This window comes from Bubalus kerabau, chromosome 5, assembly GCF_029407905.1.
Source record: "Bubalus kerabau isolate K-KA32 ecotype Philippines breed swamp buffalo chromosome 5, PCC_UOA_SB_1v2, whole genome shotgun sequence".
In the NCBI taxonomy this organism is placed as follows: domain Eukaryota; kingdom Metazoa; phylum Chordata; class Mammalia; order Artiodactyla; family Bovidae; genus Bubalus; species Bubalus kerabau.
The window spans coordinates 130,590,361-130,662,449 of record NC_073628.1 but is presented as its reverse complement, the minus strand read 5'-3'; the positions used below and the strand labels follow the sequence as shown (position 1 = coordinate 130,662,449).

The window sequence follows — 72,089 nt, the reverse complement described above, 5'->3', positions numbered from 1 at the left end:
TGAGTTTTCCAAAATTGCTGGCATATAGAGCACAGCACTGTAATAGCATCGTCTTTTTAAGATATGAAAATAGCTCATCTGGAATTTCATCACCTCCACTAGCTTTGTTCATAGTAATGCTTCCTAAGGCCCACTTGACTTCACACTCCAGGATGTCTGGCTCTAGGTGAGTGATCACACCATCATTGTTATCCAAGTCCTTAGGACCTTTTTTGAATAGTTGTGATTTCTTGCCATTTCTTAATCTCTTTTGCCTCTGTTAAGTCCCTGCAGTTTCTGTCCTTTATTGTGCCCATCTTTGCATGAAATGTTTCCTTGGTATCTCCAATTTTCTTGAAGAGATCTCTAGTCTTTCCCATTCAATTGTTTTCCTCTGTTTCTTTGAAATCGTTTACTTAAGAAGGCTTTCTTATCTATCCTTGCTATTCTGGAACTCTGCATTCAGTTGGATATGTCTTTCTTTTTCTCTTTTGCCTTTTGCTTCTCTTCTTTTCTCAGCCATTTGTAAGGCCTACTCAGATGACTACTTTGCCTTCTTGTATTTCTTTTTCTTTGCAATGGTTTTGGTCACTGCCTCCTATACAATGTCATGAACATAGTTCATGTCCATAGTTCTTCAGGCACTCTGTCTATCAGATCTAATCCCTTGAATCTATTTGTCACTTCCACTGTATATTCATAAGGAATTCGATTTAGGTCATACCTGAATGGTCTAGTGGTTTTCCCTTTCTTCAATTTAAGTCTGAATTTGCCAATAAGGAGTTCATGATGTGAGCCACAGTCAGCTCCCAGTCTTGTTTTTGCTGACTGTATAGAGCTTCTCCATCTTTGGCTGCAAAGAATATAATCAATACAATCAAAAAAAACAATCAAAGAATATAATCAGTCAAAGAATATAATCAATTTCGGTATTGACCATCTGGTATGTTCATGTGTAGAGTCGTCTCTTGTGTTGTTGGAAAAGGGTGTTTGCTATGCCCAGTGTGTTTTCTTGACAAAACTCTATTGGCCTTTGTCCTGCTTCATTTTGTATTCCAAGGCCAACTTGCCTGTTACTCCAAGTATCTCTTGACTTCCTACATCTGCATTCCAATCCCCTACAATGAAAAGGACATTTTTTTTTTTTTAAGTGTTAGTTCTAGAAGATCTTGTAGGTCTTCACAGAGCTGTTCAACTTCAGCTTCTTTGGCATCAGTGGTTGGGGCACAGACTTGGATTACTGTGATGTTGAATGGTTTGCCTTGGAAATGGGTCGAGATCATTCTGTCATTTTTGAGACTGCACTCAAGTACTGCATTTCAGACTCTTTTGCTGACTATGAGGGCTATTCCATTTCTTCTAAGGGATTCTTGCTTACATAGTAGATAGAATGGTCATCTAAATTAAATTGCCTCTTCCCATCCATTTTTGTTCACTGTTTCTTAAAATGTCAGTGCTCACTCTTGCCATCTCCTGCTTGACCAAAATAGTTATCAGAGTTAATTGGAGATATTAGTTGGTGTCTAGTAAAAAGGTAAATATTCATAAATTAGTTACATTCTTTATCTGAGTAACTACCAAGTAAATATAGTGGGGAAAAGTACCATTCACAATAGCAACAAGTCATCTAGAAACAAATTAGAACATTTAAACATTTTGGGGGTATACAAAAAATGCTTGAAAAAATAAATAAAGAAAATTTTATTTAAAAGAGGATTTAATATCATGGAGACATTAATTATCTCTGAATTTTTGTTTAAAAGATGATTTAATACTGTGGAGATGTTAATTATCTCTGAATTAGAAGACAAATTTAATGTAATTTCAATCAGAGTTTCAATGGCATTCTTTTTTTAATTTGATGAAATAACTATAAATGTCACGAGACTGATCAACAGAATTTATTGAAGTAGAAAAAGAAGGGTGTTCAGCTCCAGAACAAAATACAAGCGATATTAAAAATTATTAAAAAAAATAATTGATATGATGCAGGGATAAAGACATAGATCCATAAACTAAACACAGAGCCCTTGAAATAGCACACTTTTTGTAAGAATTTGACAGTAATTAACATGGTATTTCAAGACATGGAAAACTGGAATTATTAATAAGGCAACTATCTGAAAATATAAGTTAGATTCCTGCCTCATGTTATTCACCAGAGCAAAGTCCATATGGATTAAATATTAAATGTTAAAAATAAAACCATAACAGAACTACATGAAAATATAGGCAAATATCTTTCTGATATGAGAGGTCTAGAGATGTATCTTAAGGGAAAATTCTACTACAGACAAGATTTTAAAAAATGGATACAAAATAAAACTTTGTACATAGAAAAATAAGGTAATAGACAAATGGGAAAATTAGAAACATCCAAGTATAAAAATTTAACAAATTAAAAACAAATAATTTATAAAAGGAAAGTTGAAGCAGTAAAAAAAATATGGAAAAGGTTTAGCTTCACTTGTAACATGAGAAATAATGCACTTTAGAAATGGAATACCTTAATTGCTAAGAGACTGGGAAACTGAAAAAACCTAGTAATAAAGGCTCAGAAAAAGAGGCACTGCTTTGACTTGCCAGTAATTGTGGTCAAAACTTTGTGGAGGGTAGTTTGGAAATAGGTACCTAAAATCTTAAAACAAGGCATAGCCTTTCACTCAAATCTATAACTCTTCTCTCTTCAGTTCAGTTCAGTCACTCAGTCGTATCCAACTCTTTGTGACCCCATGAACCGCAGCACTCCAGGCTTCCCTGTCCATCACCAACTCCTGGAGCTTGCTCAAACTCATGTCCATTGAGTCAGTGAAGCCATCCAACCTTCTCTCTTAGGTAACCCTTAAGATCTGAATCCTCAAGCTTTCTTTGAAGTCAGTAAAGTTTCCACCTCATTTCTATTTCTACAAGAGTCTGTATTGTTGTGCTTATTCTAACGATCAAAATTAAAAAGTAGTTCATTTCCAAGAATAGGTAATTAGATAGCTAGATGATGGACCATCCAAGTAATAACAGTAAACAACCACTACAGATGATGCTGTGGAGTACTATGTAACTATGAGGAAAAATTTCACAATATAGCTGATAAAGATAAAGAAGGTTATAAGACGGTATAACGTATGAGTTCAAACATTTTGGCTTAAATGATAACTATATATAAAGATTTAAACAAACTATAATAATACTCATCATTTTTAGGAAAGGAATTGCATTTATTTAGAAAATACTCAAAGCAAAAGAGGAAACTCAATGTGAGGGCACTGTGAAAGATACGTATGAGATATTTATTATTCTAGAGAAGGAGTCTTAGGAAAAGAGAAGCCAAAAAGATGGATAGAGGTGCTGTTCAAGTGAATATCCTCCAAATTCCAATAAACATAATAAAGTCATAAAATAATTGAATTTGAGTCACTTTTTTACAAAAGCCTACAGAAGCTTTGGCTTAGCCAGCAGATATGGACACAGAGGTAAAGAAACGGATAAAACACGAGAAAGTAACCCCTAAGGTATCTGAGAACTCGCATTTGGGGGATGGGTGGTAAGGGCAGGTGGGAGTCTTTACAGATGTGGTATTGCTGCTTGTGTCCGATTTAACCAGTTCTTGCTGTAAAGGTAGCTGAGTCCAGTTGATATCTGGGTTAACATGTATTTCCAGATAAAGAAGCTAGAACAAGTCACAACAAAATGTTAACTATAATGAGTGGTAGAATTATGGATGGTGGTTTATTTGATCTTTGGGTTATTCATGACTTCCAAAATGTCTACAATGAATATACATCAACTTTTATAATCCAATAAAGTTTTAAGTTTCCTTAAAAAAAAAAAAAGTCCTGCTACGGAATCATATCTGGGAACTCTCTTCAATAATTTTCAACTCCTTTAATGTCTTTGTCAATTTCTTCTACTACAAAATGTTCCAAGATGCATGAACAAAAGGAAAAGATAAAAATGACTCCATCCTAGCCCTCGATTCTCGAATCTTCCTTAAAGGGCTCTCCAAAGCTTCAGTATGATTCTCTAGTGTGTGACGTGTGCAGGTAAAGGAGTCTCATTTCTTAGTGCTCAGTTCCTGCCTTACTCAGCTTACTGTGACTCATACTGAGTGGAATTTGGTCTCCTCCCTTATGCTTCCCCTATCAGAAGAGCTGCTGTCCTCCAGGGAAAAATAACAGAATGCTGAAGAGCACAGGTATTTCAAAAGAGGACAGTATATAGGCTTCATTGGAACAGAAAAGGGGCTTCCCTGATAGCTCTGTTGGTAAAGAATCCACCTGCAATGCAGGAGACCCCAGTTTGATTCCTGGGTCAGGAAGATCCACTGGAGAAGGGATAGGCTACCCACTCCAGTATTCTTGGGCTTCCCTGGTGGCTCAGCTGGTAAAGAATCTGCCTGCAATATGGGAGACCTGGGTTCGATCCCTGGGTTGGGAAGATCCCCTGGAGAAGGGAAAGGCTACCCACTCCAGTATTCTGGTCTGGAGAATTTTGTGGACTGTATAGCCCATGGGGTCGCAAAGAGTTGGACATGACTGAGAACAGAAATAATATAAGAGATGGATCAAGCATTCAAAGTTAGACAGATAATCATCCTGAAAGAAATAGGGATGATATTAGCAACTTGAAACAAGAATAAGAAGAGGCTGAGAGAACCAAGCAGAAATAGCTGGCTTAAAAAATGCAAAAGTTGAAATTAAAAAAAAAAAAAAAAGAAATCACATCAGATGGATGAAATAATAGAATGGATACAATTGAATGAATTAGATTTCTAGACTGAAGAAGTCTCCCAGAACAAAGGAGAAAAAGACAAAGGAAAAAATATATAAATGAAAAACTAAAAGATAAGGAGAATAGATATAGGGGTACTCACATATGAATAATAGGAATCTTCAGTTCAGTTGCTTAGTCGTGTCCAACTCTTTGAGACCCCGTGGACAGCAGCACGCCAGGCCTCCCTGTCCATCACCAACTCCCAGAGCTTACTCAAACTCATGTCCATCAAGTCAGTGATGCCATCCAGCCATCTCATCCTCTGTCGTCCCCTTCTCCTCCAGCCTTCACTCTTTCAGCATCAGAGTCTCTGCCAATGAGTCAGTTCTTCACATCAGGTGGCCAAAGGATTGGAGTTTCAGCTTCAGCATCAGTCCTTCCAATGCATATTCAGGACTGACTTTGGGATTGACTGGTTGGATCTCTTTGCAGTCCAAGGGACTCTCAAGAGTCTTCTCCAGCACCATAGAAATAAGAAATGAAAAGGAGGAAGTATTGAAGAAATAATGGACAAAAATAGTTCTCTTTTAGAATTAAAAAGCAAAAAGAAAGCCCCTAGATGGAAAGGTTTCTTGGAGTGTTAAAAATGAGAGGCCCAGAAAAACTCCCTTGTTGGGCTTCCCAGGTGGCTCAGTAGTAAGGAACCTGCCTGTAATGCAAGGCATGTGGGTTTAACCCCTGGGTTGGGAAGGTTGCCTGGAGGAGGGCATGGCAACCCACTCCAGTATTCTTACCTGGGAAATCCCATGGACAGAGTGAGTAGCCTGGCGAGCCACAGCCATGGGGTCCTAAAGAGTCGGACATGACTTAGCGAGTAAACAACAGAAACGACAAAAGGAATCTCATGACTCTTCTTGAACAACAGTTTAGATTCACAGCTACCCAGATTTCTAATACTCAAGGGGGCTATGTGGGCTCCAATAAAAGTATTTCACAGAGATGGGAAATCAGGTCGGGAAAAATTACCATATAATCACCGCTATAGTATATTAGTGTTTTACAATACATTACAGTCATACAGAGGCTGGGACTTGCTTCATATTTTTATTTCAAAGCTCTAGCTTAGTCACAATGAGAACATTAAGAGCAACCTTTATTACATCAAAATTCTGAGGACACCCAGGACCCTGTGCTCCTAAGGCAAGGTTTAAATGTATGACAGGAGGCCAGCAGAGGGAAACACAGAGGAGCGCAAGGATTATTCTTCATTACTCAAGTGGTTCTCAAAATAACTATTTGCAGAAATTCTGAAGATTAAATAGTTGCTGCTGCTGCTGCTGCTGCTGCTGCTAAGTCGCGTCAGTCGTGTCCGACTCTGCGACCCCATAGACAGCAGCCCGCCAGGCTCCTCTGTCCCTGGGATTCTCCAGGCAAAAATACTGGAATGGGTTGCCATTTCCTTCTCCAATGCATGAAAATGAAATTGAAAGTGAAGTCGCTCAGTCGTGTCCAACTCTTAGCGACTCCATGGACTGTAGCCTACCAGGCTCCTCCATCCGTGGGGTTTTCCAGGCAAGAGTACTAGAGTAGGGTGCCATGCTGGCACGCTTAAAAGATTACAAGATAGCCAATAAAAAAGAAGTTAACACTAAGCAAAATTCAATCACTACCTAAATACAAAATTGACTCACTCTGTCTACAAAAATATTCCCTGTCACGGCTACACTCACATGGCTCCCGTCATCTTTATATGTCACTGTTCCAGGAAGTACTGGTATATCGGTTAAGATTAGAAAAGCTGTAAAAGACCCTGGCGGGGGAGGGGGGGGAGCCATAAAAGATAGGGGGGAAAAGCTGTAAAAGACAAGGGGAAAAAGATACCAGGTTACTTCTCTCTCTGGTTAAGAACCATCGACAGCCCAGGGCTCATATGGTGGCTCTAAGAGCCCGAGAAACCTGGGACCTTCCATGACAGCATCCATCTCAACTCACGGTCCAAACACACTTCAGCAAAGAGGAAGACTGGAGGGAGGGAGCACTGATCCCTCTAAAGACACTTTCAAAACACCCCACTTGCATCTCTCTAGATGGAACACAGTCACATGGCAATAAGGAAAGCTAAGAAATGAAGCCTTTAGGAAGGTGGCCAAGGATCCAGTGAAAAGTACAGGGTCCTGTTACTAATGAAGAAGAGGAAAGTGAATACAAGAGATTTCAGCAGTCTCTGCAACAAATGGGGACTACCCTGACCCTGTGTCTTGGATAATCAAGAGGCAGAGTTCTCAGCGGTTCCCGTAACTACCTCACAGTTATATAACTTTGCACTGTGCCCCTTACCTTGTACTTAATCGGCTTTAGCTCCGTTGTACATTGGAACACATGAAGAGCTTGGCCGAGTATCTTTCCTGACATTTCTCATGGTACTGAGAGACTATCAAAATGATGAAAAATGAAATAATGAAATGTTCCAAATTTGGGGCCTGCTCTAAATGATTTTATGGCACCTTTGCCTTTTATATTGGGCTTTCCGTGATGGCTCAGTGGGTAAAGAGTCTGCCAGCCATACAGGTGACACAGGAAATTCAGCTTTAATCCCTGGTCAGGAAAATCCCCTGGAGGAGAAAATGGCAACCCACTTCAGTATTCTTGCCTGGAAAATCTCATGGACAGAGGAGCCTGGCAGGCTACAGTCCACATGGGGTTGCAAAGAGTCAGGATGGTTATTTCCTCTGAGTCTTACTCAGTCTTCAGGGCAAAGGCATCATTCTTTCCTTAAATCAACAAATATTTTTTGAGCACCCCAAGCTTAACCATCTTTAGGCTAGGTATCAGAGAGTGCACACATTTCAATTAGCCATCTTCCCTGTTATCAAGGAGTTTATAATTCCCCAGATAGAAATACACACAAATAACTTTCTGAAGTTCCCTAAGGACAAGTAAAAAAAAGTCTCAAGATGAATCAGGAAACTACTGCATTAAGTTGTGCAGAGACCAGAGTGAAGATGAATTAAAGAGATAAGAATTTAAGCTTGTCCTTAGAAATAAAGGACATATTGCAGGTGGAGATGGGCTTTCTTCTTCTTTGTGGTCTGCCATGCATAATTAGTCATTTGTAACATCCTCCTGCTATTATTTTCTCATGGTGATTTAAGTGGGAAATATGTGTAGAGTGTGATCATTTCTCATTCTTAGCTTCTGGGTATTGACTCACAGGTTCCCCTTCTGCTGCTTGTCTCATCTCAGGCAGTGAGGTCAGCTGGGATAAGAAGGCACCTATTTGTGAGTCAGTAAGTTTTCCCATAACTCCCTCCACGTGATCTTGATTTGTTTCCAGGGTTAGAAAGAAAAATTCTAATTCTTCTTCCACAGAGTAATCTCTCAGATATTTGAAAATTGCTGTAATGTACTGCATGGCCCTTCTAGTTTTGTTTGTTTGTTTGTTTGTTTTTTTAAGGAGGAAATGTATTAGAAACTGTGGGTTTAAAAAGGAAAAATTGCTCTGCTCTGATAGTAATCCTTTCCAGTATAAATATCATTCTCCTTAGTGACGAAATTAAAAGATATTAGAGAAAATTAATTGTTTGTGTAATTTCTTAAAATAGCAATACAAGCCCAGGAATTATACTACTCACTTCCTCATTATTCTTCTCCAAACAATGAAATAATTTCCGCAAGCCTCTGGTCATTCTTCATTTTTCATCTTCCTTCACATTTTTATTTGGGCTTATAAGGGGTCATTCTCTTGGCTGCATTTGTGGTTGACCAGTAGACAGTCCCTCTCGAGCTTTTATTGAAGTATATTAATTTATGATATTACTGGTTTCAGGTGTACAACACAGCAATTATATTGTACGCAGTATTTTTATAATTTATGAATTATATACACTATGAAATAAAGAACATGTCTAGTTACCATGTCACCATACAGATTCATTACAACATTATTGACTATGTTCTGTATGTTGTACATTGTATCACCACGACCCATTTATAAGTGAAAGTGCATACCTCCTAGTCCCCTTCACCTATTTTGCCCATCTCCTCCACTCCCTTTCCTCTGGCAACCCTGAGTTTTTCTCTGTATCTCTGAGTCTGTTTCTGTTTTGTTGTTTTTTTTTTGGTTCACTTGTTTTGTTTTTTAGATTCCACACATACATGAAATCAGAGTCTGTCTTTCTGTAATCTTTCACTTTGCATAGGTCCATCCATGTTGTCACAAACAGCAATATTTCATTTTTTATGGCTGAGTAATATTCCATTGCTTACCTATACCAATTCCATTCATCTGTTGATGGACACGTGGGCTTCCCTGATAGTGAGGCTGGTAAAGATGTTGCTTGGTTCAACTGGGTCAGGAGGATTCACTGGAGAACGGATAGGCTACCCACTCTGGTATTCTTGGGATTCCCGTGTGGTTCATCTGGTAAAGAATCTACCTGCGATGCGGGAGACCTGGGTTTGATTCCTGGGTTGGGAAGATCCCCAGGAGAAGGGAAAGGCTACCCACTCCAGTAATCTAGACTGGAGAATTCCATGGACTATATAGTCCATGGGGTCACGAAGAGTGGGACACGACTGAGTGACTTTCACTTTCTTTCTTTCACCAGGTTGCTTAAAGACTAGATCAAATAATGCTTCAATGAACACAAGGTGCATATATCTTTTCTAGCATTCTTACCTTTTCTAGTAAATACCCAAAAGTGGAATTGCTGGATCATATGGTAGTTCTATTTTTAATTTTCTGAGGAGCACCCCTACTGTTTTCCATGGTAGCTACACCAATTTATAATCCTGTTAACGGTGAATGAGGTATCTTTCTTCTTCACATCCTCACCAATCACACGTTTTTGTCTTTTTGATAATGGCCGTTCTGAAACATATAAAGTGATATCTCATAGTGGTTTTGATTTGCACTTCCGTGATGGTTAGTGATATGGGCCATTTTTCATGCTGGCCGTCTGTTTATCTTCTTTGGAAGAATGCTCAGTTTCTCTGCCCATGCTTTAATCGCATTTTTATTTTGTTCTTGGATATTAAGTTGTATTCCTTCTTTATATAATCTGGATATTAAGCCCTTATTGAATATACACGATTTACAACTTAGCAACTGAACAACAACAAACATTTAACTGAGTCAATGTTGATTATATACATTTATGGAACCATGCTATGCTAAGTCACTTCAGTCGTGTCCGACTCTGTGTGACCCCATAGACGGCAGCCCACCAAGCTCCCCCGTCCCTGGGATTCTCCAGGCAAGAGTACTGGAGTGGGGTGCCATTGCCTTCTCCATTATGGAAACATACATGTAACCAATTATGCCAATATTTTAAATGTATTATGAGAGAACAGTTTTCATTATAATTTTATTACCCCTGATTCTGTGATTATAATTTCTCTTGGCTTCTCTTTTATTATATTTTCTTTTCTCTGTTTTCTTCATGAGTAGTATCAAAGGCAGTATATACGTCCTGCTGTTCCTTCAGTAATCAATCACAAAAACAGTCCAGCAGTAAGAAAATAATAATGACAGAGATTATCTACTGAAAATCACAAATCTGTAAACCATAATAGATATATTTACACAGAATAATTATGTACAGAAATTAGTCACACACAAAATTTCAATGATGTTAACAACATGTCTGAATACTATCAAATATTAGAAGAACCATACTTTAATTATTTAGGCAGTCATTTGATTGATTTTGTTATTTTAATTCATAGTAAAATCATTCATAATTTAAAAAAAATTAATTCTAGAATTTGGAGACAATAAAAGCATCAGTGGTTGCCAATGCTTGGGTCGGAGGAGGGGCTAACAGGCAGAGCACTGAGAAATTTCAGGGAGATACAAATGCCCTGTAAGGCACGGTAATGACGGATGCATGTCACGTGTCTGTCGAAACTGAGAACCTCTGCAAACCAACAGTGAACCTTGATGTAAACTGTAACTTTTGGTGGTTCTGATGCGTCAGTGTAGGCTCATCAATTACAACAAATGTAACTCTGGTAAGGGGTGCTGATAACGAGACTGTGCTTTTATTGGGGTTGTGGGTATACGAGAAATCTCTGAACATTCCCTTCAATTTTGTCCTGAACCTAAAAGGCTATAAAACGGTTAACTTAAAAAAAAGTCAAACTAAGCTATTGCTTTCTACTCTCTCTCTTATGCCTGGTATGTCTTCTTTTGTGGTTTGATGACTGTCTTTTATGGTATGCTTAAATTTCCTCTCTCTTTATCTTTTGTGTATTTACTATGGGTGTTTATTTTTTGGATATCTGATGCTTATGTACAGCAACTTACACATAACAGTCTAAGTTGATAACAACTTAAGTTGGATTCCACTGTAAAAATCAGCATTTTTACTCTATCATGTCACATTTATGTTTTTAATATTGCATATTGCATCTGTTTATTCCCAGTATCCTTTAAGTCATTGTTGTAATCATAGCTGCTTTTACTAATTTTGTCTCTTAAAATTCATACAAGATTTATAAGTGATTAACTCACAGCCTTTACTATACATTTACCTTTCCAGCGAGATGTATCCCTTCACATATGTTCTTTTTACTAATTAGCTCCCTTTCTTTCAGCATAAAGAAGTCCCTTTAACATTTCTTATAAAGCTGATCAAGTGGCTTTTGCTTGCCTGGGAAACTCTTTATCTCTTTTTCATTTCTGAGTGATAACATTGCTGGGTAGAGAGTAGTCTTGGTTGGGAGTTTTTTCCTTTATCACTTTGAATCACTTTATATTGTGCTGTTCCTTTCTGGTCTGCAAAATTTCTGCTGAAAAGCCAGCTTTAGTTTTATGGGGTTCTCTTGTATGTAACGAGGTGTTTTACACCTCTGGACACTATAATATTTTCTTATCTGTAACTTTTGACATTTTAATATGATGTGTATTGGTGTGGGTGTCTTTGGGTTCCCCTTATTTGGAACTCTCCCAGCACCATAGAACTGGATGTTGGTTTCCTTCCGCGGGGTAAGGAAGCTTTCAGTCATTATTTTTCAAATAAGATTTCTCCCCTTTTCTATTTTTCTTCTCCTCCTGGGATCCCTATGATATGAATGTTAGTCTTCTTGATGTGGTCTATGGGTTCCTTAGGTATACTCACTTTTTAATTTTTTTTTCTTTTTGTTGCTCTGCTTGGGTGAGTTCCACTGCCCAGTCTTCCAACACACTGATTCTTTGTCTCCTTCATCTGGTCTGCTGTTGAGTCCCTCTATTGTATTTTTCAGATCAGTTATTTTGTATTCTTTAGCTCTGTGACTTCTATCTTATTTACTTTCTTCTCTTTTCCAAACCTTTGTTGACATTCTCACTACATTCATCCATTCTTCTCCCCAGTTTGGTGAGCATCTTTATGACCATTACTTTGAATTCTTTATCATGTAAATAACTCACCTCAATTTCATTATTTCCTGAGGTTTTATTTTGTTCATTCATTTGAAGATATTCCTTTGTTTCTTCATTTTGTTTGGCTCTCTGTGTTGGTTATTTATAGTAGATGAAATAAACACTTTTCTCAATATTGAAGGAATACTTTCATGAAGGAAATAAACCTTGTTCAACTCTGCCTCAGCTCCCTCATTTTCTCTCAAACCTCTCTCCTTGTCCAAGCTTCCTATTATATTCTTAATGCCTCCTGGTATTTAAGGCTGTGCCTGGACATGCCAGTGACCTAAAGGGAAGGATCTCCTCCCTTTCAACTATTTCATCCTCATCCCCACACCTTGCTCATCAACTGGAGGGTCAAATTCCCAAGTCTAACTGTTGACTTGTTTCACCCAGGTAATTTAAGATCATATGCTCGTATTAGTCATCCACAAACATAAACACGATTCGATAACCGTTTCATAAAAGCACTTCTTTAGAAATCATTATCTTATAATCTTATTGATCAATCTTAGATCACATACCATTTCTTCGTGTATTCCATCTCTTAAGACCTGCCTGCTGTTTTTTTCAGGTTCTATAAACATGTAACATCCATGGAGGAGCATTCTCTCTCTGACAAATGGCAACCAGGAGTGTGGCTGGGGAAAAGATCATAGTCCTCTTTGATCTTAAAGGTCAGAGAGCAAACCTCCCAAACGTGTAAACATCTCATAATGAAACCTATTATGTGTAATTCATGAAAATTTCAAAACATTTTAAAACGTTTATTTTTGGCTTGTTTCACTTTTTGGGATAACAAGCAATTCAGAATTAGACCTATTAAATTTTGTTTATGAAAATTTCAAAATGTTAAAAAAATATTTTTGGTTTGATTCACTTCTTGGGATAACAAAATGTCGTTTATTTTCATCTTACAAATAATGCATGACTTAAAGTAGAGAAGGACATTCTAAGCCTAAATAGTCAGAATGCAGAAGTTTCTTCTCTGCCTAGAAGGAGTTTCTGTTCTAGTGGAGGAAGACACTAGAAACAAGACACTTAATTAATGAATTATATTACAGGGGATGCTTGTGTGTGCACGCTGAGTTTCTCAGTCATGTCTGACTCTTTGTGAACCCATGAACTCTAGCCTGCCAGGCTCCTCTGTCCATGGGATTATTCTGGCAAGAATACTGGAGAGGGTTGCCATTTCCTTCTCCAGGGGATCTTCCCAACCCAGGGATTGAACCTGGGTCTCTTGTGGCTCCTGCATTGGCAGGTGGATTCTTTACCACTGAGCCACCTGGAACACCCATATCACAGGGGATAAATGCTATGAATAAACGAGCAGAGGAGGAGACGTCAGGAACACGGGTGTGGGCGACATGCAATCTTTAACACAATGGTTAGAGTAGACCTCATTGAGATCTTTCTGGGTGTGTGTGTGTGTATTTATTTTTTCTCATTTTAATTTCTTAGTAAAACATCTAATTGCTTATGTTTTTGTTTTTAAGGAGATACTTTTTCATGCCCTGTTTAGAGAGGATGCTAGGAATGAAGCAGCCAGACAGCGATGTTAGCAGGGGAAATACCAGCTACAAACACTGGGCAGTGAGCTCAGTTGTGTTTAGTATCCAGAGGAAAGCAGCGTGGTGATCAGTTAGCAATGCCTTCTAGGGGTTTTGTGCCCTGAGAGTGAAGGGTTCTGATGGATGAAACTGCCACTCCTGACCCTCAGGAAATGCTGCCCCAACTTGCTGCCATGTTAAACGGTACACCTCCAACTTGTCCTAAACTCACCCCAGGTTTCACTGTTTTACTCTACTAACAGTGAGCTGAGTGAGCAAACTTTGTTTTAGATACATCACATTATTGAGGATTTCACATGCCTCCTCAATCCTCAGCTTTCCCAGATTTGGGATGTCTACTTACCCTGTGTATTTCCCACCCTCTGCTTTGGGTTTTTCCACACTCATCAAATCCTCTGTCATCTTTTTGGTCACCACCAAACTCCTTACCCCGAGCCCTACCACTCAGGACAATGGTGAAAAAAAATACTGTTATCAGCATATTTGATATTTTACTCTGTATTTACTACAATACATCAATAATTTGTGACGAGTGTTAAACAAGATAAGTCATGCACTGATTACTGAGAAATAATGTTAGACTGCTCTGCAGAGCCTGTTAATCTCTGCCTCTGTTTCCGCCTTGAATCCACTCTCATTTCTATACAAAACACTATCTTGTCCACAGTCAGATAAAGCCATAGGTCTTCTTTAGTATTATGTGTAGAATTCAAAACTATTAAGGCCGCTCTTTGGAAAGGCTTTCTGCATTGCCCTATATTCACATTCAGTTCCACTGTTCAGTTGTGTCTGACTCTTTGCGACCCCATGGACTGCAGCACCCCAGGCTTCCCTGTCCATCACCAACTCCTGGAGCTTGCTCAAACTCATGTCCATCGAGTTGGTGATGCCATCCAACCATCTCATCCTCTGTTGTCCCCTTCTCCTCCCGCCTTCAATCTTTCCCAGAATCAGTGAGTCAGTTCTTCGCATCAGGTGGCCAAAGTATTGGAGCTTCAGCTTCAGCATCAGTCCTTCCAATGAACACCCAGGACTGATCTCCTTTAGGATGGACTGGTTGGATCTCCTTGCAGTCCAAGGGACTCTCAAGAGTCTTCTCCAACACCACAGTTCAAAAGCATCAATTCTTCAGTGCTCAGCTTTCTTTATAGTCCAACTCTCATATCCATACATAACTACTGGAAAAAAAAAATTCGCATTAGCCACCATCAACCATCTGCTTAGCCATTCTTTGAACACATACTCACTACAGTTGTATATTCTCACACCCTGCGTACCTCCCAGCACCCAAGACCACTTTCGTGCCATTACTCACCTAAGCACTTAGTCACTGCTCCTTGGAAGCCCACACCCCATGGCTGTCCAGCCTTCTGTGCTCCCTCACGCCTAATCTCAAGTTGACCTTCCTTATCCTGTGGAAACTTTGCTCCCAACTCACAGTCTCCGCTTCCATCTCAAGTGATGCCATCATCTAACCTCCACAGGAGGGAGAGAGTAACTGAGGAGTGAGGACGTATCTGGAAGTGGTGGGGTGAGGGAACTTCTTGTGCTTCTATTCTTAAATCTCTAACACCAACCCAGACTTGAAGTCGAAAGGTACTGGTATTGCATGATTCATCATTTCACTTATGTAAAATGAAGTGCTTATTAAACGGCCCACAAAGAGGCAGAGGAGTATAGGTAAGACGCTGGGCTTTGCAATCACTAAGACCCGTGTTCACGCCCACTGACTAGCTATGAGACCATCCAGATACTTATCCTACCTGAATTCTAATTTCCTTGCTTATAAAATATGGAAAATTGAAGTTTCTACTTCATTTAACGCAGGATCTCAGATGGATGTTAGAAAAAATTACTGACATTTAAGAGTGCGATTAAATACAATACTTCTATTTGCTGTCAGTTCTCGTATACCTTCAGGACAACTACTGCTGCTCTCCTAACTGTGGGTATTAACTGTACAGAAAACAGAACTTGTATCTTCACTACAGGGGAAGAAGGAAGCCTTGTAAGATTGCAGTGTAACAACATCCACATTGTGAAGCCTACATGTCACAATGTTGCGGTGAATACTATTTAGTAATCACATTACTGTGGTAATAGTGAAATGTGTTGTTTTAAGGCATGGGCCCTGGTCTAATAGGCAATTTAGATTCTTCTAACACAGTGGATTGCTGTTCTTTAGTACTAAGTCATGTCTGACTGTTTCAAGACCCCGTGGACTCTAGCCCACCAGGCTCCGCTGTCCATACGATTTCGAAAGCAAGAGTACCAGAGTGGGTTGCCATTTCCTTCTCTAGGGGATCTTCCCGACCCAGGGATCCAGCCCATGTCTCCTGCATTGGCATGTGGATCCTTACCACTGAGCCAGCAGGGAAGCCCAGACACAGTGGATATGGTTTTATTATTATTTCCTAATAAGTATTTAGCCTTGAAAGCTGGGATTTAGTCATGTTTTTCCTTTTAGAGACTGCAAGTATTTCAAAAACTCAAGGCAAATTATGCTCTAAATTTAAAAATGAAAGCTACTATCTAATTTCTTTTAAGTTGTTAGTTCACTCAGTCGCATCTGACTCTCTGTGACCCCATGGACTGTAGCCTACAGTCTGAAGCTCCTCTGTCCGTGGGATTCTCCAGGCAAGAACACTGGAGTAGCATGCCATTTCCTTCTTTAAGAATTTATTTTAAGGAATTATAAGAAACATATAATTGAGAAACTTTTCTTATTTTTTTATCCATCGCCAATCAGCAATAACAGATGAAAAATCTAAAAAAGTGATTATCCAATTACATTTCAAAGAAAGCAGTAGTGTTCATCCTCAAACTCTGCAAATCAAGAAAATATCAAGTACCTAATACACACACTGAACTAAAATGTTTTTCAACAATTCAAATGTTGGAAATGGAAACAGGATTTGAATATGATACGTCATTAGTTGGACAACTGGTAACAAAGTGTTGCTGTTGTTTTCTTGGACTCTTGTTTTTTCCAGTGATTAGGGGTGATAACTCTGTCAGGGCTGTGCACAGGCACTGTGCTTTTGTTTTTCTTTTTTTTTGCAAAACATTCCTATACTTTGCATTTATGCTATAAACTTGGAGAAATAGTAAGCTTTTCTTTCTCGTGTCTAATCTAAGCATTGACTCCTTGGGTGAGTTCCCAAGCCCTCCAACTCCCTTAAACATGCAGGACCTCTTAAGGGTCCTGTGGAGACTCTGGCCTTACCTCCTCCCCTGCTCTGACGTCCACTGAATTCTTGGCCTCTCCTGGCCTCCGGTGACTGCTTTCTCCTTTCTGTCCTCCCCCTCTTGGGCTTGTACCAGACCTTATCCATCATCCCACCTATTGAAAGTAGCCATACCAGAAGCTGTTGTAATAAACATGCTCCTGTTTGCTTAGGGTTTGGAATGGAAAGGGAAATCAGGCTACAACCAAAAGTGGCACATGCCTGAGACTGAATAGCAGAAATCACTGAACTAAACATCACTGTTTGCAAATATCTATCCTGAAACACAGGCACATACATTCATTACTCAACGTCTATGGCTCGTTCACATCACAACAGCAGACCTGAGTGCATGCCACAGAGACTGCATGACACACAAAGCCAAATATTGACTTATGGCCCATAAAAGGACAAGTTTGTCAACCCTTGAACTATATCATATCAGCCTATCAAGATTTTTCTCAAGGCTGGTCCTCCTTTAAGCTGTGGCTTTACACCCTTTTCTCAAGAAGGTCTTTCTCCCAACAGACACTCATCCCCTCAAATCTTTTCTGTAATCACAGGGTATCTCATTTCAATTCTTGGTTTTCTTGTAAATGCAAAACTTCAGTTGCCTTTATTATACAGAGTAATTCACCAGGTCCTGCCTTACTCCAGCTATGGCCAGGAGTCTTAAAATTTCCTATCCATAAGATCCTTAGGGCATTTTCAGAAACCATACCAAAAGCACTAGAAAGGGATTAGGCCATTGCTGTAGAAGCAGAAACAAAATCATCACGTTTTAAAGTAAATTTCCTTTCTTTATGACCTACCCTTTTCCCCTATCAGTGTGCATTAATCCAAATCTGGATTTTATATCTACATACATGTCTGAAGTTATAAATTTAACAGAGAACAACAGAAGGGGCCACAGGAAAAGATAAGGAAGTGGGAGAGACATTTTACAGTTAAGTTACATGCAATTCAAATTTTTCTAAACAATAATGTACAGGATGAGGTCAATTTCCTCCTAAATAGAAATGAATTTGGAAAGACCTATGTAACAGCTACTTCTGCTTCATCAGCTATGCTAAAGCCTTTGGATGTGTGGATCACAACAAACTGTGGAAAATTCTTCAAGAGATGGGAATAGCAGATCACCTTACCTGCCTCCTGAGAAACCTATATGCAGGTCAAGAAGCAATAGTTAGAACTGGACATTGAACAACAGACTGGTTCCAAATTGGGAAAGGAGAATGTCAAGGCTGTATATTGGCACCCTGCTTATTTAACTTATATGCAGAGTATATCATGTGAAATGACGGGCTGAAGCACAAGCTGGAATCAAGACTGCCAGGAGAAATATCAATAACCTCAGATACACAGGTGACACCACCCTTATGGCAAAAAGCAAAGAGGAACTAAAGAGCCTCTTGATGAAAATGAAAGAGGAGAGTGACAAAGTTGGCTTAAAACTCAACATTCAGAAAATGAAAATCATGGCATCTGGTTCCATCACTTCATGGCAAATAGATGAGGAAACAATGGAAACAGTAACAGACTTTATTTTCTTGGGCTCCAAATCCACTGCAGATGGTGACTGCAGCCATGATGGTAAAAGACACTTGCTCCTTGGAAGAAAAGCTATGACCAACTTGGACAGCATATTAAAAAGCAGAGACATTACTTTGCCACCTAAGGTCCATCTAGTCAAAGCTATGGTTTTTCCAGTGGTCATGTATGGATGTGAGAGTTGGACCATAAAGAAAGCAGAGAACCAAAGAACTGATGCTTTTGAACTGTGGTATTGGAGAAGACTCTTGAACTGCAAGGAGATCAAACCAGTCAATCCTAAAGGACATCAACCCTGAATATTCATTGGAAATACTGATGCTGAAGCTTTGGCCACCTGAGGCAAAAAGCCGACTCACTAGAAAAGACCGATGGTGGGAAAGATTGAAGGCAGGAGGAGAAGGGGACAACAGAGGATGAGATGGTTGGATGGCATCACTGACTTAATGGACATGAGTTTGATCAAGCAATGAGAGATGTTGATAGACAGGGAACCCTTGCGTGCTACAATCCATGGGGTTACAAAGAGTCGGACACAACTGAGTGACTGAACATGTTTACTTTCTGGTTGCTAGTCAGTTTGTTTCTGTTAAGCAGCTTGTTTTTCATGACTGTTAATGGAAAAAATGAAATATGCCTTGTTTTTTAAAAATTCTGAATTGGTAATTTATTTTTTGAAGCTTTAACAATGCTTTTCTAAGGGTGTTTGCATATGTCCTGGGAGTGCTTGACTGCTATACAAATAGGATATAGAAATAATGCAATAAACATGGCAAGGTTTCCTGGGAGAATATTTTTTCTAATGTTATTTCAGTAGTTTAAATGCAAAACAGCATTATTTCTATATTAAAACAAATATATAATAAGGGAACAGAAGACAAATAAGCCAGGATATTCTAAGATGAATAAGAGAGAGAATACTGTACTTCAAGAGATGCTTTAAGGCCTCTAAGTCTCAGGGGTGATGCATTCCTCTCTTTGCTATTGGGATCAGTTCAGTTCAGTCACTCAATCATGGTCTGGTGGTCTGGTATTCCCATCTCTTTCAGAATTTTCCACAGTCTGCTGTGATCCACACAGTCAAAGGCTTTGGCATAGTCAATAAAGCAGAAGTAGATGTTTTTCTGGAATTCTCTTGCTTTTTCAATGACCCAACAGATGTTTGCAATTTGATCTCTGGTTCCTCCGCCTTTTCTAAATCCAGCTTGAATATCTGTTAGTTCACGGTTCACATACAGTTGAAGCCTGGCTTGGAGAATTTTGAGCATTACTTTGCTAGCATGTGAGATGAGTGCAATTGCGCGGTAGTTTGAACATTCTTTGGTATTGCCTTTCTTTGGGATTGGAATGAAAACTGACCTTTTCCAGTCCTGTGGCCACTGCTGAGTTTTCCAAATTTTCTGCCATATTGAGTGCAGCACTTTCACAGCATCATCCTTTAGGATTTGTAATAGTTCAACTGGAATTCCATCACCTCCACTAGCTTTGTTCGTAGTGATGCTTCCTAAGGCCCAGTTGACTTCTCATTCCAGGAAGTCTGGCTCTAGGTGAGTGATCACACCATCGTGATTATCTGGGTCATGAAGATCTTTTTTGTATAGTTCTTCTGTGTATTCTCACCACCTCTTCTTAATATCTTCTGCTTCTGTTAGGTCCATACCATTTCTGTCCTTTATCGAGCCCATCTTTGCATGAAATGTTCCCTTGGTATCTCTAATTTTCTTGAAGAGATCTCTAGTCTTTCCCATTCTGTTGTTTTCCTCTATTTCTTTGCATTGATCATTGAGGAAGGCTTTCTTATCTCTCCTTGCTATTCTTTGGAACTCTGCTTTCAGATGGGTATATCTTTCCTTTTCTCCTTTGCCTTTCACTTCTCCTCTTTTCTCAGCTATGTGTAAGGCCTCCTCAGACAGCCATTTTGCCTTTTTGCATTTCTTTTCCATGGGGATGGTCTTGATCCCTACCTCCTGTTCGATGTCATGAACCTCCATCCATAGTTCTTCAGGCACTCTTGTCTATCAGATCTGATACCTTGAATCTATTTTTCACTTCCACTGTATAATCGTAAGCAATTTCATTTAGGTCATACCTGAATGGTCTAGTGGTTTTCCCTACTTTCTTCAATATAAGTCTGAATTTTACAATGAGGAGTTCATGATCTGAGCCACAGTCAGTTCCTGGTCTTGTTTTTGCTGACTGTATAGAGTTTCTCCATCTTTAGCTGCAAAGAATATAATCAATCTGATTTCAGTATTGACCATCTGGTGATGTTCATGTGTAGAGTCTTCTCTTGTGTTGCTGGAAGAGGGTGTTTGCCATGACCAGAGCATTCTCTTGACAAAACTGTATTAGCTTTTGCCCTGATTCATTTTGTACTCCAAGACCAAACTTGCCTGTTATTCCAGGTATCTCTTGACTTCCTACTTTTGCATTCCAGTCTCCTATAATGAAAAATGACATCTTTTTGGGGTGTTAGTTCTAGAAGGTCCTGTATGTCTCCACAGACTTCATTGAAGTCTTCAACTTCAGCTTCTTCAGCATTAGTGGTTGGGACATAAACTTGGATTACTGTGATATTGAATGGTTTGCCTTGGAAAGAAATAGAGATCATTCTGTCATTTTTGAGATTGCACCCAACTACTGCATTTCAGACTCTTGTTGACTATGAGGGCTACTCCATTTCTTCTAAGGGATTCTTGATATTGGGATTCTTGATATTGGGATGCTAGGATGGAAAAGTTGTGCAAAACTGTTCCATAGGCAGCCATGTTGTCACCAAATATAAACAGAGCAGACCCAGAAGCAATATTGTCTTTCCAAGAGTTCAATGAAAAAATATTTCATAAGCGATCTGAAAACATCACTGGATTTGGTCTTATTCCTGCCAGGTTGCCTGTTTAAAACACATTTCACCTTTCTTCTATCTAAATTGCATAACCAGCTCAGAATTTACTTACCCTCCCAAATAAATCCAGCGCAAACTGATATCATTCTTTGGAACTCAACGCACTCACTTTCTATACCATTTTAAAATAACTTATTTTCTTTAAAAGTAATATGCACTCATTATCAAAAGCACAGAAATATGAAGAAAAATATGAAGAAATATGAAGAAAAATACAAAAAATATGAAGAATATTAAAATTGCCTGTAAGAGCTTCTACCCAGTAATTAGTATTTTTAAGCTTCTTTTTTATTTTACATTTGCAAGGTTATAACTTGAGATTGTATTGACTGTATATTTTTTAACCAAATGTAAAACATTCCCCTATCATTTCCCCTAACATTTATCTAAACACATCTCATAGATTTTGATATTTCATGTCTTTTTTCCTAGTAATGGTATTACATTCATTTGCTTGCTCATGATTCATTCTTTACTCAGTAGTTAACTAGAATGTACCAAACTTTGTGCTTATGTATTTCCTTTCCCATACTAAATTAACTTATGAGTAAGGATCACTTTTTTAATTGTCCCCACATTTCTGAGTATAGACTTAATCAAACAAGAAGTATATGGTAAGTATTTGAAAATGAACTTACCAAAATTTTACTTATCCTCAAAATTTTGAAAACATTCTTTTATACCAAGGTGCATCTCAAATTGTGCGTGTTGACTACTTTTAATAAAAAGTTTCTCAAAATGTTTTCTTTTAAGCTTGCAGTCTTGGTCACAGTCTTCCAAAGGAGCAAGGTCAACTATTTGTGGTAACACATTGTAGACACAAAGTCAGAGTCTGTGCCAAGCTTAACACCTGTGCACTCAGGGCAGGCAGAGGGGCAGAGATGGCAATGCATTGAAGAAGCAGACTCCAAATACACAGCTGTGTTTTGAAGGCCATGAGAATATCCAGTGATGATGCAGGTAACGCATGATGCTGGAAAGCCTTATGAAGTAGAAGTAGAACAATGATGAGCAATCAGTAGTAACTGGGGTGTCAGATCAACTGACAGGCCTCATCATGGGTGTCTGTTGGTGGACAGTGTTCCTGGTCTTACAAAACCAGAGCCAGGCATCAGCACGGCCAAGAGAACATTCTGATATCTCGGACTATACAATAACTTCTTTCAGTCCTGACTGTGAGCGGGAAAAGAGGACATGCTCTCGGAAGCTGACCCTCCTGCAAACTACCAGTTCCTGTTCATTTCCTCTAACAAAACCATCATTCAGAGAAAGAAACAAGAAAATATATTCTGTGTTAATAGGGACCTGTATGTGTTCTAGAATGAGGCTCTTTTTAGTTACTCAACTTGGAGGTCACTTTGTTTTGACAAAAGAACCAAGAGGAAAGGTCAAGTTACTCTTTACTCTCACTTATCTCCTCAGTATTATGCAATACTTTCTCGTTCCCAACATAGCAACCATAGAAGGCAATAAACACTTCCTTTGAACTTGTTATTTATGTTGCTTGCATCATGATTATCAGCATATAAATTCTGGGGTAGGCCAGTTACCGACCATGCTGTCATCTAAATAAAGGGACGTGGGATTTCAGTGTCCTTCTTTGACAAAGCACTATAAAGTTGAGAACATCTCGAAATAAAACACTGACAAGGAGCCGGTTATTCTCAACAGAATAAGATCTGAGATTCCTAAAACCTTAGAAGTGACCACACAGAGATACAAACACAGGAACCTGAGGATGCGGAAGCTCTCCCAGCACGTCCTGAAGCTCCCTCCTCTCGTTTGGTCTCCGGTCACTCCTCCCCTCTCTTCTCTTGTGTTGAAAGCACACATTATCTAGTCAGGGGAAACTACGCTCTGGATGTATAAGCAGTCTCAATTAGTTAAAGAAAGGAGCTGTCACTGAGGATTTCTGTTTACACGTTTGTCCTTTTTCTTTCTTATATTTAAATGTTTATAATATGGAATGGGCTCATGGAAGAGAATTTGGAAAACACAGGAGGAAGATATGAAAATCTGATTAGTTACCTAAATACATTACCTAGTGATAACCACTGTTAATATTTTAATTCATTTTCTGCTAATTTTTCTTCAGATATATTTCTTTATAAACACAGGTATCCTTCTTTTTAAATACCTTCTTTTTCTTTTATAGAGGAGAACCCAATCCATACAGATAGATTGGAGTAAGGTTTATGCTATGCCAGTTTTCACTTTCTCTAGGAAAAAATTAATTTCTGTTTAGTAAAAAGGCATTAAATGATTACAGAGAGTGGGTGAAGGGAAATATCTGTAAGAAAATGAGGAAATTAATATTTCCTAAACTCTAGCTCAAAAGTACTTTGTATTATGTTCTATATAAAAAACACTAATATTTAAATAAAAGAATAATTTTATCATAAAATTAGCTAGCTTACTTTTAAAGGATTCAGAATAAACTAAATTAACTAAGAAAGCATGACTTTTAAGAATTTATCAAATTAATAAACATGTATTGATACTTTCTAAATAAGTGGCCCTGGAGTCTTTTTTTTTTTTTTTTTGTAATCCAAATTGTTTTTATTATTTTTTTAATATAGATTTATTTATTTTAATTGGAGGCTAATTACTTTACAATATTGTATTGGTTTTGCCATACATCACCATGAATCCACCACGGGTGTACATGTGTTCCCCATCCTGAACCCTCCTCCCACCTCCCTCCCCGTACTATCCCTCTGGGTCATCCCAGTGCACCAGCCCCAAGCACCCTGTATCTCACATCAAACCTGGACTGGCGATTCGTTTCATATATGGTATTATACATGTTTCAATGCCATTCTGCCAAATCATCCCCCCCACCCCCTCCCACAGAGTCCAAAAGACTGTTCTATGCATCTGTGTCTCTTTTGCTGTCTCACATACAGGGTTATCATTACCATCTTTCTAAATTCCATATATATGCATTAGAATACTGTATTGGTGTTTTTCTTTCTGGCTTACTTCACTCTGTATAATAGGCTCCAGTTTCATCCACCTCTAAGAACTGATTCAAATGTATTCTTTTTAATGGCTGAGTAATACTCCATTGTGTATATGTACCACAGCTTTCTTATCCATTCATCTGCTGATGGACATCTAGGTTGCTTCCATATCCTGGCTATTATAAACAGTGCTGTGATGAACACTGGGGTACACGTGTCTCTTTCAGTTCTGGTTTCCTTGGTGTGTGTGCCCAGCAGTGGGATTGCTGGGTCATAAGGCAGTTCTATTTCTATGGTCCACATTTTTCTAGATCTAAAATTTATATGGAATGATATTGTGAGACTTGCTAATGACCTCTAGAAAATGTCAGTATATTTCTGAATATTTAACAATAGATCCATGTATGACTACTGCTAACTTCTGTGTAATTCTGGACTTTAACAGTTACTTTTAGAATATACTTCTGCCATATTTACCTTGATAAATATAAAGAATGAACTGGACACCAACTTGAATTTCAATTTGAAATTATGCAACATAGGAAAAAAACTAGCATAAGCAAAGTCAACTGACAAACCGTGACCAAAAAATTGAAATTATATTACAGATAAAGGATAACTGGCTTCTCTAAAGAATTAACTATTCAAAGACCAACCCTTTCCCAACCTCCTAAAGAATGGGTAAATGACATGCAAGCAGGTAACTCAAAAAAGAAAGGCAAGTAGCCCATAAATATAGGAAAAGATGCTCAAACATTCTACTTAGTTGAAATTTAGTAATCTCTGTTTATTCTTGGGTTTCTGAAGCAGTAACATTTAAAGGACCTAGAAATTAAATGCACAGAAATACAACTTCCTTAGAATGAAAATTCTCTATCACAAGAAAAAAATGTTCTGTTTCCCACCCCCCAAAATGGAGTAGGTTGGTGAGCAATTAGATAAACAAATATCTGATACCTGAGACTTTGTAACTGCAGGAATCTGTGTGATTTTTTTCTATTACATCAGCTATCTCTGGGAAATACTGTATATATAAAAGATGTCTAAAATATTATATAGCCTAACTTGCATTATTGAGCAAGTCTTTTCAACCCTGGCCTTACATTTTTCATCTGAAAAGCATGGTCTGGAATAACTGGTCTTGAAAGCTATTCCTAATGTTAGCATTCTAATTTTGTTTTATTTTGCTTGACTTTTTGTACAGTTAAGTGTGAGTTGTAAGTTAGTTTAAGTCTATGATGTCTAAATGTACTATCTCCACTATTATAATGAGAAAGGAATAAAAGATTTTATCTTTGCAAACCTACTTGTGGAATATGGTTTGTAATGTTTACAGTGTGAAGCTTCTGAAAGCCAAGAGGAAACAAAGTGAGTGCATGGTCCTTCTGAGAAATGCCCTCCTCTCTGTGCCTGGCGGGGTTCCGGATCCCTGTGTCTGGTGTGGCTCCACAGTAAAGCTCTTGAGGTCACAGACAAGTAAGGTTAACTGACTGGCAGGTGCCTACCAGGTGCAAGCAGAGATGGCAGAGCTCCCAGGACCAACATCAGAAAAGGTGGTTTAATTATTATCTCCTAATGCACTCAGTATGCCAGCAAATTTGGAAAACTCAGCAGTGGCCACAGGACTGGAAAAGGTCAGTTTTCATTCCAATCCCAAAGAAAGGCAATGCCAAAGAATGCTCAAACTACTGCACAATTGCACTCATCTCATACGCTAGCAAAGTAATGCTCAAAATTCTCCAAGCCAGGCTTCAGCAATATGTGAACCGTGAACTTCTGATGTTCAAGCTGGTTTTAGAAAAGGCAGAGGAACCAGAGATCAAATTGCCAACATCTGTGGATCATGGAAAAAGCAAGAGAGTTCCAGAAAACACCTATTTCTGCTTTATTGACTATGCCAAAGACTTTGACTGTGTGGATCACAATAAACTCTGGAAAATTCTGAAAGAGATGCGCATACCAGACCACCTGACTTGCCTCTTGAGAAACCTATATGCAGGTCAGGAAGCAACAGTTAGAACTGGACATGGAACAACAGACTGGTTCCAAATAGGAAAAGGAGTATGTCAAGGCTGTATATTGGCACCCTGCTTATTTAACTTATATGCAGAGTACATCATGAGAAACGCTGGGCTGGAAGAAGCACAAGCTGGAATCAAGATTGCTGGGAGAAATATCAATAACCTCAGATATGCAGATGACACCACCCTTATGGCAGAAGGTGAAGAGGAACTAAAACGCTTCTTGATGAAAGTGAAAGAGGAGAGTGAAAAAGTTGGCTTAAAGCGCAACATTCAGAAAACTAAGATCATGGCATCTGGTCCCATCACTTCATGGGAAATAGATGGGGAAAAAATGGAAACAGTGACGGACTTTATTTTGGGGGGCTCCATTTTCACTGCAGATGGTGACTGCAGCCATGAAATTAAAAGATGCTTGCTCCTTGAAAGTAAACTTATGACAAACTTAGACAGCCTATTAAATAGAAGAGATATCACTTTGCTAACAGAGGTCCATATAGTCAAAGCTATGGTTTTTCCTGCAGTCACGTACAGATGTGAGAGTTGGACCGTAAAGAAGGCTGAACACCAAAGAATCAATGCTTTTGAACTGTGGTGCTGGAGAAGACTCTTCAGAGCCCCTTGGACATCAAGGAGATCAAAGCAGTCAGTCCTAAAGAAAATCAACCCTGACTAGTTATTGAAAGGAGTGATGCTGAAGCTGAAGCTCCAATACTTTGGCCACCTGATGGGACGAGCCAACTCACTGGAAAGATTGAAGGCAAAACGAGAATAGTGCATCAGAGGATGAGCTGGTTAGACAGTATCACTCACTCTGCCAACTACAAATCGGCACTTGCCAAGAGCATTTGTCAGCGACTGAACAACAAGGGCATTTTCCATCCACCTCTGCAGAGACTGAACCCTCTGTTGCTGCAGCTGCAGACCTTCAACTCTCCCTGAGGGGAATTCAGGGTGGAGAGTGAGGCACCCTGTGCTCTAGGAAACTGGGGGAACATTTCTTCTGGTAGCTAGATATTTTCAGGAACTGATTTCATGATCCCAATCCTTGCATTTCTTCATGGCTAGAAAATCACTAAATCCCTTCATGGTGACATCAGCTCCTCGTGACTAGCAGAAAACCTTTTGTAAAGTAAGAGTTCCATTTCATTGAACTCCCCCTTCACCAAAATCATACACTGACCTTCTCCCACTGCCTCTTTGGAGCAGTCTCTCAGAGCTAGCTGAGGTACTGTCTCCCAGGCTGAAGTTTTCATTTTGCCCCAAATAAAATTTAACTCAGCTCTCCTGTTATGTATCTTTTTAGTCGATGGACATGAATCTGAGCCAACTCTGGCAGATAGTGAAGGACAGGGGAGCCTGGCATGCTGCAGTCCATGGGTTTGCAAAGAGAAGAGGATAGGACTTAGTGACTGACCACCACCAACAACAACAACAAAAAGAGGGGAAAGCCTCTTCCGAGATCATTTACAGGCCCCTTCATACTGCTACCCCACCTCTGAAAAACAAAACGTAAATAAACCAATTTAGGAGGAAAAGGTAACACTGTTTTATGTACTGACATCCCCAGACACCTCCCTCCATGTTACCGCCATTCCTAAAGCTTACAGGAGAGCTACTACAGAGCTCAAAATCTGGTCTACAAACTATCATACTCTCCATTCTTTCCTCATTTTCTTGCTGGCAGTTTGACAAAGTCTTTGGGGAATTTGGAGGAACCACTAGTGTTTAAGCCCCTACTTCACTCAAAGCCTGACTCTGAAGTTCTATGCCTCTCAGAACCTTAGGAAGTTCACAGTCAATACTCTCCCTTTGAACTCTCACTAAAATGATCTCTTCAAGGCTAAGTGTTAAACAGTGGATCCACTTCAGAGGTCAGCTCACCATTCCTGATTCAGGAAAGTTTCCTGTGTAGACACTCCTTTCATTCCTTTCAGAGACAAATCCAGCTTTGCTCCCGTCCGGGAGTCAGCAGTGAGGAGCTCCACATGTGGCAAAGGTCATGAGGAAGGAGGCTCGGCATACGCAAAGGTGGGATCGAGCCTCAGGAGTCCCCCTGGAAATTCTCGAGTATCTACCCCCAAAACCAGAGTCTGCCTACTTTCTGCTTTGTGCTCTCACCTACACCTCTGACTTTACGGGGGGCTGTCCCCCACTACCTCTCTCTGAAAAAAAGAGTTAACTTATAGCTCCAGTTAATAAAGTTCCTGGGTGTGATAGTGTTTCAACCTACAAACTCCTTTGGAAGTCCTGTAGCCTGCCTGAATAGGTTTTTCTGGCCACATGTGATTGCTCAGAGCCTCCCAACTGTGAGAGGCATGAGATGTTCTAAACTGTCTATATACAGATTCCTTTGAGCAGTTAAAAGATTGATTAGAAATTGTATTGGTGAAGGGTTTTTCACTTGTTGGGCCAATGTTTGCTGCTAAGTCTCCGTATCCCTTACCTGCTGTGTCCCTGGCAGTGTATTGATTAATATGATTGGTGTAAGTAGTAGCTTTAATGTTTGTAACCTTGGACCCTTGAGTTAATTCTTTTTCTTGTTATAGCCTACCACACCTTTGCCCTATAGGAATGCAACTTTAATGCTTTTGGAGGGTGGCACCTGACTAATCATCTTTAGAGAAAAATAAGTTTTCTGAAGGAAGGGTCTTAAAATGTTAACAGGCCTCCGGGCCAGAAGATGACGCAAATCACTTAAACTTTTGCATATGATAAGTTTGTAGGAAGAAAGACTGGCTTACTGCATGACTCTACCCCTTACCCCATTATCCTCTATGCATAATATGCCGTCTCCCCTTCGAAACTCCTGACTCCACTGGGGCTGGACCCCGGCAGCTCCAAGTACCTAACATTATTAAAATTAAAATTTCTCAGAATTTTTCCAGCATTTGGTAAATCCTCACTAGGGGAGAAGCAGCAGTAATATGTTAAAAGCACTTGACAGCAACATCCATTTATTTCATTCAGTATGTAATGCATCTTTGTTAAGCACTTAGTATCGGTCTAGAACTGCCTCAACACTGGAAATACAGCAAGAAAACAATCTCTGCCCCATGGCGCTTGTTCAGAAAAATAGGGAACAAGGCTCAAAAACCTTTCAAATGTAGCATCCCTTGAGTCAAATCAAAATAAGTTAAGAAGTCTATGTAAAACTCTTCATTTATATTAAGAATGACTTGATGAACCCCAGAAATATCACTAACCGAAACAAAATTCCAGCAAAGCCCAATTCTTGGATCTAATATAGCACTTGTAACTAGGAAACCAAACAGTAGTCATATTTTTCTCCTTTTAAATTTTCTCATGAGAAAAGAACTTACTTCTAAGACTAGAAATAGATTGGAAGTGTTTTTCAATTTTATTCAGCTATAACTGACATATAACATTATATACTGATAGCTGCAAAGAACAATGAATAGATCTGTTTTCTTAAGTGCCAACACTGAGCCACAAAACATTTCTGTTGTATCACTGTTTTACAACTATAAGAAATGACAAAAACGACAATTCCCCTTCATTGAGTTTCCTATTCCCTGTCTCCTTAATTATACCTCCTTTAATTGTCATCATGGAGTGTCTGAATTTTATAACCCAGGATGCTAAGGTGTTCATTTTATACATCACCTTCACAATTAGTATCTTGTAGGTTCTGCCAAGAATCCAAACATGTGTTGATCCGGGAGGAAGCAGAAATTCCAAAGTTTGCTGAGCCCAGAAAATCTTTAATACAAACTGTTTAAAATATATACAAAGTTCTATAATTACAGAAGATACATTTGAGGTTTACATGAAGAGCTTTCTTTCCTTACCATTCTCTCATACATTAACCTTATGTCATACAGGTTCTATTTCCACCATCCTGTGAACAAAAGAGTAGTTGATATACAGGTTGGATTTTAAAAAAATATTTTTTTTTTACCTGATTCCAAATGTAATAAAGGGTCAATGCAGAAAACTAAAAAACACACAAAAATGAAATATACATAAGCCTATCAACTGTTAATTTTGATTTATTTTCAAGTAACCTCTTTTTAAAAGTGTGTCAATATACTATTTTAATAAAAGGAATGCCAAAAAGCACACACTGATTTAGAGTTTTCTTTTTCAACTTCTGAATATGTCATAGTTTCTCACTTTTTGTACACTTCTTGCTGTACAAAATACCATTTCAAAAAGATACCTATCAAAAAATCTTCTGCCAAATATTTAAGAGTTTATATTTTCTCCAAAATTATACATCTTTGTTTACAACTCTGATGATTTCCTTGGGGTAAATATCAATAACCTCAGATATGCAGATGACATTACCCTTATGGCAGAAGGTGAAGAGGAACTAAAACGCTTCTTGATGAAAGTGAAAGAGGAGAGTGGAAAAAGTTGGCTTAAAGCTCAACATTCAGAAAACGAAGATCATGGCATCTGGTCCCATCACTTAATGGGAAATAGATGGGGAAACAGTGGAAACAGTGTCAGACTTTATTTTTTGGGGCTCCAAAATCACTGCAGATGGTGATTGCAGCCATGAAATTAAAAGACGCTTACTCCTTGGAAGGAAAGTTATGACCAACCTAGATAGCATATTCAAAAGCAGAGACATTACTTTGCCAACAAAGGTCCATCTAGTCAAGGCTATGGTTTTTCCAGTGGTCATGTATGGATGTGAGAGTTGGACTGTGAAGAAGGCTGAGCGCTGAAGAATTGATGCTTTTGAACTGTGGTGTTGGAGAAGACTCTTGCGAGTCCCTTGGACAGCAAGGAGATCCAACCAGTCCATCCTAAAGGAGATCAGCCCTGGGTGTTCTTTGGAAGGAATGATGCTAAAGCTGAAACTCCAATACTTTGGCTACCTCATGAGAAGAGTTGACTCATTGGAAAAGACTCTGATGCTGGGAGGGATTGGGGGCAGGAGGAAAAGGGGACGACAGAGGATGAGATGGCTGGATGGCATCACTGACTCGATAGACGTGAGTTTGAGTGAACTCTGGGAGTTGGTAATGGACAGGGAGGCCTGTCGTGCTGCGATTCATGAGGTCGCAAGGAGTCGGACACGACTGAGCGACTGAACTGAACTGAAACTCTAAATGGACCTAGTGGTTTCAAAGTCATGTCCATTTAAACTTTTAAACCAAGCAAAAGTGATGTTAAAAACTAAAAGTTTGAGGGTACTGGTTCCCCCGGCCCGCAATGTTTACACATTGGTTGACATTTTTATTCTTTACCAACTATTACCAAGAAAATGTCAACTCCTTTGTTTGCTGTTTAATAACGGTCACATTACTTTTCTTTCCCATTGCTAGTCATACAGGTTTACTCACAACTCTACAAATAAATTTTACTCATTCTTCATTTTCCAGCATTGAGAGATTGGTTCATCAGAAAAGTTGTCACTCACTAATTCCTACCCATTCCAACTCTAATGACATTCATTGCTTCCAGAAATATGGCGCTTAAGGCACCCTTTATCCTTGGTTTTTTCATGCATGTGTATTTCATCTTCAATAAAACATTTAGTTAATTCAAAGGCAAGGCCATAGAGTTGGGGCCTCATATGCTAACGGCCTGGTGTTATTTAATAATTTACCTTCCCAGGGTCCTCTCCTGGGAATTACAGGGGAGACTAATCAACTTTTGGCAAGCTGCAGTCCATGGGGTAGCAAAGGATTGGACATGACTGAGCAACTGAACTGAACTGACTTTAGCAGTTGGGAGAGCAATGGCCAAACCTTTTGTGATTTTGATATCTATCAGGCCAGGAGAAACTTTCAGTAGCAGACGTTCAGCCATGGAAATCTCAATTATTGTCCCAAATTATGACTGATGTCAACTAAAAAAAGATGTACAACTTAAGAGTCGTGAGTTAAGTTTTATTTGGGGCAACATGAGGACTGCAGCCTGGAAGGCAGCACCTCAGCTCTGAGAGACTACTCCAAAGCAGCAGTGGGGGAAAGTCAATATATAAAGTTTTGGTGAAGGGGGAGCTCAATGCCATGAAGCAGTTATTTTACAAAAGTTATTTGTTAGTCATGAGGATCTGATGTCACCATGAAGGGATTCAGTGTTTCTCTAGCCACGAGGAGATGCAAGGATTGAGATGATAAAACCTGTTCCTAAAAACATCCAACTACCCAAAGACCTGTCCCACCAGATTCCCTGGAGAACAGAGAGCCTCACTCCACCCTGAACTCCCTCAGGGGTTGCTGAAGGTCAACAGTTTTAGGAGCATGGGGTTCAATCTCCCTAGAGGCAGGTGGCAAATGCCTTTGCTGTTCAGTAGTCAGCAGGGCTCTTGGTAAGTGCCAACTTATAGTTGACACTGACACATGCCAAAGTCTGAGCAAGGGCAGAGGTGTCCTGACACTCTGGATCCCAGGGTCAAACTGGAGTCTTGAGGGGGTGTCTGCTCCCCTTGCCCGAGCTCTAGGGTTCTATTTTTAGGTCTCTGTCCTTTATTCTTTAATCCAGCCTTCCGGAAAACGGACACCGATGACATCGCTACCGCGAGTTTCCGGTCCACCCTTCCTGCACAGGGCGTTAACAGTCCCTTTTAACAAAGCTCGGCCCGGGGGAACCAGCTATTTCCCGCAAGCCGCAGCGGCTTCCGGGTAGGTCCGCAAGAGGGCGGAGCTAGAGGCAGTCAAGGGGCGGAGCTAGAGGCTGTCAGGGTCCCCGGACGCGCGGCCCTCCCCGCTCATGGGCGAGGCCTGAAAGCTTGTGGGAGGGGGCCGCCTGCCCATCGGCCCCGCCCCTTCTCCCGAGTCACTTCCGTCCTGGGTGCGCCACGGGGCTCTGGGTGCGCCACGGGGCTCTGGGTGCGCCGCGGGGTCAGGCTGCCCGCGCCGCCGGTGCGTTCGGGTCTTGTATCGCGAGGAGCTGGACTCAGTAAGGTCTCTGCGGAGCAGTCTTGGGTGTCCCGCTGGTCTCCCCGAAAATGAGGGAGTCTTGCGCCCCGCGGAAGGCGCCGCTCCGCCGCCCCGAAAGACTGGCTTCTTCTGGGCGCTTCGCCTGGGTGCTTCTGCTGGCGCCGCTGCTCCTGCTGCCCACGTCCTCCGGTAGTGTGTGCGCCCTGGCCGGGGAGGGGGACTGGAGCGGGCCCGGGGAGCGTGGGGGCCGGCCGACTGGGAGCTGCTGGGAGCCTTGGTGGCTCGGGCCGCAGGTGCGGGGCCGGGTCCCCCGCGATCGTCAGGGGTTGGGGTGGAAGGTGTACCCAGGGGTGGGTGGGGTGGGCACCACGGAGACGGCTTTCCTTGGTGGTGTGGCTGGCGGGTTTACCTGGGGCCGGGTTGCCCCGCGCCCCCCCCTCCACCCCACCCCCACTCCGCGAAGCTTCCAGAGTGGTTCTGGGACTGATCCAGTCGGTAAGGCGAGAGCAGACCTGCAGGGTGGTGACGGTGTCCGGGGTTGTTGCTAGGCTGCTGCTGTGTCTGCTGGGAGAGTTGGCCCTGTGTTTTTTTTCCGGGGCGGGGTGATGCCTGGTGTCCCGCGGAGCTTGTCTAGGATTAGGGGAGTCCGGGCCAGGTGTGCCCAGGTATGTGCTTTGAGGAAGTGGCCAGTCCACCTGGGCCAAATGCGGAACAGGAAAGCTTCCTGCCTTTAAAGTGGGGGCCTGCGGAGCCCATGCGGTGCCCGTTGTCTATGCTGAGAGCAGGCCCTGGCTAGGGTTAGAAGGTTTGCAAGGGGAAAAGGCGCTTTTTGTAATTTAGGTTAACAGGCAACTTGGTACCCAGTTAATATAGGTAGCAAGGAAAGAGAGCTTTTCATGCATGAGGGAGCTAAGAGAATGATCAGTAGCTCCAGATGGTACAGGCAGGTTAACTCTTAATTACTGAGGGACAGAGAATGAGGCTGAATTTACCTAGAAGGAGGCTGGCTATTTGCTTGAACCTGGTAGATGTTTTGTTTGTTGTTTGTTTGTTTTATTAAGGTCTAGAAATGAGGAGAATGTGAGATAAAATGGATAGGTATAGATGTTAAAGCCTCAGTTTTGAGGACGCAAAGGAAGGTTAAAAATAGGTTGTGTAGACAGAAAAGGGAGTCTTCCGGTTTCACAGAAGTTCTAGTTTTGGTTAGAGACGGTGATTATCCAAAGGTACCACCTGGGCAGGGATGTGGGCCTATGCTTGACTCAGAGACTTATTTTTATAACTTTGGCAAGCAAGTAGGGAGTGTTTACACAACTTTTGTAAGTGTACGGAGGTGTGCAGTTCTCTTGACCCATAGTAGAGACTATTTCACCTTTCTGAAACTCATCTGGAAAACTGGAGAATTTTCTGAATGCAGCCTATCGAATTATATAATGACACCTGTTAAAGTATAGCATTGTGTGTGCGTACTCAGTGTTTTCCAGCTCTTTTGCGACCCCATGGACTATAACTCATCAGGCAAAGCATAGCACTGCAGCCCGGTAATGTTTACATTGTAAATTCTCTAGGAAAAATTGAGTCAAGATACGATTTTTTGATGCTGGCAGTGTTTGAAAATCCTTATAGGAAAAAGAATTCAGTATTCTGAGAAAGAGAGGAAATTTGATTATAAAACAAATACGATATTGGACTCAGTCATTACAGTGTATGAAGCTTATAATCCACTGATTTCCGAAGCAAACGTTCTAAACTGCGTATTGTTGAAAGCATATTTTTCATGATGCATGTTATTGGGAAGAGATACTTGAAGTTAGTTGAATGGTTTAAAAAAACCAATTGACATTTGTTTTTCCATACACTGTATTTGAGAGTCATATCAGAAATTCTCCCTTCTTTTTATGCTTTCAAGATAGTTACTGAGATTGAATGCATAAAGCAAAGAACACATATATAATTTAATCATATGCATGGTCACTTGAGTTCTTTCTTGGTGCTTCCAGGATATTCTTGAATGATGATGTGTGTTTTTCTCTAAAATGGAATTATATAACATTTCTAGCCCATATTCTTTTCTGTTATAAAAAATAGAATCTGTGCCTCAGAGTATTCAGTAAATTTAATATTAATACCTGTGACTTTTTGATTTTGGTTTGTTATGGGCAGTTAATTGAGGAGAATTCATGTATCATGATTAGCAAAGTAGAAATGTTGAAAACATTTGATAAATGTTGAAACAATTAACTTGACATGATGTAAGACATGTTATAAGTGAAATGTTGGACGAGTATTAAGAGAGAAGTTTAGAATTTAGAATATGATGGAAAAGAATTTAGAGGGAAAGGGAATATAGAGGGAAAGGGAATATAGAATATGAGGGAAAGAACGGTGATATTTCACTTGTTTGGAATTCTCTCAATCTGAAGTAAGACCTAGATCCAGGGAGTAAGTAAGTAAATGTTCCTCAGGGATCAAAACAGGTCTGTCTCTTGTTTTCCTTGTAAGCGAGGCCTCTGCTTTCCTTTAGCCCTTTAGGACTTGATGTGTCTCCATCACATTATTTTATATAATTTTTCTAACAGATCTGTTAGGTTGTCAAGTGCCCAGGTACTTAAAAGGAAGAGGACTTGCTGAAATAGAAATGACATTATTCTAGGGAGAAAAAATTTTCCCCCAACATTCCCCACAAAAACCCCAGAAATAAAAAACTCTAAAAGTGTATCAGGAGAGTAGCTTTACATCAGGATATATTGGATAAACAACCCAGCTACCTTAGGGAGCTTCTGAAGGATTGATCTGTGAAGGAAAATGAAATTATATTTAATATCCAGGAGAGCACGTTTTTTTTCATGTAATGCTATCCAAATATTATATTTTGATATTTATAGTGTCTCTATATATCACTTAAAAAATGTTCAGTTCACTAATAGAAAACAAATGAAGTATTTTGAAATACTTTGGTCGCTATTTATTTTGATTTATTAATCCCTCAATGCGTATTTTGTATTCACCTCTTACCACAGCATATCTTGAGTTACAACTGAGTATACAGTTTAGTAGAAAAAGAAGGCATCTGATTCCTGGCCTCTGGGCCCATGTCTTCTGAGAGAAAACAGCCTGATATGTTTATGTTTCAAACTCTGGAAGAATAATCTGAGCATAGTGCTATAGGAGACTTCTTAGAAGAGAGGTGAGTTTTGAGATGATGAATTTAGAAAGAAGTGGGGAAGGATACGGACCTATAAACATATTTACATTTCAGAACCAGGCACATTGATGCTGTCTTTTCCATTTACTGCTGAATTAAAATTCATCTTATTCTCCAACAGGCCAGAAGCTCATAGGTTGTTATTTAAAGTAGGCAAGGCACATACAAAATCTTGCTAAGAACTTTTCCGTTTGTCCTGTACTACCTGTCTGTTGCCAGGCCACAGTCCCTGTCTGGTGAATAAGATAAAACGATTTATTTTCATGCTCTTATTCTCTCTATTCCTAGATGCCTGTGGTGATCCACCAGGATTTGCCACTATGAAGCCCCAGGGTGCCCTTAAACCCAGTTATAGTCCTGGGGAGCAGATTCAGTATGGATGTCTTCTGGGTTTCCAGCCAATAACTCCTGGTCAAGTCCTGGCTCTTGTTTGTCAGGATGATAATACATGGTCGTCTCTCCAGGAGGGCTGTAAAAGTAAGTAAACAAATTTTTTTTAATTCAAAAAGCTTTTTATTGCTCTAGAGATTTTCACACATTTTAGAGTACGTATTTTACTACTGAAATGATCGTTTTCTCGTGTGAATGTAGGTTTTTAGATAGCCGTGCATTCAGGCTTTGAAAAATCTCCAGGGAATTGTTTTTGTCACAATTGGTTGCCTGGGTAATTAAGAATCTTATGTGGCATTATAATAGTTAAAGCAAGAAAATAATAATAAAAGTAATGATATTCCCATGAGTTCAAACAAGCCATATAGAATTTTGAATTTGATTCAGATCTATTTTGAAGTGGGTGTAAAACAAGTTTGATCTTTTGCTTTTAGGAAGACGGTGTCCTACCCTAGCTGATCCCATAAATGGCCAAGTTATCTTTGTAAATGGAAGTATTGAGTTTGGTTCACAGGTTCACTATGTTTGTAATAATGGGTAAGTAGGCTGCTCCTTAGAGGAAAAAAGATTGTGTGTGACTAAGTCCATTTTCATTTTGCCTCTCTTAAGCATTGCCGTAAAGTTGATTTCATTTTGCTTTATCTGTAAGTCATACTGTAGCCAAATAACCTTGGGCTTTTTATGAAGATTGAAAAGATGAGTAACTAATAGAAATTTAAATTGAATGAAAGTGAAATATTATAAAATTTAAAATTTAGTATACAGGTGACTACAGATGACGTTGCTCAGTCGTGTCCGGCCCTTTGCGACCCCATGGACTGTAGCCTACCAGGCTCCTCTGTCCATGGGATTTTCCAGGCAAGAGTACTGGAGTGGATTGCCATTTCCTTCTCCAGGGGATCTTCCCGACCCAGGGATCAAACCCGGGTCTCCCGCATTGTAGACAGACGCTTTACCCTCTGAGCCACCAGGGAAGTCCACAAAATTTACTATATGTATTAAACATTGAAAAATCACGGTGACTGTGTCCTTGACAACACAGTGCACTCTTTTTGTCAATAAAATGTCCAATTCTGGGATTTGAAATAGGGTTTATGAAACTGGGAAGTGGAATAGCCAACTATAGTTGTTCTTACATCGAAGTAATCTGTAAGATGTTACCAGAACAAAGTTGACCTGGCTAGCTTAGACAGTAATCCTCATCAGGATCTTTTAGTTGGAAAACCTTATTGTTGAAACTACTACAAAGGAGTGAAGCATCTCAAAGAGGTACCAAGTGTTTAATAACAGCCTTTGTTCTACAGGGCTCTCTTAATAGTATATATTAAGCATACTGAGCCTTTTTTAAAAATGTGAATTTAAAGGATAAATGTGATATCTCTGGAAATGCAACTGGTTTTTTATTATTGTCTATGTATCCTGGTACTTTACTGAGTTTATTCAGTCAGTTCAGTTGCTCAGTCGTGTCTGACTCTTTGCGACCCCATGAATCGTAGCACGCCAGGCCTCCCTGTCCATCACCAACTCCCGTAGTTCACTCAAACTCATGTCCATCGAGTCGGTGATGCCATCCAGCCATCTCATCCTCTGTCGTCCCCTTCTCCTCCTGCCCCCAATCCCTCCCAGCATCAGGGTCTTTTCCAGTGAGTCAGCTCTTTGCATGAGGTAGCCAAAGTATTGGAGTTTCAGCTTTAGCATCATTCCTTCCATTGAACACCCAGGACTGATCTCCTTTAGATGGACTGGTTGGACCTCCTTGCAGTCCAAGGGACTTGCAAGAGTCTTCTCCAACACCACATTTAAAAAGCATCAATTGTCCAGCACTCAGCTTTCTTCACAGTCCAACTCTCATATCCATACATGACCACTGGAAAAACCATAGCCTTCACTAGACGGACCTTTGTTGGCAAAGTAATGTCTCTGCTTTTGAATATGCTATCTAGGTTGGTCATAACTTTCCTTCCAAGGAGTAAGTGTCTTTTAATTTCATGGCTGCCGTCACCACCTGCAGTGATTTTAGAGCCCAAACAAACAAAGTCTGACATTGTTTCCCCATCTCTTCCCCATAAAGTGATGGGACCAGATGCCATGATCTTCGTTTTCTGAATGTTGAGCTTTAAGCCAACTTTTTCACTCTCCTCTTTTCACTTTCATCAAGAGGCTTTTGAGTTCCTCTTCACTTTCTGCCATAAGGGTGGTGTCATCTGCATATCTGAGGTTATTGATATTTCTCCCAGAAATCTTGATTCCAGCTTGTGCTTCTTCCAGCCCAGCATTTCTCTTGATGTACTCTGCATATAAGTTAAATAGGCAGGGTGCCAATATACAGCCTTGACGTACTCCTTTTCCTATTTGGAACCAGTCTGTTGTTCCATGTCCAGTTCTAACTGTTGCTTCCTGACCTGCATACAAATTTCTCAAGAGGCAGGTCAGGTGTTCTGGTATTCCCATCTCTTTCAGAATTTCCCACAGTTTATTGTGATCCACACAGTCAAAGGCTTTGGCATAGTCAGTAAAGCAGAAATAGGTGTTTTTCTGGAACTCTCTTGCTTTTTCCACGATCCAGTGGATGTTGGCAATTTGATCTCTGGTTCCTCTGCCTTTTCTAAAACCAGCTTGAACATCTGGAAATTCACAGTTCACGTATTGCTGAAGCCTGGCTTGGAGAATTTTGAGCATTACTTTACTAGCGTGTGAGATGAGTGCAATTGTGTGGTAGTTTGAGCATTCTTTGGCATTGCCTTTCTTTGGGATTGGAATGAAAACTGACCTTTTCCAGTCCTGTGGCCACTGCTGAGTTTTCCAAATTTGCTGGCATATTGAATGAAGCACTTTCACAGCATCATATTTCAGGATTTGAAAGAGTGCAACTGGAATTCCGTCACCTCCACTAGCTTTGTTCGTAGTGATGCTTCCTAAGGCCCACTTGACTTCACATTCCAAGATGTCTGGCTCTAGGTGAGTGATCACACCATCGTGATTATCTGGGTTGTGAAGCTCTTTTTTGTACAGTTCTTCTGTGTATTCTTGCCACCTCTTCTCAATATCTTCTGCTTCTGTTAGGTCCATACCATTTCTGTCCTTTATCGAGCCCAATAAACTCAATAATAAACTGAGTTTATTAGTTTGCACATTTGTATATTTGTTTATGTGTGTGTGTGTGTGTAATCTTTAGGGTTTTCTATGTAGTAGAAATATATATATATATTGTTTCTTGCTTAATTGCTCTAGCTAGAGCTTCCAGTACCATGTTGAATAAAAGTGGTAAAAGTAATTGTCCATGCCTGTTCTGATCAAATTCTGTCAAGTTTTTTTTCTGCCTCAGTTGAGGTGATCATGTGCTTTTTTTCTCTTTCATTCTTTTGATACGGTTTATTACAGTGATTGACTTTTTTATGTGTTGAGCTATCCCTTGCACTCTCGGGATAACTCTCACTTGCTCATGATGTTTAATCCTTTTAAGATGCTGTTGTTGTTTACTAGTATTGTGTTGAGGTTAATTGCATCGGTGTTTTTAAAGGCTGTTGATCTAACTTTCATTGTGTCTTTGTCAAATTTTGCTATCATGATAATGTTCATCTCATAGAATGAGCTCAGAAGACTTCTCTTCACTTTAGTTTTTTGAAAAAGTTTGGGAAAGATTGGTGTTACTTCTTTAAATGTTTGTTAGATTCACTAGTGAAACCATCAGATCCAGAATTTTTTTTTATTGAGAGATTTTTGGTTACTGATTCTGTCTCCTTACTGCTGCTCCTGCTGCTAAGTCACTTCAGTCGTGTCTGAGTCTGTGCGACTCCATAGAGGGCAGCCCACCAGGCTCCTCCGTCCCTGAGATTCTCCAGGCAGGAATACTGGAGTGGGTTGCCATTTCCTTCTCCCATCTCCTTACTAGTTAAGGTTCATTCAGCTTATCTGTTTGGGTGATTAAGTCGTGGTAGGTTTTGTGTTTCTAGGAGTTTGTCTGTTTTATCTAGTGCTTCCATTTGTGGCATAAAATTGTTCATGGCACTCATAGTATTTTTTATTTCTGTCAAATCAGTAGTGGTGTTACTACTTTTATTTCTGACTTAGCAATTTGAGTCTAATCACTTTTAGTGTGTTGAAAGGTTTTTCAGCTCTTGTACTTTTTGAAGAACCTACTTTTGGTTTCTTCGATTTTTCTCTATTGTTTTGCTCTTTTTTTGTTTGTTTATCTCTGTTCTAATATGGCAACTAAACCATAATAAATGTTTATTATTTACTTCCTTCTGCTAGCCTTGGATTTATTTCTTTTTCTGGTTCCTTAACTTGTAAACTTAGTTTGAACTTTCAGAGGTACCATTTCTTAATGTAAACATTTATAGGTATAAATTTCCCCTTTGGCACTAAATCCCATAAGTTTTGATATGTTATATTTTCATTCCCATTTGTCAAGGTATGTTTTAATCACTCTGATTTCTGCTTTGAACCATTGGTTGATTTAAAACATACTGTTTACGATGCACGATACTGGATGCTTGGGGCTGGTGCACTGGGACGACCCAGAGGGATGGTATGGGGAGGGAGGAGGGTTCAGGATGGGGAACACGTGTATACCTGTGGCGGATTCATTTCGATATTTGGTAAAACTAATACAATATTGTAAAGTTTAAAAATAAAATAAAATTAAAAAATAAATAAATAAAACATACTGTTTAACTTTCACAGTTTCATGAATTTTCAGTTTTCCTTTTGGTAATGATTTTTAACTTCTTCCTAGTGTGGTCAAAGAATATACTTTGTGTAATATCTACCTTTTAAAATCTATTACTTAAAATTAATTTGTAGCATAAAATAAACATAGTATTATTTGTTAGATAATTAATTACATTTGAATAACATTGTTTCCTTATTTATAGCCTAGCATATTGTGTATCCTGGAGAATGCCCCATGTGCTGCTGGAAAGACTGTAGAGTCTGTTTTTGTTGGCTCGAGTGCTTCGTATGTCTCTGTGAGATCTGGTTGTTTTCTTATTAAGGTCCTCTGTTTATCTCCTGTGTAGTCGTTCTGTCCATTATTAGGTATTATAGTCTCCAACTAATATTGGAGAAATGCTTATTATGTAGGAATGTTTTTTTGCTCCTTCAGTTCTGTCATTTCTTGCTTCATATGTTTTGATGGCAGGTCATTAGGTGCATAAATGTTTATAACTGTTACATCTTCTTGCAGTATTGAACCCTTGTTAATATAAAATTTCCTTCTTTGTCTCTTGTAACCTTTTTTTTTTTTATTTAAAGTTTGTTTTGTCAGATTTTAGTATACCTACTCAACTGTGTTACGGTTAGTACTATCTTTTTCCAGGCTTTCATTTTCACTCCATTTATGTCTTCTGTTGTCAAGCGAGTCTCTTGTAGACAGGATTTGGTTGGAGCAAGGAGGGACCTATTTCTATTATTGTTCTATTTGTTTTCTATATACTTTATAGCTTTTTTCCTAGTCCCTCATTTCCTGCATTACTGTCTTCTTTTTTGTGTAGTTGATTTTTGTAGTGAAATATTTAAATTCCTGTCTCATTTCCTTTTATGTATATATCCTATGGCTGTATTGTTTGTTGTTACCCTTGGAAATTACATTTAACACTGTACGTGGAAATTCCCTGGTAGTCCAGGGGTTCAGACTCTTCACCCCCACTTCAGGGGGCACAGGCTCAATCCCTGATTGGGGAGCTAAGATCCAAGCTATGAATCCAATAAGATTCACAGTGTGACCAAAACAAAGCAAAACAAAAAAACATTGTATAGTTACAACACTCCAGGTTGAATTTATACCAACTTAAATTCGATAAATTACAAAATCAGTCCTTTACCGCCCCATACTCGCCCTTTTTGGTTGTTGATATCATACTGCTGTCTACACAGTTAATTGTAATACTAACTTCTACTTTAATAATCTTATTTATTTTATAATTTAGTCTTTTAAATCACATAGAAAACAAAATTTGTAGTTGCAAACCACTTTTTCAGTAATGCTAGCTTTTATAATTGCTTTTATATTTACCTTTGCTGAGTTTCTATGTTTTTTTTTTATGCATAAGACTTTGAGACCTTTCATTCCCTTTTCAGTACTCCCTTCACATTTCTTCTTGAGTGTATAGTGGTCACAAACTTCTTAAGTTTTTAATTCTTGGGATGTCTTAAATTCTCCCTCATTTTTGATGCTCAGTTTTGCTGGATAGAGGGGCTTTGGTTGAGGTTTTTTTTTTTTTTTTTTTTTTAATTATATCAATAACTTTCTTCTGAACTCTGAATTTCTAATGACAAATCTGCTGATAATCTTGTTTACGATGCTTGACATACGATGTTTCTCTCCTCTCCTGCAGTTTTCAGTATTCTTTGTCTTTGTTTTTTGAAAGTTTGATTATTATGGCTTTGTGCAGGTCTCTTTGTATTCATCTTACTTAGGATTTTGAGCTTTTGATGTATTTATATTCATGTCTTTTATGGAATTTGGCAAGCTCTCAGCTGTTATTTCTATAAGAATTCTCTCTGTCCCTTTTCTGAGAGCCCTATAGTGTATATATTGGTCTCCTTGTTGGTGTCCCACAGATTCCTTAGGCTTTATCCATTTTTCTTCAGTCTTTTTTCTTTCTCAGAGTCAGTAATTTCTGTTACCCTATATCAGTTCTATTAATTCTTTCTTCTCAAATACGCCTTCAGTTTTTCTAGTTACTTCTTCTTTTCCATTAATGTAAGTTTCAACTCAAGAATTTACTTTTGGGTTCTTTTTAGTTTTCTGTCTCTAATTGATATTTCCACTGGGTTCACATATTGTTCTCTAGACTTTCTACATTTCTTCCTTTAGTTCTTTGTCCATCTTAATGGCTGTTATTTCTTCCCAGTTTCACTGAGGCTCCAGGTCCCCGGGGCCAAGGTAGGGGGCCGCCTTGTGGGGCAGAGATAAGCCAGTGAAGAGGCTGTATTTGGCCTTCTTGGGGCACAGGTTGTTGGTCTGGCCTTGCTTCCTGTGGCAGGTGACAGCGTGTGTGCACAGCGCTTGCGGAGATTGTTTTCTCACAGTCGTACTTCTGGGAAAAGCTGGCAGAGGAAAGGTTTGATGATGCCACCCAACCAAGGGCAGGGTGGATTCTTTCTGGATATTATAGTCTGAGAGAGCTTGGCCCCCTCAGCTGTCTGTCTGCAAAAGTCAAACTCTTGGTGAGGCAGGATGCCCCATGTCTTTGATTTTGACTTTGACCTTCTTCATGGTGACACTCGCCTTGACCTCAGGAGTGATGGCCTTGTCCGTCAGGCTCTTCACAAAGACATGCATCTGTGGGTCTGCTGTCTGGCTGCTTTGTTGACAAAAAGTGGGGTGGCAGAACCGGCACCCCCCTATTTCCAGAGAGAGTGACTTCACAAGACACCCCCTTTAAGGTCTTTGTTTAATTGATCTGTCATAAGGTCTCCTTCAGAAAAAAAAGCTCTTTTCATTTATCTTTCCATTATATGAGCCATAGATTCTTTTTCTGTTTCTTTGTATGCCTTGTGACTTTTTTGTGGAATCGATACATGAAATCTAACAATGTGGTAACTCTGAAAAATCAGATTCGCCCCTCTTTTGTTTTGATTTTGTTTTTGATTATTGTGTGGCGTCTCAGTGCCGATTCAGGTCTTTTCTGAGCCTTTCTCTGGGCGTACACAGTCGTTTTCTATTTTTTTTTTTCCCACGTGGCAATTATTTTGGAATATCCTAGTATTTAATGTCCAGCTTCTGCTAGTGGCTTCCCTGATAGCTCAGCTGGTAAAGAATCTGCCTGCAATGCAGGAAACCTTGGTTCAATTCCTGGGTCTGGAAGATCCGCTGGAGAAAGGATAGGCTACCCACTCCAGTATTCTTGGACTTCCCTTATGGCTCAGCTGGTAAAGAATCTGCCTGCAGTGTGGGAGACCTGGGTTGGAAGATCCCCTGGAGAAGGGAAAGGCTACCTACTCCAGTATTCAGGCCTGGAGAATTCCATGGACTGTATAGTCCTGACATGACTGAGTCACTTTCGCTCACACTTCTGCTAGTGGGGGAAAAAAAGTGAAGGAGGCCGCAAGGGTGCTGGATTTCAAATCTCTTGGAAATCACTCGGCCAGTGTTGAAGGAGCTTGAAAAAGCTGGCAGAGGCGTGACGACAGTGGCTGCCCGTCTCTTTTTTGCTCCTCTGGGATCAGAAGCAGCAGTGATAAGAGCGTAATTCCCTGCTCCTTGGAGGGCAGGCCCCTTTTTTCACCCTAGCTCCTGCAGGCTACTTATAAGCTGCTCCAGCCGCGTGTGCACAGAGGGCTGCTGAGATGGGGGGTGGGGAGCTGCCACTGTGCTGAGAGCTGATTGACTGAAATTAAGTTAACTTACCTGTCCAAGTCTTCTCCTCAAAATTGCAAGCCATGAAGAGATTCTAGATTTCTGAAACAGTGGAAATTAGGCAGATTCTATCAGTGACTCTGTCGTCAAGGTGGGGAGACAGATTCCTGTTGCCACCTGTTTTGCCGTCATCCCAGAGTCCTTTACTTAACGTGTCATAATGTAGAGTCAGTGCGTTAACCCTTGGAGAAAAGTCATCTGGAAGTGGGCACAGGCAGATACACTGGGTATTTTTTAACTTGATCAAGTGAAAATAGTGGGAGATCCAGTGAATGGATAGAAAGAGGCTGCTAGGTACCAGGAGACTCCAGGAAGTTGTAGACTTCTTGAGAAACACTATATAGAGAAGTGTCAAAACAAAATAGTAAATGAAAAGCACCAAATAGATCATTTTCGTGATCTTTACCATGAGAGTCCAGGAGAAGAGTGTAGTATGAATTTAAATGATCAGAGAAAATTTCACTGAGTAGTGTTGCTAAACCACTTTACTACTAGAAAGATATAGGCATACCTTGGAGATAACCGCAGGTTCACTTCCAGGCCACTGCAGTAAAGCAGATCAAATGAGTTTTTACATGTGTTTACAATACATTATAGTCTGTTAATTGTGCAATAGCATTATGTATGAAAAAATGTACGTTCCTTAATTTCAGAATACTATGTTACCAAAAAGTGCTAACCATAATCTGAGCCCCAGAGAGTCATAGTAGTAACAAGAAAGACACTAATCATAGGTCACCATAACAAATATAATAATAGCAGTAAAGTTTGAAATCTGTGAGATTTACCAAATGTGACACAGAGACATGAAGTGAGCAAACACTGTTGGAAAATTAACACAAGTAGATTTTTCGGTGCAGGGTTGCCACACATCTTCAGTTTGTTAAAAACTCAATAAAGTGAGCAGCAGTGAAATGAGGTATGCCTATATGTCGAGTATTAATACTCTAAAGACTATTAATAAGAACTAAAACTTACCTAGTACTCACTGTGCCAGATGCTAATTCACACAATCCTTAAAACAGTCTCATGAGATATGTACTATTGTCTCCCTTTTCATATATGAGCAAACTGAAGACGTGAACTTTAATGGACTTTGCCAAGCCCAGGTAACAGGTTGATCTTGGGGCTGGAACTTGAACCCAGGCAGGCATCTGTGCACACCCCGCTAGAGCAGCTTCTGAGTAGCCTGTGGGGGGTAGGGTGGGCGAAACCCAAGCTCTAGGGCCTCCTCTGTCTGTCCAGTTCTTACGGAGTAGAAAGGTGTGAGCAAAAGCGTAGACGCGAATGTGTCATGCATTTGCCAGATATGGCAAAGATGCCAGACAGCATGACAGAGCAATTTAGACATTTTGCTGTGGGCCAATGTGTATTCATTCAGATGCAGAGACTTTTATTTGATTAAGTTGCAGATTTAGTGAGCATTTCCATTATATTTTGTTTAAGGAACTTCTTTCTCCAGTTACTCTAGTGCAGAAAAACAGCCATGTGAAATTGTTTTCATTATTATGTTCACCTTGTAACTACTAAAGAACATAGTAACTTTTCTTTTCTCATTTAGTTATTACTTACTGGGGACAAGTATTGCTTATTGTGAGCTTTCTGCAACTGGTGTGGACTGGAGTGATAATCCTCCAACATGTGAAAGTAAGTATGTTGTCGGAATGTAGAGCAGCAATTCTCAAACTTTTGGCCTCAGGACTCCTTTATACTTTCAAATTAACATAGACACCAGTGAGCTTTTGCTTATATGGGTTATGTCTATTGTCATAACAACAATGTGTATAGACATAACTCATATAATGTTATGGGTTATGCTGTGTCGATTCTATTATATTAATCCTGAAAAGTTTTCAAAATAATTATTTATTAATTCATTTTTAAGAGTAAATGTGTACCTATTAGTATATAACACATATTTAATGAAAAAAAAATTCTAAAACAAATAATGGTTTTGTTTTACATTTTTGCAAATTTCTTCAATGTTTGGCTTTAAGGAAAACATCAGGATTTAGTCACTTGAAAAATCACAAAATTTATAGCCTCTGGAAAATTTCACAATATAGTTGTAAGGATGAAAGTTAAAATGACAGTAATAATTCGTATTAATGTGAAGAACTGACTTAGCAAACAGATACATTTACAAATTATGAAGCATTTCTCAACTAGCACTGAGTTCTGTTTTTAATCAGGATCATATTATATCTTTAAATTGTCAGCATCTCTTATGATGAGAACAAAACTTAGTTTGGCCTTACAGGTAAATGTATGTATCTCATGTAGATATTTCATGACTTTAAGAAAATGAGTTTTATTCTAGAAATTCATTTGTAGATTAATAGCTTGAGTTTAGGATAATATATTTTCTCATAAAAAGCTTCTTCTAAATGGATAGTGGATTCACAACTAGCATATAGCAATCATATGGTAATGAATTTATTGAAGGCAATTCATAGGACTTTACTAATGCTGTTTAATCCTTTACCCTTCCCTTTAGTCTTTCATGTTCTCTTTTTTTTTTTCTTTTTAAGAGATTTTGTGTCAACCACCTCAAGAAATTCAAAATGGAAAATACACCAATAGCCACAAGGAAGTATTTGAATACAATGAAGTAGTAACTTATAGTTGTGATCCTTCAAATGGACCAGATGAATATTCACTTGTTGGAGAGAGCAAGCTTACTTGTATTGGAAATGATGAATGGAGTAGTCAACCCCCTCAGTGTAAAGGTAATAATATTTCTATTTATTTCCTTCTTAATTTGTAAATACTGTAGAAACTGTGTAAATAGTTTTACCTATAAGTAAAAGCAGTCATATATGCTGGAGTCTCCTGTTAAGTTGGTTTCTAATTTGATTTAATATCAGTCAAACAAAATAAAAACTAGTTGTGGAGTTTCCAACCTCTCACCCGGCAGGTTCTTGGCATTCCAATTGATACATGGCAAACCACTGTGCGTTTGCATGAGTTAAGACTGTTTTCCATGAAAGCATCAAAATTCAACACACTTTTTTTAAGTGTTGTCTTGTATTACAAGAAGTGTGACAGTGTGGCTGCAGGAAATGGTAGTATTAATTGTAAGAGATGTAAATTGTCTCATAGATATGATTGATAAATGCTTGGGAAAATCTTTTTTGTAAAGAATATTTGAGTTGTTAGAGCTTGATCAAAAAGCAGGGAGACACTGGAGGGATTTTTCCTCTTGAAAGAAAGGATCTGCTGAATAATAGCAAAATATTTTCTCAAGTGAAGAGAGACTATTCTTATTACCATATTCTAGACAATAAGAAAATTTTTACAAATCTTGAAGAATTGAAATCATTTGGAGTACATTATCTGATCAAAAACGGGGTGAATGTATAAATCAAAACATAATCTAGTATATCCCCAAAGATTTGAAAATTATGCAAGACACTTAAAATTAATAAATCAAAGACAAAATAACAAAGGAAATTAGAATTTCTTTAAGCATAGTAAAAATAAGATACAAAATATCAGAACCTGTTGGGTACAACAGAAACATTGCTTCAAAGGATGTTTAAAGCATGAAGTTACTTATATTGGAAAATGAGAAAGGTCTCAAATCAATAACCTAAACTTCCACATTAAGAAACTGAAAAAGAGCAAATAAAACAAAAATAGGAAATAATGAAGACAGAGAAAAAGCAAGGAAATTGAAAAGAGAAATAATATAGAGACAGTCAAGAAATCAACACCTGCTTCTTGTAGAAGATCAGTAGAATTGATAAACCTATATGCAGTTTGACGGAAAACAGAAGATACAGATTACCAGTATCACAACTGAAAAAGATGTCAAGAAATATACTGTAGACATTTAAATGACAATAAAGGAATAAAACAAACAACTTTATGCCTGTAAATATAACAGGTTAAACCTTTCTCTCATGAAGATTTTGTCTTTTGTTATTATGGTATATCACGTGGACTGATTTGCTTATGTTGAACCATGTTTGTGTGGAAAGAAATTTTGTCAAATGAGTCAACATCCATTCATGATAAAAACTCACCACATTGAGTACAGCAGGAACATATCTCAACATAATAAAGGTCATTTACAACAAGCCCACAGACAGCATAATACTCAAAGGTGAAAAGCTGAAAGCCTTTCTGAAATTCAGAAACAAGACAAGGATGCCCACTCACCATTTCTATTCAACATGGTATTGGAAGTCCCAGCCACAGCAGTCAGAAAAGAAAAAGAAGTAAATTATCCAAAATAGGAAGGAATAAGTAAAACTGTCACTATTTACAGATGACATCATACTCTATATAGAGAATGCTAAAGTCTTCATAAAAGCTCTAGTTCAGTCACTCAGTTGTGTTCAACTCTTAGCAACTCCAAGGACTGCAGCATGCCAGTCTTCCCTGTCCATCACCATCTCCTGGAGCTTGCTCAAGCTCATGTCCATCAAGTTGGTGATGCCTTCCAACCATCTCATCCTCTGTCATCCCCTTCTCCTCCTGCCTTCAGTCTTTCCCAGCATCAGGGTCTTTTCCAGTGAGTCAGTTCTTTGCATCAGGTGGCCAAACTATAGAGTTTCAGCTTCAGCATCAGTCCTTGCAATGAATATTCAGGACTGATTTCCTTTAGTATTGACTGGTTTGATCTTGCAGTCCACGGGACTCTCAAGAGTCTTCTCCAATACCACAGTTCAAAAGCATCAATTCTTCAGCACTCAGCTTTCTTTATAGTCTAGCTCTCAAATCCATACATGACTACTGGAAAAACTGTAACTTTGACTAGATGGACCTTTGTCGGCAACAATGTCTCTGTTTTTTCATATGCTGTCTAGGTTAGTCATAAAAGCTACTGGAAGAACTTAATATATGAATTCAACAAGGTAGGAAGATATAAGATGAACATGGAGAAATCTGTTGTGTTTCTTTACCCAAATAATGAAATGCCACACCAAGTTAAAAAAAAAAAGAATTCCATTTAAAATTATATCCAAAATAAATAAAAAGCACCTAAAATTGACTTAAACAAGGAAGTGGAAGACCTATATACTGAAAACTGTAAGATATCAGTAAAGGAATCTGAACAATTTTTAAAGAAATGGAGAAATATACTGTGTTGTTGGATCTTGGATTGGAAGAATTAATATTGCTAAAATGACCATATTACCCAAAGCAATCTACAGATTTAATGCAATTGCTTTCAAAATACCTATGACAAAACAAATAATCCTAAAATTTATATGGAAAAGATCCAGAATTGCCAAAGCAGTCCTGAGAAAAAGAAACAAAGCTCTAGGTATATCCTTTCCTTAACTTCAGGTTGTACTGCAAAGCTACAGTAATCAAAGCAGTGTGATACTTGGCACAAAAACTATAGATCAATGAACAGAAGAGAGAGCCCAGAAATAAATCCATACACCTGTGATCAATTAACCTATGACAAAGAAGGCAAGAATATACAATGGAGAAAAGACAGTCTCTTCAACAAGTGGTGCTTCAGAAGCTGGACAGCTACATATAATACAATGAAATTAGATAGAACCATATACAAAAATAAATTGCACATACAAAACAAACTCAAATGGTGTAACAACCAAAGTGTAAAACATGACACATAAAACTCTCTGACAGAATTGTAGTAATATTTTCTTTAAGTCAGTTTGCCAAGGCAAAAAAAAGCGGGAGGAATAAATGGCACATAATCAAATTTAAAAGCTTTAACACAGCATGGGAAACAATCAACAAAACCAAAAGAACCTATGGAATGAGAGAAAGTACTTGCAAATGATGCAAATGACAAGAGGTTAATATCCAGAATCCACAAACACCTCGTGTAAGTCAGTATTGAAAAAACAAACAACACAATTAAAAAATGGGCAGACCCGAATCTACATTTCTCCAAGAGAGACATACAGATGGCCTACATGGACGTGAAAAGATGCTCAGCATCATAAATTATTAGAGAAATGCAGATCAAAAGCACAGTGAAGTGTCACCAGTCTTCAGAGCAGCTATCATCAAAAAGTCTATAAATAATAAATGTTATAGGGGGTGAGGAGAAAAGGGAACCCTCCTAAACTGTTGGTGGGAATGTAAAGTGGTACAGCTAGTAAAGAAAGCAGTCTGGAGGTTCCTTAAAAAACTAAGAATAGAACTATAATCTGCAGACTCACTCCTGAGTATACATGTGAAAAAGCAGTCTCTAATTCAAAAAGGTGCATTTACCCCAGTGTTCATAACATGACTGTTTACAAGACAAACAACTCATGTGCCCATCAGCAGGCGATTGGATTAAAATGTTTTCTGTTTTTGTGTGTGTATATTGGCCTATTACTTGGTTTTTTAAAAAGAATAAAACACATTTCAGCAACATGGATGGACTTAAAACACACACACAAATATATGATATCACTTGAATGTGGAATCAAAAAAATAATACAAATGATTTCAGACTCAGATGTAGAAGACAGACTTACAGTTACCAGTGGGAAGAGGGGAGGGAGCAGCAAGTTAGAAGCATGGGATGGTTAACAGATACAAACTGCTATACCTGAAATAAATAAGCAACAAGTATTTAGCAACATGGACGGATTTAGCGAATATTGTGCTTAGTGAATTAAGTCAGACATAGAAAGACAAATACTATATCACTTGAATGTGGAATAAAAAAAATACGAGTGATGCTACATACAAAACAAAAACAGACTCAGATGAAGTAGATAAATATATAGTTACCAAAGGGATTAGGGAGGGACAACAAATTAGGAGTAAAGGATTAACAGATACAAATTACTACACCTAAAATAAGCAGCAAGTATTCTACCATATAGTACAGGGAATTATCTGGAGTTTGCCTGGCTCAGTGGTAAAGAACCCATCTGCCAGTGCTGGAGACACAGGAGACACGGGTTGGGAAGACCCCCTGAAGGAGGACACGGCAGCCTCCTCCAGTAGGCTTGCCTGGGATAATCCCATGGGAGAAGGACACTGGTGGGCAAAGGGTCAGACCCGACTGAGCAGCTGAGCATGCACGCACAGGGAATGATATCCAATGTTTTGTAATAATCTGTACTGGAATATAATCTGGGAAAAAAACAAGTAAGCAAATCGCTGCGCTGCACACCTGAAACTAACACGAGATAGCAAATCTACTATATTCAATAAATATTTTTCCAAAACCTCATGAAGTGTGGTGCAGGCCCCAGGTCCTCACTAGGGTATTATTATACCGAACATTTAAGGAAGGAATAAATAGCAGCAGCCCTATACAAAGTCTTCAAGAAAATTAAAGAGATGGGAATACTTCTTAACTCATTTCATGAGAACAGTGTTGCTCTGATACCAAAACCACAGAAACACTGCAAGACAAGTGTTATACAGTATCCAAAGTGGGCTTACAACTAAAACTTTTTAACAAAATATTAATAAATCAAATCCTTTCTTAAAAAAACAAGAGTGCATCATAATCAAGTGAAGTTTATTCTATGAATGCATGAATGATTCAAATTTAAAAATCAGTGTAATTTACCATATCAAGAAACTTTGAAGGAAAAAAAAAATGACCACCTTAATAGACGCAGAGAAAAAACATATGACAAAATTCATCATCTTTTCATTATAAAACTCAGCAAATGAGGAATATAAGGGAACTGCCTGAAGCTGACAAAAGGCGGCTATAAAAATTCCCCAGCTAATATTATAATTAATAGTAAAAGACTGGTTATGTTTAAGGTAGGAACAAGAAAAAAATGTCTTCTGTTAAAACACTACTCAGCCTGGTATTTGGAGTTCTTAGATAGTAGAACAAGCCATACATATTGACGAGTAAAGGAATAATATAGACTTTATTCAGTTACAAGATTGTTTTTGTAGAAAACTTGAAAGACTGAAGTTTTACCGGGATCAGCACACAGATATCAACCGTACATCTATACACTAGTAAAACACCAATAGAAATTGAAAATTTTCAAGTACTATTTACACCAACTTGAAAACCCAAAATACTTGTATGTAAATCTAGCAACAATGTGAAATATTTAAATGGTAAAAATAACTAAACCTAAGAAATTAAACAAGACTTTAATAAATAGAGAAAAGTCAGTGATTATGGGTTAGAAAATACAATATAATAAGGATGTCGATCCTCTATGATTGATCTATAAATTCAGGACAATCCCATAAAATCCCAGCAGAACTTGACAAAAAGATTGTAAAATTTATTTAGAAAAATAAAAGAACTAGAATTGTCAATAGAAATTTAGAAGAAAGAAAAAAGTCATCTCGTTCTACCTGCTGTCAAGACTTCTGATAAACACTGCTGTGAGGACTGTAATCAAGACAGAGCAGTATTGGTGAAAGGTCGGCCATGTAGAGCGTGGAACAGTAGTGTCCAGAAATACAACGTTTCAAAAAAAACCCCAAACAAACCCTCAACACTATGTTAGCACCATTTGCAAATATTTACTCACAGTGAACCAAAAACTTAAATGTGAAATCTAAAACCAAAAGATTTTTGCTTTAGCAGATAGGAAATATTTGTGCCTTAGTCAAAGGCACAAATACAACTCTTAAATACAACTCTAAAACCATGATTCTTTAAAGAAGAAATGTTAATATACTGCTGCTGCTGCTAAGTCGCTTCAGTTGTGTCCGACTCTGTGCAACCCCATAGACGGCAGCCCACCAAGCTCCCCGTCCCTGGGATCCTCCAGGCAAGAACACTGGAGTGGGTTGCCATGTCCTTCTCCAATGCGTGAAAGTGAAGTCGCTCAGTCGTGTCCGACTCTTAGTGACCCCATGGACTGCTGCCCACCAGGCTCCTCCATCCATGGGATTTTCCAGGCAAGAGTACTGGAGTGGGGTGCCATTGCCTTCTCCGGTTAATATACTGGACTTATTAAAACTCGAAACTTCTACTTCAAATACATTATTAAAAGAAGGAATAAAATGAGCCATAAATTGGGAAGAAACATTTACAAAGTACATATCTGCTAATGGACTTGTATCTACAATATAAATAACTCTCAAAACACAATCAGAAAACAACCCAGTTTTTTAAAATGGGCAACATGAATATAGACCTATTGCACCAAAGAAAATATATGGATCCCCAAATACATGGAAAGTTGCTCAGTGTCATAGTAAATTACAGAATGGACTTTAAAACTACAATGAGATGTTAGTAAACAGCTATTAAGAATAGCTGAACAAATAACCCCAAAACTAAAGACTAACAATACGATTAATAGGCAAGAATATACAGCAGTTGGAACTCTTAAGGCATTGCTGGTAAGAATACAGAGTGATACGAATATTATGGAAGACAGTTTGGCAATCCCTTATAAGGTTAAATATACACTTACCATACAACTCAGCAATGTAAGTAAAAAGATGTATGTTTATATAGAAACCTGCATGAGAATATTTAAAGCAGCGTTAGTCATAATCATTCCACATTGGAATTAACTCACATGTCCTTCAGCTGGTAATGGATGAACAGCCTAATCTGTATCCATGCAATGGAATAATACTCCGCAATAAAAAGAAATGAGTTCTTGAATCATGCAACAAAGGAATCTCCAGTGCATTACACTAAGTAAAATACCCATACTCAGAGGCTGTGATTCTATTAGGACATCCTGGGAGAGCAACGCTATCAGGCAGGAAACAGATGAGCGCTTGGCTGGGTGGGGAAGGTGGTTGAGAACTGGAGGGTTGATACAAAGTGACATGAAGTATGTGGAGATAATGGAATTTTTGTTATTGTGTTGGTAATTACATGATTATTTTGGTGTATGAAAGCTAATACAGTTGTACACCTTAGAAAAGGGTGAGATTTACTGTCTGCACTTTGTATCTACTAAACCCAACTGACAAGAAAATCATTAGGTGCAATTAGGAGCATATTGGCCCAACAGTGAAAAAAAAATCAGGGAACCTGAAGACAGGGCAATAGAAATCGAGCATGGTTTGAAAAGAAAGATTAAAACAAGAGAGAGAGACAGAAACCTTTGGGAGAAAGAGCAAACAGCTGAACATACATCTAATTGGAGTTTCAGAAGAGAGAACAACGCAGGAAATCATTTCAGAAATACTGGCCGAAAATTATGTAAATTTGATCCCAAACAACAACCCCACATATCTGGGAAATTCACTGCCCTTAGCAGAATAAATTTTAAAAATTTACCAAGAAACCCCCAATTAAGCTAAGCACAGCATGTTTGAACTCCTGGAGACAAAAGAGGCAGCAGCCAATGAGAGGGAGAAACAGACAGGAAAGCTTGTCTTTTTCTGCTCACCCCAAGGTGAGAGTGACAGCTGACTTTCATGGAACTATTGAAAGTAAAAGACAATTTCTGCTAATATGCTGAAGGAAAAACAAAACCCCAAAAAACAACACTTAATGTAGAATGCTGTGTGAATTTGTCATTGGTCAACTTGGATTATCCTGGAAAAGGGAAAGGCTACTCACTCCAGTATTCTGGCCTGGAGAATTCCATGGACTGTATAGACCATGGGGTCATACTCAACTGAGCAACTTTAACAACCTGGATTATAAGAATTGATAAGGAAGTTCTTCTGGCTGAAGAGAAATGATACCTGACGGAAATTCAGACCCAAAGAAAGAGAAAGAACACTCTTCTGGTTTAAAAGGCTGCATATTATCTGCCCCTTATTTGTCATTTGGATTTAATCTCATAAGATGTTCTCTTGAACTCACTACTCAGGCAAGTGTTTTCTTGATTTTTTTTCCCCCAATTCTGCCAAACCCATTAATAGATACTAAAGTCAACTAAGACAGGATGAGTACTTTTTATGAGTGGAGTAGAATGGGACAGGAGAAGGCAATGGCACCCCACTCCAGTACTTTTGCCTGGAAAATCCCATGGACGGAGGAGCCTGGTGGGCTACAGTCCATGGGGTCGCTAGAGTCGGCCACGACTGAGCGACTTCACTTTCACTTTTCACTTTCATGCATTGGAGAAGGAAATGGCAACCCACTCCAGTACTCTTGCCTGGAGAATCCCAGGGACGGGGGAACCTGGTGGGCTGCCGTCTCTGGGGTCGCACAGAGTCAGACACGACTGAAGTGACTTAGCAGCAGCAGCAACAGCAGAATGGGACATACCATTACTAAGATTATTTCAGGCCTGTTGGTTTATATACTGGTTGACAGCATAAAATGCGTTTCTTGATCTCTGATTGTAGCCCAGAATGTTTGGAAAACACTGCCCTAACTCCACTGACCTTTATTTCTTGAACTTCCTAGCTTCTGTGTGCTGTTGCCTCCTGAAAACTTTCTTTTTCGTATCTCGGCATGGCTAGCTTCTTTGCAACTTAAATTTGAGCTCAAACGTTACCTTCTCAGAACAGCTTTTGCTACCTTTCTAAAAGAGTAAGGTATATAATCAGTGTCAGAATGATCTTAAAAAAAATCCTCAAACTGAAGAAAATTACTTTTGACCTTACCCTGAGTTTGTATCTGGTAGTCAGACGGTTCTCAAAACTTGTCAGTAATGGAAAGAAAATGTAGAAAAGCAAATGAACTATGACAGTCTGTTCTAGGTTTTTAAAAAAAAAAAAAACACATTGCTAGATTTCTCTAGATCTCTTTACCTGGAGTTCAGATGCTCAAAGGTTTCTTTTTTCTTTTTTTCCCCCAATTAGTATCTTTTCATTTCTTTCCTGTTTCTTCCCCCTGGAATTACTTCGCACTAGTTTTTCTGGTCCCGTGTAGAAGCGGCTTTCCATTAATTCTGGAATTTCTCAATTTTTCAGTGGTCAAATGTGTATATCCAGCCATTGAACATGGAACGATAGTCTCAGGATTTGGACCAAAATATTACTACAAAGCGACGGTTGTACTTAAATGCAATGAGGGTTTTAACCTTCATGGCAACAGTATAGTTGTCTGTGGTGAGACCAGTACTTGGGAGCCTGAGCTACCAAAGTGTATTAAAGGTAAAAATACTATCTTCCTTTTGTTTTTGTTCTTTATTTCTTTCACATTAAATATCAATGATGCAAGAAAAACTGAAGAGAAACAATGTTCATATTTAACTGTGTTGTATTCATTTCTATGATAGTTGTATGACTTCAAATTCACAAGAAATCTGCTGCAGCGATTTTCTGCCTTTGTAGGGTCTTAGCATTTCATGTACATAACACAGGTATATAAATGTCTCTTGCTAGGCATTCTTAAATGTAAAAATGGATAGCAGTCATTTTTCAGAGTAAACTGAAGCATAGGGAGTTTTACCTAAATAAGTCAAGAATGAAAGGCATAATTCATGTGAATGAAAAGACAGTATTAATGCCCAAATTTTTGATTCAGTCTCCATTATTTTGTTTTCTAGTGTTGATTCCTTCCAGCACCCACTCTCCAATTCCTAGTACCCAACCTCCAGTTCCTAGTACCCAACCTCCAGTTCCCAGTGTCTCAGGTTTAGTAACTTCCTACATATATTTTTTCAAAAATCTTTTAAATTCCTGGTGAAAATGCGAGTAGTAACTCCCAAATGTTTGATCCTATCTGCATTTTTTTTTTTTCCAGTGTCGACTCGCAGCACCCAACATCCAGTTCCCAGTGTCTCAGGTTTAGTAACTTCCTACATATATTTTTTCAAAAATCTTTTAAATTCCTGGTGAAAATGCGAGTAGTAACTCCCAAATGTTTGATCCTATTTGCGTGTTTTTTTTTTTTCCCAGCGTCAACTCGCAGCACCCAACATCCAATTCCCAGTGTCTCAGGTTTAGTAACTTCCTGCTTATATATTTCAAAATCCTTTACATTCTTTTGATTTTTTTTTTCAAAATCTTTTAAATTCCAATGATTTATACTCATTTATCAATTTTAGTAATGAAATATTCACAGCCTTTTTAGTTCTTAGATTGAGTGATTCTGAAATTATGTGCAGTCTGCAGATATAAGCAGATAGCAAGTTAAGTAAACTTTAATATGTTTACTTATGTGTAAAATGATTTCTAACCTTCCTTACTTGAGTTCAGTTCAGTTCAGTTGCTCAGTTGTGTCCGACTTTTTGCGACCCCATGCACTGTAGCACGCCAGGTTTCCCTGTCCATCACCAACTCCCGGAGTTACTCAAACTCGTATCCATTGAGTCGGTGATGCCATCCAGCCATCTCATCCTCTGTCATCCCCTTCTCCTCCTGTCCCCAATCCCTCCCAGCATCAGAGTCTTTTCCAATGAGTCAACTCTTCGCATGAGGTGGCCAAAGTATTGGAGTTTCAGCTTTAGCATCAGTCCTTCCAATGAATACCCAGGACTGATCTCCTTTAGGATGGACTGGTTGGATCTCCTTGCAGTCCAAGGACTCTCAAGAGCCTTCTCCAGCACCACAGTTCAAAAGCATCAATTCTTCGGCTTCCTTACTCAGTGATAGTAAATTTAAAGTGGGATTCATTTAAAGCACTTAGCATAGCCCCTGGTATCTATAAAGCTCTTAAAAGGCAGTTTGTACCAGTTACACTCAGATTAATATTAGTGTAGAGGAAGGTCCACAGGTTCTATTTTTTAGCATGTATGTTTTCTGTGTCATCAACACGGATGATTTATTCATTTTAAAAGTGATCTCTTGACACCTGTACAGGGTGTCTTCTGGGTCCAGGACTGTTTCCTTTCCCAGGCTGACCAGCTTGGTTCTTTTTTATAAACTGGGAGATTACCATTGTCTCTAGAATGAGACTAGTATTTCTACCACCTCCGTCACTCCCCCACTCCTAACAATTATTGTTTTTCTCTTTACTGAGCGTTTTTTGTTTTGGATGTTTTTGTTTTTGTTTTTTGAGGGGAAAGGGGGAATTGGCAACAGAAAGTAAGTGGTATAACAACTAAAAGGCAGAAAAAGCCCTTGTTTATTGGAATGAAATGGAGGAATTCTAGCAGGGACTGCTGATCAGCTCCTCTGCCTGAGACTTGAATGAGTATTTTGATATGTTGGAAGGAATTGTTTTCCTAAGTTCAGGGCTGCTATCTCTGGCTTGTATTTAGTTGCCGCAGAAGCTAGAGACTAGAGGAAGGGTGGAAAGAGCATCAGTCTGGGCAGACTTTTAAAGAGTTGACATAAAGGAAAGTGAAAGTCAAGTCGCTCGGTCGTGTCCAACTCTTTGCGACCCCATGGACTGTAGCCCACCCGGCTCTTCCGTCCATGGGATTCTCCAGGCAAGAATACTGGAGTGGGTTGCCATTTCCTTCTCCAGGAGATCTTCCTGACCCAGGGATCGAACCCAGGTCTCCTGCACTGCAGGCAGACGCTTTAACCTCTGAGTCCCAGGGAAGAGTTGACATAAGCATTTCATAAAGGATTTATAAAGCACTGATACAGTTTAAAAGAAGAATTCTGAGGACAGATGTACAGTGAAGATAAAACTATGGATTATTTTAAAATATCAATAATCAAAATTCCTCATGAGACTGTCAATCATTTTCTGTCATCAGTTAGTATGAAAAACATCATTAGCAACATATAATGGTGGTCAAGTAGATCAGATTTTGCAAATATGAAAAACTGTAGGCAAAATACTAACTGGAGAAGGATACAAGTTATGCAATAGGAAACTATATGGATGGTATTTTTTTAAAGAATCATATGTTTATTCTGAGCACGTTATTTTTATGGTTTGTTATTAGTTAACTTGTAGGATTTCCATTATATACAAAGGCACAGTGAACGTTCCCATGCAACATTCTTGTGCACTTGGGTAAACATGGGTTTAGGTTAACTTTACAGAAGTAGAATTGCAAAATTTAGGGAGTATATGTATTTTTCATTTTGAGAAATAATTCATTTTGAGAATCTTTATAAAAAATCAAATACCAAATTTAAATCCATAATTTTGTATGGATAAGGCTGGAGAATTGAATCTAATTTTCTGCTCCAGATTCCAAGCCCACTTCTCTAACCATGACTCCAGGACTAAGTCATCCAGGTTCAGTGGCTGAGCTTTTTTTTCATCTACACTTATTTATTCATGTCCTTCTTTAAATTGTTCTACATAGCTTCTGAAATTTCTTCAGTCTTTATGGGTTGTACCTTCTTTTTTCATTCTGATTTTGTTAATTGGGGCCAACTTTTTCTTGATGAGTGTGGCTATGTGGCTGTAAACTTCCCTCTTAGAACTGCTTTTTGCTGCATCCCATAGATTTTGGATTTGTTTTCTTGTTTTCGTTTTCTCCAGATATTTAAAAAAATTTCTTCCTTGATTCAATCAGTGATCCATTGCTTGTTTAGTAGCATATTGTTTAGCCTCCACAAATATACTTTTCTGTTTTAGTTATAAGTATAATCACATCGAATCCATAGGGTTATTCTGACACCACAGTAATGATAAATTTGCTTGCTGTACCACAGAATATTGTCCTAGGAAATGTTACTGGACAAGAAGTAGAATGCTTTGGTATTGAATATAAATTTATAATATTTTGATACTACTTTTAATGACAAACATTAATGTAGTTTATATAAGGAGAATGAAATTATAAGAGTTTTTGTACAAAGTGAAAAAAATCAAAACCTGTGAACTTAGAGGACATTAAGCTCTATTGTTTTTTCTTTTCTTTTTAACTTGCATTTTTTTCCTTTCTTCTAGGACATCCCCCCCGTCCTACTGATGCATCACCCCCTAGCGGTGCTGAGGGTTTAGGTATTATTTTGTTACTGATTATAACCCTGTGTCATAAGGCCCTAGTTTTCTGTGTGGAAATATTACCATTGTCTATAATTAGAAAAGAAAAACATGTTAAAAATTGGTGATAATTGTTCAATTTGTAGTTGTAAAATTGCACATTTTAAGGAATTTTAAAGGTGCAGATCCTATGACATATTTAAGGGGTACTTTTAGACACATGTAGATAATACAGATTTTAGGAGGTTGCTCAACTTAGGATACCTAATAATAAGTTTACTTTTTAAAATAATAATATGGCTATACGTAGTCTAACACATATAACATTTAAGTTATTTTCCATGTAATAGTTTTACTTTGTAATGGCAATTTGTAGATGAATTTTCTTTCTGTTGGTACCTTGTGAACATAAGCCTTGAAGTACTATTGTTGGGTTAGTTTTTCTGTACAAGGGTGGGGTAGCACACTTAATGTTTGCACACGTAGTTCACACAGTATGTGTAAGAGAACTTGATGGAAGTATAGTTGTGGCAGTTACATGAACTATAAAGATTTACTGATAAGGAAATGAAGAAAAATAGCTTACTATTTTTAGACTAGTTTAGTTAGTCTTTTTATAAAATGCACTTTAGGCTTGTTATAGTTTCCCTGTGAAACCTGTGCTCACACTGGCACTCTGCCAAGAGAATCCAGTGCCATCTCAGGATGTTTACACTCGGTAATGTTTATGAAATAAAGAGCAGAGCTGTACAGGACATTGTACGCTGTGTTACCTGCTATACGTTACAGATAATAAAAGTATTGGCAGTTTAGAAGCAGAGGTGCTACTGACCAACGTTTCTAAGAATTAAGATTTGGTGGTATATTCAGTGCCCTCTGGATAGTCAAAAATGCATGTTTACGCTTCTGTGCATAGTGTTATCCATGTGCCCTGGTGTTCCCTTTACAGTCTTAATTTGCATTACTTTCAGCGAGTCTCCCTAGGGAGTTAGGGCCACGTCTTCATCTGGGGAGAAAGTGGGGTAGGAGCTGTGGTGATACAATGAAGACTCTTCATGGGTTCAGATTTATCCCACAGACTTCAGGGAAAAATAGACATTAAATGTCTAACTTAAAGTCGTAAGTAATAAAAGAACTGAATGTCGAACTAAACCATCCATAGTTGGATACTCACATTTTAAAAATGGTTTTCCTCCAAACTAGTGAATTCTAATTGTTAACCTTCACGAAATAACCTGACATGGTAGCCAGAGCAAACAGCAGTGAAAAGTGTTATTCCTTTTTAAGAGTGTCACAGAGTTAGTGTCCTAACTCTGGAATCTGATCAGAAGGGTTCTGTGGTGCAGATAACCTGGAAACACCAGCAGTTGTGCTTAAACTAGATTGACAGTTTTTTTCCTTTGTGGTTACGGATGGTCTGGTGAAAAAAAGTGCAGCCCCTCCTAGGAGATGCCAGATACTTAACTTATCTCCCAAACTGTTTTCATTTTTCACAGGTGCAGGATACATCGTGCTAATCATTGTGGCTGTACGTAAGTGTCAATAAGTTTGATACCAATGGAATCAAAACATTGCTCTGAAGAAGTGTAGTTTTGTGTTTTTTTTTTTAGGGTTTTTCAATATTTATAGCTTTATAGCTTGAAATTAAGTAAAACAGGAAAACCTGACTTTTTACATAATACACTACCTTGTATTAGTGTTACTCTATTCCTGTCTATTCTGCCTGTCCACATACTAACAAACTCTAAATAATATATGTTGTTTCAAAGGTGAGTTTTCTTCATATGAGTTTTCATCCCAAATATGCTTTGGGTAATTTTGTAAATTAATCAAGAATTTCTCTGACTTACTGTATACTGTTTAATCCAAAGAATACAATATACTGAAGAGTCCAAATGGAATAGAAATGTATATGTGCTTAAATTAGATACCATTTTCTGGCCATGGGTATCTGAAAGCCGAAAATGAAAGTGTTAGTCACTCAGTCATGTCTGATTCTTTGCAACCCCACCAGGCTCCACTGTCTGTTCTAGTCCAGGCAAGAATACTGGAGTAGATTGCCATTCCCTTCTCCAGGGGATGTTCCCAACCCAGGGATTGATCCCAGGTCTCCTGCATTGCGGGCAGATTCTTTACCATCTGAGCCTCCAGGGAACCTCTGATCAGCATTCATTTTCTTCTGCTAGATTTTGAGTCTTGGCAGTGATTTCTCCTGGTCACGTGACATTTGTCTCCTGATTTCTCGTAGTTATTGGCATTGGATTATTGCTCTGCCTGTACTGCTGTTTTTGCAGACAAAGGAAGAAAGGGTAAAGTACAGCATGCTCCTTCATCTGTTGCTCCTCCTCACTGTTGACACTCTTTCGTGCAGTTTTTGTTTGTACTCTGTATTATGTGTTTTTTAAAAATTGCTCCTGCTTGAGTGTGCTGTGTGAATTACACATCTTCGCTGAAAATGTTTTCACCTGTTTTTAATATCACTGCTGTAAGAGTAATCTGTGCAGGTCGCATCAACTAATTATGATGTAAGAAAAATTTCTGTGGGATTTGAGGTATAAGTGCTGAAATGAATCATGGACCGCTTTGGGGTCTTCTCTACTCTAGGCATACCCAACTTCCTAGATTGGACTAATGACCAAGATTACATATAAAATGATTCCCTGTGGAGACTTTGATAGCTGTAGTCACTGCAGTTTTGACGGTGAAAGTTTTCAGTTGTCTGTATAATTTAGGTAGGTAGTTGTAAGAAGCTACATAGATGTCTCCTTCAGATACCAAATTTGTTTTTTTTCTTTTAGATTTGTTATACAGTTAAACTGGAGAATTTAAAGCAACATCATTTGATTTCCCTCTTATGTTCTCTTAATTTACTAGGTTGAAGTAAAACTGATGGGGTTAAACTAAAAGTTGCTGAGAGGGTAAGATTTACAAGGAACCTCATGAACTTTGTCTTTTTATCTATAAAGATGAAATAAGGGAGAGAGTTAAAATTGCCAAAAGGTACAAATATATAACTTGTACCTTTTAAACATCATTTTAAATTTTAATGAAGTAATTTAAAATCTAATGAAAGACTTAGAATAAAACTGGAACATAGACCAAAATTAGTGCTTTGATATTTCTAATTTTTAGTGATTTTTTTCCCTATTGCTTTGTAAATCAAACTAATAATTAAAAATGAATGGTATTAATGGCTTTATGATATTTATATTCCTTTTATTTTAATCACTGCATTTGGACTATGTAATAAAAGTACATTCTTCACTCATAAAGAGCTAAATATATATTTTTTTAATTTCTTGGTCATCTTTTAAAAATATCCACAGTGCCTTCATTTGAACCTTGAATCTTATATTTATAGAACATATAATATGCAGGTTTGATTTCTCTATCAGTAGTATATTTTTAAAACTGCATATACACAGGCGGTATAACATGGAAACACCATCAGTGAAATATTTGACAAGTCTAAAATTTGTTAACTAGAAGTAACCTCTAAAGAAAGCAGAACAAAATAGCTTTCTGCTCCTTACTGGCCTTTGTGTAAAACATCATTACACGAAAATACAGTTTCCTAACAAATATTAGCCAAACTCTGTCTACCAGTGAATGAGTCTTTTAAAGCTAAACAAGTATCTGAGCATCACACCCCCAGGTTAAGGTATCAGGGGCATTAGAGTTCTGAGATCCCATTTCTAAAGAGTTCCCCAGTGAGGCTGCTGCTGCTGGGCCTGGAGGACACTTAGAGAAAGCAGAGTGTAGACTGTTACCGATGTGCCCATCTTTAGCTTTGAAGAAGCACCATCAAGCTTATTGGGAAATGGTTCACCTGTTCAAGACAATGAAGTGGATTGTTTAAAGACTCCACATTTTTGTTGCATGCCTTTTTAAAAGAATGTGAAATAATACCTAGCTTTAGTTTGCTTTTCTTTTAAAAAGGTAATTATTTTTATTATTGATATATTTTTTGCACTATTGAATGTCCATTCTCCCCCACCCCAAATTGCTTTCATTGCTTTGGAAACTCCCTTACAAGACTGTAAACTATATGCAGTTCCTTCTCTATTTGTAGGGATAAATCTGGAAGCAGGATACCAGGCGCAAGAATTGCTGTTAATGGGAGTTCCCTGGTAGTCCAGTGGTTAGAGCTCACACTTTCACTGCCTTGGGCAGGAGTGCAGTCCCTGGTTGGGGAGCTAAGATCCTACGAGCCTCAAAACAAATCAAAAACACAAATTTGCTGTTAAAACTTGATACAAAATGGATTCAATATGAACTTGTATTTTCGATAATTTGGGAACACAGTTACCGTCCTACAGGATTTATACCAAAGCATGAAAATAAGTAGTTTTTTTTGTGGAGGGGATCTTAGGTCCTTGACCAAGGATCAGACTCAAGCTCCCTGCATTGAAAGAGCAGAGCCTTAACCACCGGGGAAATCCCCTAAGTAGTGTTTTGTGTTTTTTTTTTTTAAGATCATTAAATTATGAAAAATGGCCACAAGGTTAAAGCATTCTGCTATAGTTTTCTGTTTCTTAGCTCACAACAAAGAGGATAGGGTCCCAGGTGAGCTGACAGGCTCCATGTGCACACGCCTTCCTTTTCCCGCACAGCTTCCTTTCCTAACCAGCTCTTCTACCACACTTTCCAGACTTGGATCCACAGCCCTTCGCTCTCTCCTTTGCTCCTGCCTGAGTCCTGTTTGCATGTCCTGACTATGTGGTTCCAAACACCAGATGTCTTTTGTTAACATGAATGTTTTCAATTATTTGTGGTGAATATTTTTTTTTTCATAAATGGATCAATTTTCTCTGCTTGGGTTAAATCATCACGGGATAAGTGAGAGTTTGCTAAGTTCAGTAGAATTATTGAAATAATTTATGTATTTTAGTAATAGTAACTAAATACCTTTTTTCTTTTTTTCCATTAAGTATATTTATTACTTGTGCAATTGTAAACTATGTTATCTTAATAAAGATTGATCGAGAAATGTTGTAATTTTTAAGTTGTCTGCTTAAATGCATCTTACTGAAGCTTTTTTTGGATATACTGTAAATGGTAAATCCAGTTCAGCTGGTGGTGAGTGTAACGACACGGTCCAAAACTTGAATGGTCAAATTAACTTGAACATTTTTCTGCCTGGTTCTCAAATTCTTAACCATTCAACAAAGGCCTTAAAATTTTTAAGCAAGAACTAGTAAATAAAAAAGATTTTGTAATTAGTTGAGAGAGCGTATTTACAAAATTTAGAAGCATCCTAGAAAAATGGGAAGTCATATAATGCTTTATAGAGGTCTTCCCTCAGGTGGAAACAGTTGTGCACAAGAAGAAACTGTCCTTGATGCAAAAGATGCATCTGAAAATGGAGGATGTCATAACATCAGTTTCTGAGACAGTGTTACATGGGATTAATACAGGCCCCATGTATCGCCTCAAAGGCTGTGCTGCTGGAGACCAGGACTGTGTCTCCCCATACACTCTCATTCTGAGAAAATGAGTGTACATTATTCACTTGAGACTAGGCGGTTTCAGAAGTAAACATTATATGCAAATTTAGAGTCTGTTTACCTGCTGTATGATCTATAAGACTGCAAGGGTAAAGTTGCTTCTTGCACCAAATTCTTGGTTCAACTTCCTAATGAGAATCAGAAGAGACATAGTGTATGGGCCTAATTGTCAGCTTTACTTCCCTTCTCCCCCCTCATTGATTTTTACCCCATTTTTATGCCACTCTTGCTCCTTTTGGTGTGACCTCACTATTTTATTCAACACTTTCCCCTTCCTCTGTTCAGCACATACGTAACTGGTGAGAGCCACAGACAAGACATTTTATTTCTCTCTGAGAAGAGATGAGAGAAACGTTTGCTTTTATCATTAAAAGGTATCTGCTTTCTGTTGCATTTCTTTTCAGAGATGTCCTTTCTTCTGTAAAATACTTGATGAACATTTAGATATCGATATCCTGAGCTGAGCTAAGTAGACAGTAGACAGCAAGGAGGACATTTGGATTCTGGTTCCCCTCTTTGAGATTAGTGGTATTTATATTTTCTCCTTCCCTGTTTTAATGTAAAATAATATGCACTGACAGGCTTTTGCTTTGACATAGGCACCAACAGAGAGTAATGACCCTTTGACCTTTGGTCAGACTGTGACAGGTATTTTATATAGCCATTTCTTCAGGACTGTTGTGGAGAGCAATTCAATAGTTAGGCCTATCAATGAATCCTTGAAGATCACTATATTCTTCTATTTGAAGTGAATAAATACACTTTTTTTTCCCCCCTAGTAGTAGTGGAACACTTATTTTCTTAAACAGAAATGCAATATATGAGAAGAATAAATAAGCATTTATATAAACCTAAAGAAACAACTCAGCTCTACCTTCTAGCAGCTGTAAATCCAAATCTGGGGGAATTTTTTTAGTCTAATGGGAAATAATCAGATAGTAGGTCCACTTGAAGTTCACTTTTAGGTTTTTTTTTTTTGACAGAAACCAAACTACATTTTATGTAATTTTGGTAAAGAATTTCAGTTTCAGCTTGTAAATATTAGTTCTATAAAGGCATTTAACTGTTTCCCTCAGCCACTATATTTTTAGCATATAAAAAAGTAAATAAATCAGCACCAGCAAAAAGCCTCAAATTTTATGTGAAATGCATTCCCTTTAGCCATTTAATCCCCTCCATCTCTGGCTCTGAATGAAATGAATTGGAAGTTCTTTTTCTGCCTGAGTGTCTCTGCATAGCTAGGAAGAGAGGAGATAGACTTCCACACTCACGTGCAAGGCACTACCCTAGGTGACAGTCATGAACTTGAGAGCAGATTCCACAAAGACCAATAAGATGGGCAGTTCCTTAGTAAAAGCAGAGCGATGTCTTTGATCACAGGAGCAGAGGGGAAGACAAAAATATACCAACTACCCCGCCCTATGTATCTGCTCAGTTCTCTAAGGAGTCCTTTGAGGCTCCAACCAACCAGGAAAGCAGTTTTCAGACAGTCCATGAGCTTTCAAATTGTCTGTAAACGCTTGAAGTTACCTTAGTGAATGCTGAAGGTAATATGACATAACTGTAAGTAGTAACTCACTTTCACATTTTAATCATCTTTAAATAGCTTGATGTTATATCCAATGAGTTGTTTCTTTAACTTTATGTAAATGCTTATTTATCCTTCTCATATTGGATTTCTGTTTAAAATTCTATTTAAGAAAATAAGTGTTCCACTACTATTAGAGAAAAAAAAAAAAAGTGTATTCACTTCAACAAATAGCAGAATACAGTGGTGTTGGAGGATTTAGTGAGAGGCCTGACTGTTGAATCGCTCTCCACAACAGTCCTGAGGGCATGGCCAAGTAACAAGCACCGCGCGGCAGCGCTGGCTGGCTCATAGTGAAGCATCCCCCTCCAGGGGAATAATGAAGTCTCCGGCGTTCACACGGTCAGCTCGTCATGAGGCAGGCACCCGAGGGTTCGCTGGGCCGACGCGTCCGCGTTGGGTTGTAGTCTGTCTGCTGTAGTCCGGTTCCGAAGCAGGAGTGGAGCTGCTTTTCCCAGCTCCAGAGCCGGTGGTCCTGCATGGCTGCTGCGAATGTCAAAACTGGCTCCTCCTACGTAAAGTGAGCTCGAGTGCACAGTTACACATCAAAGACTTCATGGGGAAAAAATGTACAACCCATGGATGTTGGGTTACGTAAACTCTATGAAAGTTAATTTTCTTTTCCCTTTTTTAACGTGGCTTCTAGAAAATTCAAAATTCCCTGTGTGACTTGCATTATATTTCTTTGGAAACCGCTGGACTTGAATAACAGGGTTTAGAAAGATGTTCCTTGTTACCAAAAAACAAAAACAAAAACAAAAACACCAAAACAGTGTGATGTGAGTTTTAGTTACTTAGGAGACTCTAACCAGAATATGTGATTTCCTTGACAGTGAGGGGTAAATGAAGCATTATTGAACGTGAACACTCAGAATCATTCATTACCTTTGTATAAGTTTCATCTCAAAGCTGGATTTTAAATTGAATATTACGAAAACGTGCTTCTCTCTATTCTCTCCCGTTGGTCCTAAATTAAGATAGGAGGATATTTACTAAGTATATGCGACTGCCCTATTTCTTGTCTTGGAGGAAATCCAAGCTACAATACAGAATTAGAAAAAAGTTTGTAGAGTGAGCCTGGTTGAACATTGGAATAACTTTAAAAAATCATTTATTTCCTAGTTCACTGACTCTTACTAGTATGTAGCTTTTTTTTTTTTAGTCTTCCCTATTCTAAATGGGCTTCTGGAATTAATGTATGTACTTCATTATTAATTATGTTCATCTCTGATGCTGTCTTCTTAACCTTGCTTCTTAGGAAACCAGAATGTCACGGTACATACTGTTCTATTCCCTTATAGGAAAGCAGAATGTAGCGCTACGTACACCACTTATCAGGATAAAGCAGCCACTCCAACAGAATAGATGAACTGAACCGTTTCCAGGAATGCATGTATCATTCAGCCATGAAAAGGAAGGAAATCTTGCCATTTGCCACAATACAGATGGACCTTGAGGGGATTTTGCTGGGTAATAAGTCATATAAAGAAAGACGTGTGTACTGTCTGATCTCACTTATATGTGGAATTGAAAAAAGCTTTCACAGAAGAAAAATGAGCTTTGTCGATGTCAGCGGTGGGGGACTGGTGGGGGTGGGTTTGAGTAAAGGTGGTCAGAAAATACAAACCTTCAGTTATAGGGTGAGAAAGTACTGGGTGTAATTACAGCACAGTGGCTACCGTGAGTTACTCATACTGTATTTATATTGGCAAGTTGCTAAGAGAGTGGATCTTAAAAAGTTCTAATCACATGGAAGAAAAAAGCTTTTTGTAGGTATTGACATTATCGAATCATGCTGTACACCTTAAACTTAACGCAATGCTCTCTCTCAATTTTGTCTCAATACTGAAGGAAAAAAAGTATAAAGATTATTTGCTGCTTTCTTACACTGTCAGAAATAAAACTGCTAAGCGATAGCCATAGGAACATTAAAACATTTTAATGTGGCAGAAGTATAGTCACTATTCTTTAATGCTTCTTTGAAACATGTATGAATTAGGTTTAAACGCCTTGCCTGTTTTTCCTTAAATAGCACTGGATTTATGGGGTAGGTCAACATGGCATTCCTGGTAGTGTTAAGGTAGGGAAATGTGTTTGTTTTTTTTTCTATAAGATCTCCAAACTCAGAGAACTATATTGCAAAATGACATTACATTTCATTTGCAAAGAAAGTGATTTTGGAATCTTTTTTTGTTCAGAGGTGATTACCAATTCTTAAGGTTCATTCTTTGAGTTTCTTAACTAAGAATATTACTGGAAAATACTCTTACATTGAATAGATTAAAATGCTATTTTTAAAAATGTGTAACCTCTTGGTAATTTAGAGATACTGTTGAGTTTTTATCTGGCATTTGTTCTTCACCCCTTTTATTTATAATAAGCCAGTCTGAGAAACCAAGAATTCAGCATCAGTTTCAGGCTTCTATACAAAGTTAGAGTACTCTTAGCACCCATGGCAATAATGCCAGCTCAGGACAAAGTGAACGCTGTGGCCTTATAGTTTTCTTAAGAAGAATTCCACTTTATTATTATTATTATTGTACTATAGTTTTGTTTTGTTTTGTTTTGTTTTGTTTTACACAACGTTGTGTCTGTTTCTGCTGAAGAATTCTACTCTCTAAGAGAATTAGAATCCACTCTAAAGTCTGGCTCTAGGGGCTTTTCTCTGCCCACTTGGATAAAGATATGTCTGTCTTTACACATGTCATCAGAATGTAAGCAGTTTTGTAGGGAATAAATTCATCAGATAACCTCAGGTTGTATCAGAATCTTAAGTCTTTGTGGGCTCCTCACCTCATCTGTAAAGGGCAGAGTAAAAATGAAGCCCTGTATTTCAGAAAAGCAAACTCAACTCCGTGGATTAGCTGTAGGTCACGCAAAGGGAAGGAAAAAGGAGACAGCTCAGGGGGGTCTGGACACTAGGGTGGAACAGACCCCAGCCCGCTTCTCTGTCCTCACGCCAGGGACCACAGAGGAGGGACTCTGCTCTGACTCAGATTTCTACAGGTTTTGTTTTACACCTTAAAAAAAAATTTTTTTTTTTTTTTAAATTTTTTGGCCATACCTTGACATGCAGAGCTATCCAAGCTGAGATCAGACCTGTGCCCCCCACAGTGGAAGCAAAGAAACCCAAGCACTGGACCACCAAGAAGTGGAAGTCCTCACACTTCATAGTTGGTAGCACAAACTGGGCCAAAGAAAAGTTGCCTTAGAAAGGTACGAATGAGGACTCAAGGGTAAGCAAGAGTAAATGCAGGTTTTCTCCCTGAGAACATGTTTGTAAGGCCCTCTGTTAGTGGTCCTTCCCTTTGTAATCTTGGGTAAGGCATGTGGAAGAGAAGTTTGAACAGAATACATTCAGGAATTCTGAGACAAATCCAGAGTTGAAGTTCTGCTGCACCCTTTTTATCACATACTCTTTAAGAATCTAACAGTTTCTCAGAAGCATGGGGGTGGCTGTAGTACATATTTCTTAAAACCTCAAGGAAATGCTTTCAACCAAAGTTTATTGTGCTTACCAAAATAGACTTTCACAATAGTTTCCACTTCAAATTTAGTTTTTCCAGTGTAACATATGTAAGATTGAAATATGTGTACATATAAATAATGTTCTGTCAGCAAATAACTTGTCAATTACTTAAATATATGGAGAAACCATTTTTTTTCTAGAAATGTCTGTCTGAATGAGAGGGAAAAGTGTATTTGAATTTAAACTTAAAACTGCAAGAGTGAGTCCCCAGTGGAATGAGACGTCTCATGTCTGTATTGTTTTCTGAGAATTGAACCTTTGAGTCTGTTTAAAAAATAAAATGTCATTATGGAGAAGTTTCATTTGTGATGGTGCATTTATTTCCGGAGTGTTTTATCTCAGGTGAGAGTGCGCCTCTAATCGGGCCCACCTTCTGGAAGTGTTCCCCTCCCACAGTCACCCCTTCTAGCCCTCCAGTCTCAGAGCCTGAAGTCTGTCCAGGCTTCTCCCCTCCCAGCCTGCCTCGTGCCTCCCCTGCTCATGGCGTTCAGTCCCACCTTGTTACCCGCAGCATAATGTCCATTTCATGATGCTTGAAAACTTTCTGCAGTTAATGCCCAGCTTTTCTCCACCTGCAGCACTTCACATAGCCTGCTCTCAGCCAGCCAGGCCACCCATCCTGTACTCACTGCTGTACCCCTGGCTCGCTGTTGCCTGAAGGCCTCTGGTCCTGTCTGATCCTGGGCATCAC

General features: G+C 38.7%; 1 protein-coding gene across 20 annotated transcripts; it reads left to right on the top strand.

Annotated features, from left to right (window-relative positions):
- Window positions 1-33,050: 33,050 nt before the first annotated feature.
- LOC129653432 (membrane cofactor protein) lies at window positions 33,051-71,694 on the top strand. Of its 20 annotated transcripts, none has more exons than XM_055583118.1 (13): window positions 33,053-33,378; window positions 36,683-36,871; window positions 37,219-37,321; window positions 46,711-46,796; window positions 47,681-47,878; window positions 56,907-57,089; window positions 57,485-57,571; window positions 57,682-57,723; window positions 60,739-60,792; window positions 62,271-62,306; window positions 63,023-63,083; window positions 66,567-66,655; window positions 69,171-71,694. In XM_055583118.1, the coding sequence occupies exons 1-12, from the start codon at window positions 33,258-33,260 to the stop codon at window positions 66,625-66,627; spliced, it is 1,221 nt and encodes a 406-aa protein (XP_055439093.1). In that variant the 5' UTR covers window positions 33,053-33,257; the 3' UTR covers window positions 66,628-66,655; window positions 69,171-71,694. The 20 variants fall into 20 exon arrangements, 17 of the variants coding, with proteins under 17 accessions (XP_055439090.1, XP_055439093.1, XP_055439094.1 ...); XM_055583119.1 differs by having other exon boundaries at window positions 69,128-71,694; XR_008715123.1 differs by having other exon boundaries at window positions 33,055-33,378; window positions 62,271-62,302; window positions 69,171-69,208.
- Window positions 71,695-72,089: the final 395 nt, after the last annotated feature.

Excerpts from the sequence above, each read along its gene's own strand:
- LOC129653432 (XM_055583115.1), top strand. The coding sequence starts at position 33,258 with ATGAGGGAGTCTTGCGCCCCGCGGAAGGCGCCGCTCCGCCGCCCCGAA. Across the intron at positions 33,379-36,682 it reads CCTGCTGCCCACGTCCTCCG|ATGCCTGTGGTGATCCACCA; the intron begins GTAGTGTGTGCG and ends CTCTATTCCTAG. Across the intron at positions 60,793-62,270 it reads TAGCGGTGCTGAGGGTTTAG|GTGCAGGATACATCGTGCTA; the intron begins GTATTATTTTGT and ends CATTTTTCACAG.